General features: G+C 31.0%; 2 protein-coding genes and 1 long non-coding RNA gene across 3 annotated transcripts; all 3 read left to right on the top strand.

The window, feature by feature from the left end:
* The first annotated feature begins 7,107 nt into the window (after positions 1–7,107).
* LOC121113967 (uncharacterized) lies at positions 7,108–10,286 on the top strand. Its single transcript, XR_005863183.2, has 2 exons — positions 7,108–7,290; positions 10,125–10,286. It is a non-coding gene; the product is annotated as an uncharacterized lncRNA (long non-coding RNA).
* Positions 10,287–18,373: 8,087 nt separating this feature from the next.
* On the top strand, positions 18,374–19,250 carry LOC121115058 (uncharacterized). The gene has a single exon (XM_040709214.2). It carries the CDS (start codon positions 18,414–18,416, stop codon positions 19,098–19,100), a length of 687 nt encoding a protein of 228 aa, XP_040565148.1. The 5' UTR covers positions 18,374–18,413; the 3' UTR covers positions 19,101–19,250.
* A 24,798-nt stretch (positions 19,251–44,048) lies between these two features.
* Positions 44,049–64,970, top strand: LOC121115057 (peroxidasin). Its single transcript, XM_040709213.2, has 15 exons — positions 44,049–44,325; positions 54,023–54,166; positions 54,346–54,489; positions 58,234–58,305; positions 58,359–58,543; positions 60,335–60,674; positions 60,979–61,108; positions 61,164–61,299; positions 61,353–62,690; positions 62,757–63,157; positions 63,240–63,443; positions 63,495–63,831; positions 63,894–64,559; positions 64,627–64,799; positions 64,866–64,970. Exons 1-15 carry the CDS (start codon positions 44,096–44,098, stop codon positions 64,923–64,925), a joined length of 4,560 nt encoding a protein of 1,519 aa, XP_040565147.1. The 5' UTR covers positions 44,049–44,095; the 3' UTR covers positions 64,926–64,970.
* The last annotated feature ends 7,119 nt before the right edge of the window (positions 64,971–72,089 follow it).

Genomic DNA, 72,089 nt, shown 5'->3' with positions numbered 1-72,089 from the left:
TTCTAACAACGAGGATGTTGCATGATAGAAAATATGGTGTAACGAATTAATTTCAGATGAAATAATGTTTTTCTTTTGTAATCCATATCTGCATCAATAAACTCATGTTGAGGATATTTCATAAAAATATGTTGGATTCAGTTAGACTCAGAAGAAAATTAACTTAAAATGACAATATATTTAATTTACAATTAAGGAATAATAATTTAAGTTGTGTAAGAAAGCTCAGAAAAAAAAGTTAAAAAGGACAAAATATATTAAATTTACAATAAAGTACAAATTATGTTAGTTCTATAAGCAAACTCTGAAGAAATCTAGTATATAAAGACAAAATATCCTTAATTCATAATCAAGAAATAATTATTTCAGTTGTATAAGTAGACAAGGTTATTTTTCTTTAATTATGCTGTATTAAATAAATAATTATTGTGCATCAAAATGGCTGCTTATTTTTATATTTTTCGTTATTTTTTGTTTATATATTGTAAAAGTATGATTTAAATCATGGATTTTTATAAAAAATATTTTGTTATATTTTTTGTTGGGCCTAATTAGTTTGCTCAAACACAAAAGCTCGGTCTGGACCAGTCTCATATAAAATTCGGTCTAAATCGGTCCAAAGGAAAAGTTCTGTCTAGTTCGGTCCCAAAAAAAAGGGCTAGACCAATTTTACAGATAAATTGTTTATAACATGACATCATATGTTTTTTCAATACAATGACGTTATACAAAGTTTAAACAGAGATAGCTCGGATTAAATTTGATCCCATCCCCTTATATGTTTATAAAGCATTTGTTCTAGAACTTATCGTGTACTTTTTATATTTTTTTTTACAAAATGAACGACAGTTGATCTTGAAAAAAAATGGTCCATCATAATGTATGATACCGAATCAAAATCGATATACAAAGTGAGACCGAATCAAAATCGATCTAAGGTATGAGTTCACGGTTTTGACCGACAAATCGGTCCAAATCGGTCTAGAAAATAATCACTTACGACCGAACAAAGAAATAATTTGGTGCTGGCCCGGTTCTCAACACTAAAACATACTCATAATATGCTCAAGTATTATAAATCAATGCACCAAAATTTGCAATCACAATGGAAGACTGCATTTTCTCTTGATTGTAAGGCTATGTGGATGAATAATATTTTTAGGATGTTGATATTGACAGAACAACGCATTGGCGTGAAAGATTTTGGTATTATGAAATATAAAAACCCTTTTTACTGTATTCCTTTTGAAAAATATACTAATTAATCAAGCATTCAATACTAATGCTCCGTTTTTAGAAGAAATTAATACAATTTCTTGTTGATTCCTCGTCGTATATACCTATCATATTGACCATTATATTATTTCTAATAATAAATGTTAGCTATCATACGCCAGTAGCGTCCACAGGTGGTGGGTGAGAGGGTTGTATCCCTCCCCCCCTCTTCCACTCCAAAAAAAAATATTTTTTGAAATAATAACTCTATTAATTAATTTTAATGAAAAACAATAGGACAATCGATAAAATTGTGCAAAAAACACCCCAAAACATGGCTTGAGCTAGATTTTTGTCCGATAAAGACCAGCAACACCATATTCGGATACTATGTCGCTACACTTGTTGCATTCTTATTAATTATAAAGATATTTTAGTCCATATCTTTTAAAAAAGTTAAGGACTGACTTCCATCGTCTGACCCGTTTCTTCATAATAGTTTTTGTCAACATTTCCTTCGGGACCCCTTGATAGGAACTCAAACCGAGCCTTTGAGCTGTCTTGAAATTGTATTCGTAGAAACTTCCATGTGTCTTATCATTCTTCTCATGTATATCCTTGAATTATCTTTGATGACCCATCTTCATGCTCTTTTCCACCTTTCATACATTTTTTCATAAGCTAGATGGTTCGGATATTTACTTTTATGACGTCGGCAGTATTCAAATTTGACAATTGTGTTAGGGTTGCCAACGGCAATTAGAAATTTTCATAAATAAGAGTTTAATTTAAGTTTAAAAAGCACAAAAAGATTAAATATGTGCAGAGTTGTACCCAGGATTATATATATATATATTTTTTTTTTTTTGGTGTGGTTTTTATGAAAAATCTCAAAAATTAAAATTTTGTTGAGACAAATATATTAGTGTTTTAGCACTGTGTTACCTTACCAATACAATAATATACTGTGTAGTTTGTTTTCATCTCCTGAATAAAACCATTTATTCACACTAATTAAATCTATTTCAAAATGTTATGCAGTGATAAAATTATATCCTTTGTGAAAACATGAAAGTGATAGGATTCCAGAACTGAAGTTCAGAGCATACAAACGAATCGTATTCAATTTAAAAATCAATAATTTTTTAATGAGGAAAAAAAAAAAAAGGTCATTTGACCAAATTATGGAGAGGAGAAATTTTTTTAATTTAATAAGAATAATAATTATAATATATATATATACATAATCCTACGGAAACCCCAGAATATCATTATCATTTTATTGTGTATCAAGGCGTTCAAACAATTACATGTACCAGTGTACTACTCTGTTATGTAGTTTTCTACTTTGAATCTACACGGCACTCACATACCGAAGTATCATGATATGCTTTGTCCCAAAATGTTGTCAACCAATCAAAATGAAGCCATTTTAAGCCAAGATGCCCACCTGCCATTTTTTCAATATGATGATCTACAATTATCAGCTGATACTGTAATTAAATGACAGTTTTTTCAATTGATTTCATATCGTTTATCAACTTAAGTTCAAAAGTATTGCTCAGAGAAAAGAAAATTGTAATATTACTTGTCAAAATGTATTCATAAAAAAGGTCATCTCTTATATCCCTTTCCTTTGGGACACTTTGTGCAACTTCGTCTAAATATTAGAAGAATCCCCTTGTAATTTTAATTGGGACACTAACGGCTTTCATTACGAAAAATTTCGTAATGTTACACAAAAGGCACTTCACTTACTAATATTTCGTAAAAACCCCACCCCATTGTTCTTCCTGGGCTCACCATTTTTTCCCCGATCAATCACATTCCATCATTTGATGGGGTATCTTCGTGCATCTCTTCGCAGGTTATAAAAATTAAAAGTATAGATTTAGTTCTGTAAATATAAACTTACTTCAAAACTGCGAGATATTTTAAGCATCTCTGATGCGATGCGAAACTTAATCAGACCTCATTACCACCCCTACTAACGGAGCAAAGAACTTACACTAATAAATTTAAACACCTAATACTTCACTGATCTATGTTAAAAATATAATCCAGATTAACAATAACGCCCTACAACGTACATCAAATTTCTGAAAATATTTTAATTTTAAAAATCCAATCTATCGTTTTTTTATTCATTGCAAGGTCTTGCAATCCTGGATTTGTACCAAATATAAGAATCCGATTTTTTTTCATTCCCCCCGGAATCGTATAGTAGAAAATTTTCTCAATTTTCTTGCAAACTGGTGTGTGATGGAATATCCTGTCCGAGAGAGATAAGCAGATGGGAAATTGTGAGTCTCTCGTTTCCAGCTTCTAACACATCTGGATAAGTTTCTTAGTGCAGATAGCCCTGCAATGGTTCTCCGACTAAGATTTGACATGCTATTGAAAACAAGGTAGCTAATATATGTAGTTGTTTTTTTCTAATTATTCTATTTCCTTTTGAGAGTAAAGGTTGGCAGTGGAAAATAAAGGTAGTCATGTTTCTCTCCAAGAAAAATGTATGGATTTTTTTGTTGAATAACTACTAACTACTTGACAACATTGTTCATATATTATGAAAATTGCATAATACTATATTTATAGTTACTGATTATGTTTAATAATTAATCACTTTAGTATGTCACATATCTATATTACATAAAGTGTTTTTTGAAATTCAAGTATTTATCATTATCATTCATCAAAATACATATATACGATATTAAAATGATTTAACTAATTTATGATATATTATGGCCTCTATTGCTTGATAGGGTTCCTAAGTCTCAATTACTATTTAAATACATAGTTTACTTGAACTAGAATGAGCAATTGAAGAGGGGATAAGTGTTTCCTACACCATTTAGATATTCATGGTTCACAAATTTAATTTCTTAAAAAAATAGAAGATTTGAGATTCGTAGTCAAGACTTACAACACAAACAGGAATCGTGGTCAACATAAACTTTCAAACAACAGTTAGTACTTGATAATCCATCATTTGACTAATAACTGTTTGAAAAATAGTTAAAAATTATTTATTCTAAATATTATGAAGCAAATTATTTATTCGAAGAACATTTTTTTTATGCGTAGAAATTAAACATTCTTAATCAATTAAAGACTTCTATAGAGTAATGATCTCTGTTTGTCATTTTCCTCACAGCCTAGACCTAATCACACGGTAATTAAATGCAAGGACTCATTTCGCTTTTATTCATTTCCTTAAACAATCTAAAAATAGTAGAGGCAAAAACAGAAAAGTAATTCTAAACCAAAGACACATTCTGGATATTATGGACCTACACATGTTACGAATGAGTCCCGACTACTGCAGGGAAGGAGATTCCTTGAAGGTAACATCCTTGTTGAGAGGAAAATGTGAGGATTTTACATTCTTCTGAGAGTTATGTCTGCACTTATAATTAGTATTGTGCCAGTCCTTATTCACACCTTACAACTGCATTCCCGTACGGTTCAGTTTGGGTCGGGTCCAGTTAAGTCCTAAAGCAGATAAAGTTCGTTCCTTGATGACGTCACTTAAATTTATTTAAAAAAATTTAAATCACTATAAGTACTGAAAGTTCGAACGACCGACAGTCTTAGTACCGGTCCTAAACGCTGATAGGATCGGCCCTAAGAGTGGACTGGACCAAATAAATAACGACCGATACAATACTACTTATTATTATGCTGGAGTTATTATCAATTTTTCTATTCTCTTCCCACTTTATTTGACTTCGTTAAATGTAAAAGGCTGCATGAAATATTCACATAAATTAGTCAGTTAAAAATCGTGCACAACAACAAGAGGAGAGGTGCAAACTTATTTGTTCTCATCAGTGAACCGACCTTCACGGTTCGCTTTTTGAAACATACAAAGATTTTGTGCATTTTCCTCTCAGCTGTTTTCATTAATTTTATAAAGTTGACTCTTGCATGACATAAAGCAGCTGACTCTACGTATTATGAACTCAAAAAATGTACAACATAGGATTTTTATATTTGTCAAAGGCCTTCGTATTATTTCATACTCAGTCATTGATGTGAGGATTTCAATAACCAAGGACAATGAAATTAATGAACTGTATTACTTACTCTATAACTAACACTAGATAATAATTACAGACGTGCTTTGGTAAAGAGTTCTATATTTCGAATGAATAATATAATAACAAGAACAACCAAAAAACCACCTTCCTCTTTGGAGGGAACCCCAGTTGAATATAATCAGGGTTGCCAAACGGTGGCAGTATTTGAGGATATATAAACATCCAAGTAAAGTAACAGAGTGTTAAATTAGGTTGAAACAAACATTTATGTTGAAAAATTAACTTACCATTACTTTCTTAGAATATTTGGAAATCCCAAGTTTTTTATTTACACAGTTTTTTACACTTTTTGCAACAAAAGTACCATTATTTTGCATGAAGTTTGTCCTAGATTTTCTTTCGAATATTCTAGGAGTTGATTAATTAATTATAATCGATTAAGAACTTAAATTGATTGTTTTACCTCTTTTTAATCAAGGTTTCGTGAAAAAGTGTAAATATTGCATATAAGTTTACCAAAGCTATACATCATGTGGCAAAACGAAACCACGTAATTAATATTTGTCGAAAAAGTGATAGTGTTGGATTGAACCTAGGACTGCATAACTCATTAGCCTATTTTCTAATCGGTACAGTCTTTTCATCATTCATTCGCGTGAAGGACCGATGAATCTGTCCTACGGTCCTAGATATCTTTTTATTTTTACTCCTAGCTAGGAAAATAATTAATGATAGTTAGAACCATAATAATTACTGAGTATTATACATTCTAGCAACACACATTCTACCTTAAACTTAAGGGATCTCTTCTTTTTGGAAAAAGTTATAATTAAATGACATCAGCTGAAATGATTTAGTTGCAAACTAGATCATTTCAGCTGTTATGTTATCATAAACGACTGATAAGGACTGTACTTATGGAACTACAGTCTTCTTAGTTTTTGTAGACTGATCCAACACTACTAAGCGATAAGTTTATGTCCACTAAAAGGGCGTCGAGTATACTTGAATATTACTTTATAGCTAACTTTCATGAATTATCTCTTTCAATTTAAATAACAAGGTACATTCTGCAAAGGGGAAAAAAGTTGCATATATTATGAGCAAATATGAATGAAAATGATACAGTGGTATGATAAAAGCAACATCTGGCATAGGGAAAGGATGCTAATAAACTAGTCAAGCGACAATTACAAACCAGATAGCTAAAACAAGAGAATGTGATGAATATCTGTCCATGTATATTGGCTAAGCAATAGCTGTTTTGTCTGCTAGGAGATGGAACATAATTGAATATTGTTCAAAAATTCACCTTCTATCTAAATAGAAAGGTGAATTCTTCGAATGGAAGTAAAAATTAATACATCTTGAGGGCAAAGGATTAAGTGACGTCATCGGTTATATTAATAAAGCGACACCTTGCGGCGGAAAAGGATACCACTAAAAATAGAATCAACTCAAGCTGGCTGACCCGTTTGATCACTTAGTTTTTAAAGCTTATGGAGGACGCAATTTTTTTTTTTAAAAGAGCGAAAAGTAAACGAAGAAGTATAAACCACAAAACTTACTCATAAATTTTGAATGTAGGTACTATTTATTTCACATGTTCTTCATGGGCTCAACAAATTTACTTTGAAAAACATTAATATATATAATATATATTTCTTTCATGAGAGAGACACAAAAAATATTACATCATCAGAGTCAGTCCGAGTTGATTATCATGATTTTTTAAAGCAAAAAAAATGTAACGTCATATTATACCCTTTTTGTCAACTGATATCTTTGCTTAATCAATTTCACATTTTTTCTCCTCCATGTATTTATTTTTGAATGAGTAGTTTCGTTGATGTAATTTTTATCTAAAATATCTCCTTTTTAAAAAATCTCCTAAAAATGGTCGAAACCTTTTGTGTTGGAGTGTTGAAAACCCCAAAAAAAGTGTTCACGTTATAATTTAAAATAAAAATGAAACGGAGTTTTAAAATTGTGGAGGCCTAACATAATAATGGATCAACCGAAAAATGGGGTAATTTTGACATTTCTTTTGTAACGAGTAAAAAAATAAAAACCTCATTTTTGATGCAATTTTGTATGTAAAAACATAATTTGTATGATGAAATTTATGGGCAAACACATAATGTTATGAATTATTTTGTGTCACAATAAATGTCTTTGCCTCTTCTATTCTCAAATAGAAGAGCTCAATAAGGTGTAAAATAATGGCAAACAAATCAAACTACGGTGCTAAAAATTGAAAGTAAGTTGGCAGAGGCGTCCACAGGGAGTGGGATGGAGGGGCTATAGCCCTCAATCCCACCCCCCCAAAAAAAAAAAGAAATTTATGTTTTTTATTAGAAAAAAATTTCATCAATCGGGCATATTTTGCAGCAGAGCAAAAAATTATATATATGAAATTTAATTTTTAAACTTCTTTCCTAAAAATTAATATTTGAAATTAGTTTCAAAAAAAAAATTTTGAATAGCTGAGCATTTTTGAAATTAGTTTCCAAAAAATGTAATTTTATATTAATAGCTTTAGATTTTTGAAATTTCTTTCTTAAAAATTTAATTTTTGGATTTATCTTATTAGCATATTCAACTTTTTCTTCCCTTATCATAATTCACCTTTTTGATTTAGTTAAAAGGTTGAATTAATAGAAATTGCATAGCCTGTTATTTGTAGATTCATGTATACCCAAAACCCTTTAGTTTTGTATAATTGGAAAAATATGGGTTTAAAACTTTGGCACGGCCTTATGTCATTAGCACAAAAATTTACAATGTATCTTGTTGACAACTGTTAATATTTCTGCACTTCCCCTTATAAATATTGTTATAAACAATTATTGGTTAAAGTATAATCATCTCTTGTAATGCTGTGAACAATTATTGGACCAAATGTTTTTGGGGCCTTTTGTCTCTTTATTTTTGTATAAAAGACTGTGGGATTCAATAAAGGCGACAACGTATGGCCAAATCTAATGAACCTACGACTACAAATTTAAATAATTATAATTAGTATAATAAAAGGTTCCGTGACTTCCATCATTTGTTGCGTAGAAGAAACTGGTTCAAAATCAATATTATAATTTAAATTATGAAATATTGGCAAAATGGTATGGGCATGATGGGAATTAGATAACAAATCCAATCAGAAGCCTTACATTTTCAAATTTTGTCATTGCATCAGATTATATTTGAAGACTTAAACAATATTTTTTTTTATATTCGTGCCAAAATTGTAAACTTGTTTTTTATCATTGAAACATAATAAAAAAGTTCATTAAAAATTTGATCACAGTTAAGCCTTGATTTAATTTTATATTATTAATACGGGAAACACTAAAAAAATTACAAGGTTTTACAGTAAGTTTCATCATAAATCATTTTATGTTCGCTATTGCATCAGATTTTAATTTATAAAAAAAAAACTAGTTTCTTTGAGACATTTGTTATGATGTGAAATGACACTTAACATTTTAACTTAGTAACAATATATTTCATAAGATATTATTTGTTTTACCGGGTGGTCCATTGAAATCTGAACACTTCTTTTATAATGATTAAGGTTGAGTGAATGAAATTAATTGGTATTTCGATATATTAAAACATACTTAGTTATAAATCAAAACAAACCTTAGCTCTCTAGTACAACAATTCGAGAAAATGAAACTTGAAAGTGATCGACGAATTTCCATTCGCGCACTCCAAACAGTTGGGCGTCTCCAGCACCACCATCTACGCCGTCAGCAAGTCCGAAACGTTAGAAAGGAAAGGTCCGTCAAAAAGGTCAAACCGGCCCGGTACGTGTTAAATAAAACAGCCCGGTACAATTTCCTCAAGTCCATGAGGATCCATGCAAGAGATCTTGGGGTTTCACACCTAACTGTACAGAGATCTATCAAAAAAGGGTTGGAAAGAGCCTTGTGAGGATAGAGAGGCCACTTTTGCCACTAGCAATGAGAGAAACCCATCTCCGAGTCTGCAAGACTCTTTTGTATGAGTCTTTTGAGTTCTGTTGAACTCTTATTTGACACTTTGTGACCCATACGGTCTTGACGCTAACCCCCTTGACTACACTTTCAGGGTATAAGCCGAAGGAAATTCCTGCAGGATCCATCGCCCAAACACCCAGGCCCTCAGAGATCTAGTACTGGGACGCCATGACTGAGGACTACTTCATCCACCGCCTAAAAGCCATTATTGTCCCTAAGGATGGCTATATTAGTGATTGTGAGAGCTCAGACACACATCTATTTATAGTATTAATTTTGTTGAAATTCCATTGTTAATTAATAAATTATATCTTATTAAAGTTTAAAATTCAAAGTGTTCAGATTTTAATGGACCAATCGGTATAGTTAAATCTTACAAAACTTAACACGACAGGAAATATTATAATCCTACACAAAACCAGTAGTGTGCCTCCCTCTGCCCAATATTTATCATTTGTTGTTTCTAAACTACTTTTTAATCAATATTTAAAATAACAAAAGATATAAAAATAATTTAAAATGCCAGTTTTTGACTTTATTCTTATTTTTTAATATGTTTCTGAAACTATAATTTAGTGAATCATATACCAAAGAAACTTTTGTATTTAAAATAAAGATATTTTCAAACAGATATAAAAATGTTGACGGGAAAATAATTATTTAGGGTGTCCAGCCCACCCCCCACGCCCCTGGGTGATGTGAAGAAAAAATTGACACTGTTTTAGTAGACTAAAGCATTCAAATCGTAGTAGTAATAAATAGGTTTGGGCGCTTGAAATATTTTAATGTTCTATCCTCACTGTATTTACATTTGATTATACTTTTATTTATGGATTTTCATGTGTTTTTTTCTATATTATTTCAGTTAACTCTCATTACATTGCCACATTAATCACGTTCACTCAAAATTTATCTTGTTAGGATAATTGCATTTCAATAATGTGAACTAGTTATAATTTTTCTTTGCATTTGTGTAATATTAATATAATTTTCATATTTATTAAAATCTGCATTTTTTTTTTTTTTTTTTTTCGAGTAAATATAAAAGTTCATGTTAAATGGTCCCGTCAGGCCATTTTAGAAATATTCTATGTAGTAGTAAATGCTTATATACAATGTCAGTAAGCGTTTTAAGTACATGTTCTACTAGGTATTTTGTTTATTTTTTATCTTGAAATATGCCCAAAAAATTATTTTCTTAAGAAGAAGTTTTCCAAATGCTTATGAGTCTACCTGACAACTTTTCTGATGATACGGACATAAAAGAAGACTTAGAAGAGGAGGAATCAAATGTCGATATAAATCTAGTATCTGAAATTCTTCCCTCAGTCAAAGAGACTATATCAAACAGGATTCAAGATTCCTTCTATTCAAATGATGATATCTCAAATAGTTCTGAAATTATTAGTCAATGTAGAAATATTAATTGAAAAAAGGGTAAAAAGAAGAAACGCGGACTCATTTCCACCTTCTGCAAGGTCCTCTTAACGAATTTTCACTGATTCTATGGATGAGGTCGAAGTTTTTCTTAAATTTGTTAATCAAGAAATTTGAATTTTTTTTATTTCAAACCAACCTATTCATCAATCAAAATAAGAATAAAATATTATATGTAACAACAGAGGAACTATTTGTTTTCTTAGGAATCAATTATTTGATAAAATACCATAAATTACCGTCCTTAAAACATTATTGGTCTTCAGATATGGATGTAAGCGTTTCATTTGTTTCAAGCTGCCTTTCAAGGAATAGATTCTTTCAAATTTTACGAAATTTAAATATCAATGATATTCAAACTATGTCAAAGGAGATTAAAGATAAGCTGCATAAAGTAAAGCCTTTTATCGATGCTATTAATAACAATTTTATGATGCTCTATCATGTTAGTGAGCATATCAGTATTGGTGAAAGCATGATATTGTTCAAAGGACGTAGCTCACTAAAACAATCTAATCCCATGAAACCAATCAAACGTGAGTATAAAATATAAGCTAGAGCTGATACGGATGGTTATATTTCCAAATTTAGCATATATCAAGGCAAAAATGGCGATATTGACAGGAGAAACATCTAAACTAATTTTGGCATCGGTGGAAATTTTGTGATTTACCTTACCCATGATTTATTTGGAAAAAATCACAAAATTTACTTTGATAATTACTTTTTATCAATACCTCTAAAATAAATCAAGTTTTTTGCAGTCCAACAATCCGTCAAAACAGAAAGTATTTATACAATAACTTAAGAAAAGTTAAAGAATGGGGTAGGGATGACTTTGATTACAGAATTTGGAACGACCCAATTACAGCTTACAAATGGATGGATAGTGAAAGAATTCATTTGCTTTCAAACTTTGTATTATTAGCAAACAGCAAGACGGATCCAAAAAAAACTTATGATTGCCCAAAAGTCGTTTCTGACTATAAAAAATATATGGGAGGCTTGGACAAAGCAGATTTTTATTGTGGCATCTATAGACTGCGCCGAAAACAATATTTAGTGGATGTACAGAATTTTGAAGGAATAATTGACAAATGCTTATAATATTACGTTAAAAAATTAAATGGTTCACTTATAAATAATATACAGCTTAGAAGAAATGTTGCAACAGGATTAATTATAATGGGACGCCCACCAAAGATAGGGATGCTCCTTAGTTCTACAATGGCCTTCAAACCGAACAAAAGAAGAAAAACCAACTTTCCAATCGGCCAGAATATATCGTGGTGTACACTGGATAGAATTCAGAGACAAAAGATCCGGATGTGAAGTCTGTGCAAATAAAAGAATAGAATACAGATCATTTAGTTTGTGTAGTACATGTTAAGTGTCGCTTTGTTATGAGAAAAATAAGAATTTTTTTTTGCAAAATATCATGGATATCATGAATTTAAATACTATTTTTAAATGTAAAAATATATTTTAAAAAAAAGAAATAATACAATTTTATTTTTTGTGTAAATACTATTAGATAAGGAGAAATATCAATAAGTAAATGCACTTAAAGTTCAAGTAGGGACATGAGAGTCCCCGCCTTGATTAAAGCTCACTTTATTGGTAGCTGATACATTTTAACAAATAATATTAAATAATCATTAGAACTATAAACAATTTGAAAGGGTTAAATCTTTTGAAGAAAAAAAATCAAATGTTATTTTTTTTTATTGGGGGCTATAGCCCTTCCAGCCCTCCCCTTGTGGACACCCCTGCATAATATATATTAGTGTTGAGATTCGGTGCAAGACGGATTTTTTTTCTCGATTCCTTATTAAGTGATTTTTCTGGACCGATATGGACAGATATTTCAGTTCAACATCCTTGATGAAAAATCCTACTCCACATGTACCTATCTATCGAAGTGTTTGAATGCCATCTCACTCAAAAAGTTTTGTAAATTCATCACTCTATAAAAGCTTGCGGAGTTGAGACGAAATCTGATAAGAACCTCAGTTCTAGAATTTCTACCTTTTTTATTCTAAACACCGTTCTGGTGAGTTTAAAAATGACGTCATTCATCTTGTATTGTTAATTTTATGAAAATTTCACTGAAATAATAGACGCTGAAAAAAATCTTGCTCAAATAAAGTTTGATCAAGTTTACGTTTTTTTTACTTAAGCCTTTTTATTTGATCTTAAAACTATACTTTATTAACTTAAAATATTATATAACTATTGCTTAAAGTATAACAGAGCTTTAATGATCACGACATTCGCAAGTTCCTTCTTATTACTTTGAATATAGATTAAAAAACACACATTCATGCTTGAAAAAGTACTTTTGGGATAGATAGGGCTGCCGATTTTAATGTTTTTCCCCACCAAAATACTACCAAGATATGTTGGCGCTAAAAAGGTTGGGATAAAATTGAATTTGCTCATTTTCCTAAATTAACACCCTAATTTAACTAAACAAATTAATATTAAAAGCCTGAAAATTGAAAGCAGCAGGTGAAGATAAATAGGTTCTTATTGCTTTAAATCGATAGGACCTCCTAAAAAATTCCAGCGTCAATATAAAAATTGTTGACGCCATCCCATAGACCAGATATATTTTAATATTCTTATTTTCAAAGTAAACTTAAGATCTTCGCTAAAAATTATCAAATTTAGAGACATGAATGGCAGATTTATAGCACTTTTTACGTTATAAAGTCTTACATTATATTAAATAATAGTTATGTATATATTTTCAAACGGAACATATGTACATTGTGAGTATTACTGACTCAACCTCATTAACATAACAAAATATTTCCTATAATTCTAAATACTCGTATTAATTCAATTCATAGAGATTAAAAATATTATATAATATATTTTATCTCAAGGAAAGAAATTACCAATGAATTCTACTAATATCTTAAGTGAAATCAAGCTTGGTCACTCAACCTCATGCACGACGTATTGTATTTTGTATGCTTTAAGTTCATATGGTAAAAACTAAGTTAGTTTGTACAACTATCACTCTCTTGTCAATTCATCAGCTTCAAGGTTAATAGAAACACATGTATTTCTATTAACCTTGATCAGAATCAGATAATTTTGCTAAAGTCGCATGCTACAATGAATACTTCTTCCAACATAAATTATTTGTTGTATTGTATATTATTGATGGAATTTCGGGCATTAGGATGATACGACAGAAATTTAATCAAATAATAACTTTAAACATTTATTAATTATGATTAATTAGCCAACTAATATACCAAAACCACAATATAAATTCAATTATCGCAAATTATAATTATCATCTTGAATTTGTATTTAATTATTTAGTACAAATAATTATCTGAGATCTCAATTGGCGTCCAAACGTTGATATTTAGAGTCCATTGGTCCTTTTCTAAACAGGTCCACCTATATCCACGTCAATTGTCCTTAATTTATGTTGTTAATCTAAGTTTTTCATAATAATAGAAGTCAATTTGCTATTCAGTGCTATAAAACACGGGGTGTTCCAAAAAAAAAACGTGACATCAATGTATACGCAGTATCACAGTGGTTATTTAACCTCCTGCACGACTTGACTGCAGATTCACCGCACTAGTATTGCAGCACAGCTAAGTAAGATTTTAGACGATAATTTTTAACACTCCCATCTTTTACTTTCTTTGAATTTTGTAGTTTGAAATTCGATGTATTCGAATATTGAGGGAAGTAGTTCGTTGCATCGCTTTATACTTTACATGAGATACACTAACAAGGGATGGAACAATATAAATAAATAAAAAACAAATTAAAAGATGATGAATAGAAAATGGCATTAATCCAGAGCAATATTTTTGTATCGATGAACTCTAAATAGGTGTACTGGTGGATCTTGTGACCATCAAAAATCCTACAAACAAGTGTTTTTCTGGGGTTTTTTTTTTGCCAATTCGAAGATACTGTTCCCAATGTCATTACAGAGTTGAAGTTCTTGATTCAATATACGTTCAAGACCTTGGGCTGAATGTTTGAAGAATCCTTGTATAATATTATATCATTTTTAGTATTACTTTTTTTTGAAGCTTCGAAAAGTTTTTCGTCACAAAAATTACAATTACCTCCGGATTCTTGCCAATCCATATGTTCGTCGGACTCTATTGACTTTTTGACCTTCAGTTTGGAGGTGTTTTTTTATATTTTTTTTTGTACTTGTAGGGATTAAGTTTGAGTTCATTTTTTTTTATTAATGTTCATCATGGAGAATCCGCTCACATGGTGCTCTTTAAGAGTCTTCCTGATGGATTGTCTGGAATTGACAATTAATAAACGCAAAAAAACTTTTAATAACCTCAGAAAATAAACTTGTTAATTCCCTTAACTTCTAACATTGACTGTTAACATTTTATATTCAATCAAATTTCAGACAGTCTAATTATGGATCACCCTGTATATCCTAGGATGTACCCCAAATACTAGGATGGGCTAGTTTGTGATTTTTATTTTAATACAAAAATGAAACTTTTAGGGAAAAATTTCAAAATTTCATTTTTGGAAATAAAATTTCAAATATTAAATTTTTTTCAAAATCCACAGCTGTTCACAAAAAAAATTTGGAAAAAAAGTCTAAACTCTACTACTGTCCATAAAAATTAAATTTTTATGAAAAAATTTCAAATATTAAATTTTTGGAAAGATATTTCACAATCCACAGCTGTTTACAAAAAGAGATTTAGAAAAATATTTCAAAATTCACAGTTATTGAGAAAAATTTCATTTATGGAAAAAAATTCTAAAATCCACTGCGGTTGACCAAAAATTAAATTTGCAATAATTTATGTATAAAAAATTCGTAAAATTTAATTTTTTGTAAACACCTGTTGTTTGTTTACATTTCTTCAAAAAAAATTGATGTTGAAAAATTAATCTTGAATTTTTTTTTTTCAAAATTTTTTTTTCGAAATATTTTGTGAATACCTATGAATTTTTGAAATTAAAATCAAAAGTTGGAATTTCTGATTATTTTTTTAAATTCCAAAAACCAATCCCCACCCAAAAAAAAAATTATTATATAAGATCTGCGGACACCCCTGATCTTCATCAAAGTACATTTATTGAATATACCAACAAATTCTTTTATATCATGTTGTTACCATCATGAGGAAACCATAAGATTATGGAGTCCTCTTAACTCCAAAACTTACACCTTGATACATTTTTAAGGGTTAAAATGTTTATTACCATGATTAGCATTTAAACTTAAATATCAACAGGATCTTTTTTTAAACATACTTCATCAGATTTAAATAACCTTTACCCAAAAAGGGATATATAATTTTTATTTTACATCTATCTTTTCAAAGGTATAACAAGCATTTATACAACTAATATGAATAAAAAGTTCATCTGTTAGGACCATGTGTGTCCATTTATCCTTTTATATCATCAGATGTGATCTGCATTCACTTATTGGTTCTCTCAACCTTTCCTCGGAATGAAGACCCTATATCTTTTGGTAGTTGGACAACTCTTTCCATCTATGGAACCATGATTTAATAATTTTTGAAAATTGCTCAAGATAAACAAAAATTGACTCAATTGAAACAAATCAAAGATCATAACCAGTGATGAAAACCCTGTATATTTTTAAATGCCCCAATTTTTTTTTTTTTTAAATTCGTATTCTGAAAAATTAATTTTCTTTTCCTCAACAGTTGTCATTATTATTTAATTCCTCAGTAGGGAACATCCCTTCTTAAATAGATTCAATTATATTCAAACCCTGATTGAACATTTGTATGTGCTCATAAAAGACCCTGAGGATTTTTGTGGAGTTATAATTGTAACTCCTTGTTGGAATCAAAGAAGAATTGGGTATCGACAACGGAGTAATTCTTGCAAATGACCTTGTTTATATCCTTTTTGGCCATGTTTTCTTGCCACAACTGATTATTACTGATCTAATGTAACGCATGAACATTAATATATATATATATAACTAATTTGTTAAACCCAGAAATGATACATTTTTCTAAAAAGCTATCGAATAAAAGATGTAGTTATAATAGGTTACAGGTACATAGTTGGAGTAAATTAGAAGTATTATCACAGTATATATTACATGTAGCTATCGAAGTAAGATATAAATATAATAACTTCTTTTAAAGTATTGAAATACTGCAAAAAAATGACTTTTTCCCAACCTATTATGTTAAAATTGCATTTTAATCTACTGTATTTTCAAAATTGTCTCGGACGAGAAACCCCGAGCCTTCAATAATCTGAATCTATCCTTTGGTTTGATTTTATTAATCGAATACAAGGTATAACCTTTGAATTTTCTCAAACAATAGCAAATATATGAATGTCTGCTCTATCAAAATTAAGTTAGTCTAAGCCAAAGTAAATTGGATTAATTGAGTCAACAACAAAAAGTGTTACCACTGTCCCCGATCAGTTCCACTTCCAACAGTGGATCTGAAAGGAAGTGATCTATGTATATATATTTATCAATGGGGTATGCCTACTCTTAAAAGTGACATTTGGCTATCTACATACATATATATGGTTTTGGTATGTGGGGGCAAGTTAAGGATGGTTCCTCACATTACATATTACAATTATTAGCATGAAAAGATAATTTACATGTAAATTATAATATATAACAGTGTAATAAAAATTATAATTTTTAAAAGATGCATAATTATCTTCATGCAACCCATATGCAGCTTTTTAAGATATGGTATGTACGTATATATAAACCTACTTTATATCCATGTATTGTTTCAAGAACAAAATAATATCATCTTTTGGGTGTGCAACATTATGATTGACCTTCAGGACTTATAATTCATTCCCTTTGTTGTTTATACACCCTAGAGATTCAAATATCCTTTTACTATATTTTGCTCGACCTTCCTTATTTTTATATATAAAATCATTAGATACGAAAATGACTATTAATTTTCATAGATTAAAATAAAAAGTAACTGAATAGTTTTTACACTCATAGAGTGTTATATTTGTGGTGATTTTGCAGTGGATTGGGTTTTCAAAGCATTCATCTAGAATAGTGGTCGGGGAACAGGGGTAAATTATCCCAAATGGGGTAATTTATAAAATTTTTGGGGTAATATGGGAGTGGAGGTTATTTCCATGCCATAATGAAGGACTTTTACTTCCTATTGTTAAATGAAATAAACATCATGGTACTACAGGGGGGGGGATATGTAAATAATAATAATAATGTTGTGTATACCCTGCAGACGTCTCTGCACTACCGTGGGCCGTTGAGCCTTGTATATGGGCAACACTATCCAAAAATGTATTATTTCTTTCTAACTATTATTTTAATTGTATTTATTATTTACCAACGGGATCCTTATCTTTCACAAAAAATATATTTCCCGGTATTCGCACAAAGACAATTTCCCGAGAAATGAGAGAAATCTTAAGTACACATTTACGTAATTTAATGAATGTTTACATCTACGCATGCCAACAGTACCTAATAGACAACAGTTGTAATTTATGTCAAATAATGAATGGATTTATAGATCTTTCTATTACTTGATTTTTATTTACACACACTAATTCATTTATTTAAGATAATCACCTTTTTTATAAGTATATAGATAAGAGCAAGATGACAAACTTATCTCTTACTATATATATATAAAGAAATCAATTTGTGACTACAAATAGATGAGACTTCATCTAAGAAATCATAATGATTCAAATCGGCACACTATTGACCCTAGCTACATTGGCCTCCCTCACTTCTGCAGAGCTTAACTCAATTGCACTATACGATCAACTCCATGTCTATCATTGCTATGGTTATCAAAAAGATCTTGCCGCAATTGATTTCGACAACAAGGTGGACTCCACAAAAGTAAATGGGATCTGGATTCTCTACGAGAATATAAATTACAACACAGACGATGAAGGAATGAGTTTCTTTACCTATGGTGACTCTTATCTTGAGAAAAATCTCGGAGAGTTTACTAATAAAGCTTCGTCTCTTAGAAGCTCTGGTGTTGGGCAGCATTACACTGACTCAAGTATCAACTTTTACGCTCAAGAAGGATTTAGCGGCGAAGAGCAATATTACACGAATGATATCCCCTATCCAGTGAAAAGTGTATTTGGAAAGTCCCTCATTGTTACAGGATGTGATGAATGGACCATCTACTCAGAAAAGTACTTTGCCGGAGAAAGTGTTTGTGTTAAACCAATTGATATGGATAATTGTTCTCCAACATTTTATCCCACTGTTGATAAATTGGGTCTTGGACACAGATTGAGAAGTGCACGGAAGGGATGCCATTCCATGACAAGTGTGAGAGGAATTGAGCTTCCTCTCAACACAACGGGTATTTTTGATCCAAAAACAAAAGGATATAAGCTTTTGTAATCTTTGTAAAATTCATTGTATCTATATAAATATAATCTATTGAGGATTCATCCCAAAAAAATATTATTAAAATATCTTTATGATAAGTAATACATATATGTACATTAACTAATATATGAGAAGAAAATTAAAAGGTTTATGAAATTGCAATATTTTGTATCATTTGATTTACAAAAAGTGGTGAAACGAAGACCCCATGATAAATATTTGTCTGTGTATAGTTGCCTACACGACTATTTTTTGCCCGTTAGGGGTATCAAGTAGACTTGAATAACTATAACTAACTACACCTTAAGGACTCAAGCGAAAGAGTGGGGACTCAGTACAAGAAGAATATCATTTTTCCTTTTCTTTGCTGATATGATTTATTTTAAAAGTCATAAAGGCAGTTTATGTACTAGTTTGCGGACTTAATTTAATTGTTTATCATAATTATCCATTACTTATGAATTCCAATGTATTTTTCATAATGGTGACGTGTAGTTCAGTGTATTCTAATACTAATAATAGATCAACTTCGAGTAAAACGTCTCTAGGCTTATCGGCTATAAAAATGTTTAATATTCCACAAGACATCAATCGAAGGAAGTTGTGTATCAATGCTATCAAACATGCGAATTGGACTCCCATCAAAGTAAGAGTTTTCCAAGTAATATAATGAACTATGTTTGACTCTGTGAGGGATGTTAAAATTAAATTAATGGCCTGTTTTATAAGGATGTTACTGGGGTCCATATTCTAATTATTCATACATAAATTAGTCGCTTTTAGGATCACTTTGACAAATCAATGTTTCTGTGGAAGTCTCCTGAAGGACGGTAGAGTTTAGTACAGAACGCAATTCCTACTTTATTTTAACATTCTGAGATATAAAATATACAAACAGACATTTCAGTCTCAAGGTTCGGACTTACTTAGTTTTTTTTGTTTTTTTGGACACTTGTGATATTGCTCCATATTAAAAACTCCTTAATCTAAAAAATTATACGGGAAAATCTTTATGGCGCTGTATCAAGGAAGTATTCGAAAATACAGGCTTGTCAACGGAACACAGAAGGGGACGGAATTTTTTTTTCTGTTCAAATTCTACTTAAATAAAATTCAAGAAATTTACATGTATAAATATTTATAGTATTTTAAATTTGATTTAAAGGGAGGATAAAGCAAACACAAACGTTTGGAAGATCTATTTTGTAGCAGGAGGCACTCTTGAAGACTCTTATGGAAAATAAAAGTTTCTTGTACTCTACCATAACTCAAACATATGAATTTGACCAGTTCAATAATTCTGAATCATGGTGCCAAGGCTCATCATTTGGCCGTGAATGTAAGCAAATGGACCACTAAAAAAATCTGCTCTCATGTGTTGCAAGGGTTCCAGTATAGTCCTGCTGGAACGAATGGTTTCCTTTAGGATAGTTGGACTTCACCCAGGGCAAGACCATCTCCTGGAGGACGTCCTGGTACACCTTGGCTCAATTTTCACGTCTTTGGGGAACCAATATGGGGGGGTATCCTCCTTATTTCTGATGCTGCGATCCCAAGCATCATCGCAGAGACAGGGAACTCAGTCTAGTTCACCGGTGGAACCTCATCAACCGCATAGGCCAAAAGAGGACGTTTGGTCACCCTATTCATTTATGTCTCCTGTTAGATTCAGCTATAGTTCTAGACAGTAGCACAGTTTAACCAATCAGAAACAATTCCATAAATTTTCTTTCGGATTTGGACAATTATTCCGAGCTATATTTAGGAGCTTTACCTTTCACACTTTCGCCACTGACTAAACCCCTGATTCGAGATATTAATTTTGCTTTTGCAATATTTACTTCCTCTATTTTTACCAAATCAATGACAAACATTATATTACCTGTATATTTTGAATATTTCCAAACCAGGCTAATAATTTCAAAAAAAACTTAGAAATAAACCATCAGTGTAATAAATTTCTCAGATAAGAATAGTTTGACGAAACCATTTTATTTTCTCTGCACATGTTTTCTTCTTACATCCTCCCTAAAGCGCTCGGGAACTTTTTGTGAATTCATGATTTGTTCGGTTTTAGTGAGTTAACTCGGTTTTCATTAGATTTGAAATAAAAGCAAAATCAAAAATATGAAAAAACTAAAATAAAATACAAAATAATTTAAACTAAAAATAGGATCCAAAATAAACAAAAAAAAAATAGTTGTGGTATTCTTAAATAGTATAATTTAAGGCTCAAGGCAGACATACTGCGTACACGAAGTAAATAGAATGGATCCCATGTCCCATCAAGAATTGAAATTAAGAAGTGCTTACTACTTAGCATCTACATGTTTATGTTTATTTTTGTTATTCGACTATTTAGTGATGATACGATCCTTACTTTTGATTGAAGGTAATTCTAATATAATATATAATTGATACACCAAAATGATTCCACGCCAAATAGAAGCAAGCTGAAATGATCCGCGCTGAAAAGAGGCTCACTCAAAAGTTGGACTCAGAGTATAATTGGGGATCGATATTTGATAATTCTAGAAAATTTCATATGATATATCCTTTTCTCCTTCCTCTCTTGTCACAGCTGATTGTAGATGATCACATAAAACATCATAAAAGCTAAGCTGTTCAACTCCATAATATTCTTCAAATTTTCAGGTTTAACATGCTGAATTTCGTTTATTCGTATATGCACAAATATAAACGATTTTCATCACTAGTCATTCCTGTGCAGGTCCTTGCTAGATTTGGCGCGCAATGTGTGTTTATTCCCTTACTCACATGGGTAGTAGGTGATATTTTCTACTAATACATAGGCTGCTGTATATATTTCGTAGGCTACACTAAGTGTTGCCAGGTGTAATTTGACATTTCCATTGGTAAGTTTGAATTTTTTGTAGCATAATCGTATTCAGAATGTTTTGACGTACGACCATCATTTGTGTTGTTTACATTGACTTGAAAAAATTAATTTGGCAAAAAAATGGAATTACATTTTAGTGCGATCATTTTTCAAAACTTTCGACGTGGATTATCACAAAAAGAGTACATTGATGAACTTAAATCTTTCTATAGCGATTACGCACTATCCTATAGAACTGTGAAAAACTGTTTTAATGAATTCAATCGTGGTCGACGCTCGCTGAAAGACGAATTCCTTGAAGGTCGTCCCAAAACGACCGTTGTGCCGTGGAACATTGATACCGTGCGTGAAGTGATAATACAAGATCGTCATGTGACATACCGTGAGATATAAGCATACTTGGGCATTTCTTCCACCAGCATACATTCGATATTGCATGTACACCTGGCCGTAAAAAAAAGTTTGTTTTTGTTGGATCCAGCACAATTTGACAATCGCACAAAAGAAGGCTCGTGTCGATTAGTGCAAAGAAATGTAGAAAAAATACGTTTGCGGTACTTCAAAAGACGTTTATAAGATCGTCACAGGTGACGAATCATGGATCTATGTGTATGATCCCAAAACAAAACAACATTCAACCGTGTGGGTCTTCGAAGACGAGCCAAATCCAACGAAAATTGTTCGTGGAAGAAGCACTTTGAATCAAATGGTCTCCTGTTTCTTCGGCAAAACTGGTCATGTGGCGACTATTCCACTTGAGCATCGTAAAACGGTCAGTTCTGAGTGGTACATCACAATTTGTTTGCCTAAAGCCTTTGGAAAAATTCGAAAACGAACAAGAGAAGACGAATCATTGTTCACCATGACAATGCGAGCTCTCCCACATCGGCTCAAACCAGCGCCTTTTTGACCGACCAAAACTTCAAATAGATGGGTCATCCGCCGTACAGCCCTGACTTGGGACCCCATGATTTCTTTTTATTCTGCACATCAAGAAAAAAATGCGTGGTTATCGATTTTCGTCACCAGAAGATGCTGTTGAAGCGTTTAAAAACCATGTTTTGGAGGTGTCTCAATCGGACTGGAAAAAGAGCTTCGACAATTGGTTTGAGCGCATTCAAAAGTAAATAAATCATGCTGGAGAATACTTTTGAATAACAATAAAACCATTTTTGATAATAAATATTCGCATTTTAATTATTAGGCCAGAAATATATATATAGCAGCCTACGTTTATAAACTAATGTTACATTTGAATTTTCAAAATAGGAAGGTATAATTAATAAGGCTAATAATTTTTTGCAGGCTACCAAAACCCTCTTTTTTTTAAATATATACACGTGCGAGGATTTCGAATATTTTTACATCTCTGTTTATTCATTTAGAAACCACACTATTCGAATCCCGTAAAAAAGAGAATAAAACAAGATGCACCCAATACTTTCTCCAAAGACTATATTTTTGGTTCCACTTTGTATAGTAAAAATCGTATTGTGTTTTCTTTTTTCTCTAATAATTAAATACTATACATATTTTTACCAAATAGCCTGAACCATCATATATAAAAAATAAAATATAAAGTATATAAAAGTTAAAATGAAGTATACATATTTACGTTGTAATTAGAAGGTATATATATTTTTTTAAATCTGATGCATTTCAGTTGGGACTTGTACCTATGTTATAACACCAGGTCAAAAAACGACTCCCTCCCAAAAAAAAAAAAAAAAAGATTTAGGTATAAAGGAAGTTAATTACGGACCAAATATGGATGTCCATATCTTGTTTAATGAAAAGTAATGTTAGTTATGCAAATCATATATTGTTTTATGTGTGCATTAGGGTGAGGCTGGGACCCAACAAATTATTCCATTTTGACGCTTAACCTTTTGTTGGTACTGTGTATAGTCCTAATAATCCCATCTCTCCAATTTTATTCAAATATATAAATATTTACTGTGAGTACAAAGTCAGTGAAGTTTTGGGAAAAAGTTACTAAAAACTAGGGATGTTTCAGTCTCAAAATTTTGACCTTCAGTCTGCACTCTCCCCTAATTTTTAAGAACGCATCGTTATTGGATGCATCATATATTAACCAATGACGTCATTGTTAATCAATATTCTATAATTTTAATAAGCTGTTTATACTTTAATTAGGTTTAAATTAAGAATAATTGCAAAATATCCATGACTTTTAAGAAAAGTATGGAGAGGAAATCTTGCACAATTATTGGCTCATTGAATGAGGAAAAGTTGAATACAAAGTGGAGGTAATACATACTAAAATACTTTGGTTAATCTATATCTGCAGATCTAAAGAATTCGCCATTCCAGTTGGACGAGATGATTTTGCGTTTCATGAACTCTATAGAATAAGGAATTTTATTTTTATACGATTTTACTTATATCTTTTGACAAGATAGGAAAATCATAATTTCTATAATTTGACATTCACCTGTAACCCTTTTATAGCAAAGGTTTATAGCTTCTAGTTTCTTACCTAAATTCTAAATGATGTTAATCATTTTAAATATTTTTATATCAGTTAATTTTCTTTTGTACAATGTAGTCAGATGGTTATATTTATTCAATTATAAAAAAAGGAATACTTATCGGGAATGTCCATAAGGCTCGTATCGGAATCGGCTAAAGTTTTAGTATCGGTATATTTCAAATTTTAATGAAATTGAACAACTGTGTTAATTAGAATCATACACACAATCCAAAAAAGAAAAGGTTCAACTTGTTTTGAAAAATGTGTGCCTCGCCCTAATGCTTGTATTTTTACCTACTTAAAGAATATGTTATTTGTTAAAGTAGATAAATTTATATAGAATATTCATAGGTTATTATATTTATAGGGAATACAAATTTGAGAATGTTAATGGCCTATACAATATGAAATACATTGGTTTTTTTTTCATAATTAGTAATAGTAGTCATCCAAGTATCTCTAAATGGCCATCTTTTAATAGGCTATTAAAACACATATTAAAAAAATACTATTGCATTACCTCTCTAAAAGTATGTGTTTTAATTATGAAATCCAATGGTTGAATTCAGTTGAAGCAGGAGTGAAGTGACGCAACTTTCACAAGTGAGACCCCATCTGTAAATTTTAGCACCCATACGTTAGGTATAGATTTACAATAGTCTTATTTCTTTTTAAATCACTCTTTATTGGATAAATTCGGATCTTGTATATAGTTAAATAAATAAAAACTTTAGACCTTTTATTGATTAGGCAATATCTTCAAAAATATATTTTGATGAAAGGTTTTAATAATTCTTTAAGGATAATATTAATCTGTATTTTTTTTTTTTTTTTCTGGAAGATATATTTTAGCCCTTCATAAAATATTCATATAGGAGAGTATATGGAACCCGAAGCTTAGGATAAGACGGTTTTTGGAGTCAGATCCGAAGTAATATCTAGTATAAGTAAACTTAAATTATCCTTAAAGTTCCGAGACCTAAACTGACTTCGAGTATTTGAACTTTTCAGGATCATTAAAAAGATCCGAGGGATATTCAGAATCATAAAAAGCTTATAGTATTGTTGAATAGTTAACCCCAGTTATTAAAAAAATCTTATCTACGAGTTTACCGGGTGGCCCCCCATTGAAATCTGAATACTGACTAATTCAATAATTAATTAAGCTGGAGCAATTGAAATAATTTCATATTTCGATATATTAAAGCATAAACAATTTGTTATAAAACAATATAAACCTTAGATCTCTAGCTCTCATACAAGTCGAGAAAATGACACTTGAATGTGATTGACGAATTTCCATTCGCGCACTCCAAGGAGTTGGGCGTCTCCAGAACCACCCTCTGCCACATCAGCAAGTCCGAAACGTTGTAGAGAAAGAAAGGCTATGTAAAAAAGGCAAACCCGGATCCGGAGGAGTTAAGAAAAACAGTCTAGGGCCATCCTCTCAAGTCGATGAGGGCCCATCCATGAGATATAGAAGTTTCATACAAGATTGTTTAAAGAGCTATCATAAAAGTGTGGCGGAAAGAGCCAATTTTCACACCAGCAATGAAAAAAACCCATCTCCTGTATTGCAAGGTTCTGGTTAATGAGTCTTCTGTGTTATTTTGATCTCTTTTTTGATACTTTTGTCCCCCACACACAGCCCTGATTCCAACCCTCTCAACTACACCTTTTGGCATGAATGATAAAGAGAGCTCAGGGGCACATCTATTTTTTGTACTAATTTTGTTGAAATTACATTGTTAATTAATAAATTATGTCTTGTTGAAGTAGAAAATTCAAAGTGGTCACATTTTAATGGACCACTCGGTTTCGAACGCAGCATCTCTATTTGTGCTAGGAGTTACATCTGCATTCACAGTTGCATTGCGTTGTAATTGCACACAATGTTACTACAATATTTGGTTATCAGCTGTCAGGTTCTTCTTTTCCTCTTAATCAGTTTTCGTAATATTTGTTGATTGTTTGGATACGAATTAATTCGTATTAAGTTGTGGACCTTTTCATCTCTTTCCTTTTGAAGAAGAGGTTGCTAGATATACAATATGGTTAACTACATGTCCAATGTTATTACCACAATATTTATTATAATGACTAATAATTATGTTCTAATAGTTATGACATTGAGCTATTCATTGTTTCAGCATCAGTAGTCACTAAAAATATAACCTAATCCAAATCCTATTTTATTTATGTCCAAACTAAAATGTTCATAAAATTCAAAAAAAGTATCAGTCTAATTTTGGCTGAGGATCTGGCTCCGAAAATTTGGGTACCAGAAATTTACCTGAATATTTACGTGTAAACATCCAAACTGTACTGGACTCGAGAAAATATAGATCCGTCCTATCTTAAACCCTTGGCCTCTCTCTCACTAAGCTGAATATATTTATAATTTGCAATTTTAACTATTTTTTATAATATAATTATGTCTTGAAATGGTTCGTTACTCATATCATGAAATGAGTCCGTAGTTCATTGTAGCAATGGAGCATGAACGATATTTACCCATGTTAGTTTGTAAAAAAGCGACAGGGAGTGGCGCCGTCTTCCGGCACAATAATACAACTCTCTGATTGATAATATTATTTAATATAAAATATAGATGTATTTTACTCACATAGAGGGAGCATTCTTAAAATATTTTTAGCGTACGCCATTTTATTAAACAACAAAATACAGACTGTAGATAATAAATTTTTTTAGTTTGCACATGCCTTATGGCTATGATCAAATTAACAAAACATTTATAGCCGCAAGATGATGCATGGAGATCATAAACCAACAAACCAGACTATTTACTATGTATTTTGTTTCGACTGTTGATTTAACTCCTTCATTTCCCTTCATGAATGTTTTGAACGTTGATTGGTTGAATTCGAATTAGCTCTTGTTAAGCTTTGAACAATTCCCAGCTATTATTGAATAATAATTGCATAAATGGGAATATGATTTGACTAACAAATATCAACTGATTTGTAGCCTATTTTCCTTTGCTATTTTTGGAAAAAAAAGGATGTGAGAGCGGAAATATGGTAGAGAGATCCTCATAAACACACGTTCATACTTTATAAGGTAGATTTTGTAAAAAAGTACTATCATACAAAATGCTTACTAATTAAACCATATTCAATGTATTACATAATCCCTTATGCATTGTTTAGATCCATGCAATTATTCCATGTATGTACTATAAATCTGTTTTAATTACTTCTTAAAAACATATGTATTCAGTTATTGCGTAGTATTTGGTTTTTGATCAATAAAATAACTTCAATATATTGGTTAAGCTATGATGGTGCGTGGACAATTTGACTAAAGTCGAATACATCTGCCTAAAAGCCATTTCGCCGAATGTATATTCCAAAATTTAAGTATATTTACTAGAGATGTATTTTTGAGATCGATATTGGTTATACTATTTCCATTTTTAAAAGGATTTATCTTTAAAAACTATGTGAGATCAATTTATGTGTATTTATGAACAATTTGAGCCTTTTTCAAAATAATCTCTAATCTATTTTTTGATTGCAATATTGCTGTTGTTTTAGATTATAATATCGAGCAAATATGAGCACCATATAATTTAAAATCATTTGATGTAAACTGTTTTCTTTTTTTCATATTTGGGATTGACACTTAAGATATATTTGTAAACGTGTACTAAAAAGGAGATTGGTTAATAAATTTTTGTAGGTCTGTCAAGTATAGGAACCTATAAATTCTTCTTATGGTAAAAGATTTGCAATAATTTGCCTAAAAATATACAAATCAAAAGGGGATTGAAAATATTTTCTCAACTATGGGACTTTTACATCTATTGACAAAGGTATTTAACCGAGTCCGGACTTGAATCAATTATTTAAGGTAAAGGTAATTTTCAGGAGGTTGGAGATTGAGAAATTTTGGCGCTGAAAAAAGAAAAATGATATTTAGATAAAAATTGAAGCTTTTATTAAAAGAAAATTGAGTTTTTACAATAAAGAAAAATATATTAAAAAAAAGAAAATGTCCAGGGTCAACAAATTCTATTAATCTTTAGTACGAGCAAAGCTCGATGATCGTTATAGTTAGCCACTAGCCAACATGGCTAATGAATCAGTCCCCATGACAAATTTACGAGCTCAGAAAAAATCAATCCTTTTTAGATTATTTATTTTCAATATCTATTCAACGTATAAGATGTTAACAAAAGGTAATACTTATTATTTGAACCCTAAATTGCCTATGTATATACGATATTTAAGGTACAGCATAACGTAGCCAAACAGAGTAGATATATGTCACCTTGCACTATCATGAAAGGTTTTTAACTAGCCACAGGCTTCTGGACTAGAGTGTTTGTCGATCCCTGACGGTACAGGAAGCAATATTCACCCTGTTAATCTAATTGTTGAGGCAGACAACATCTATACAAAACATCTGGAACTATAAACTTTATAATTGATATAATCTTTAGGAAGAGTTTAGAGTTGAGATTTTTGTAAGTAAAAAAAGAGCGCGAGAAAAGGTGGGAGCGAGACATATGGTGCTACAGAATCAAGACCATTGTTAATATTCCTATCTCTTAGACAATTTTCGGTGGAAAATGAATTTCTGGTTTAAAGAGGAGAACCTTCTTCATTTAAAATAGCATTATTGAAGGAGAAATATTATAGCTATATTTAAATACATAGATATATTGTATATTTATTTTATTAAGCCTTTTAAAACAATTTCCACAAGAGATAGGGAAGAATACTTACTTCTGAGAGCGAAGTTGACACCACGTCAATTTATTAAATAATGGAAAAAAAAGAGCACACGCAAGAACGGTTTTTCCTTTTATATTTTTTAAATGTAATTTTTTCATTACATACATTCCAACTCTAGCTGTAATGTAAATATATATATATATTATTGCAAAAAAATATATATATGGGACTTAAAATATGTCCCCTCCATGTCATTACTCTTTGAAAAAGTATATCTACATAGTATCATTATCTAAAATATTTGATTAAAATATTTACGTCAGTTTATGAATTGGATATTAATAATAACTCCAAGATAGCCAAGGTAAAATATTTATGATGATGTCTTTTTTTCAAAAATTGATAATGGCATAACAACTTTATGTCTATGATGACGTCATTTTGTAAGGATTGTTCTGTGGAACATCTTTTGCATCGAATTGCGACGCCTCCTTAAGATCTATTACGGAATCGAGAGGGACGTCAAAATTTTGTGACCGATACATCCTTACTTTTTATAAATAACTACCAAAGAGTATGTCATATTTAGATAGGAATACCAAATGAGTGGATTTCCCATCATTGAATACCCACGCGCATATTCCTTGATTTTCATTTGATAATTCGTATTCTTGCACTTTGTTTCTTAAAACTTCATAAAAAATGCATTGATAAAACAGTCTGTTAATGAGAACTATGTTTTTAAAATGATTATTTTTTTACATGTTTACAATACCTTATAAGATTGTAGCAAACATACATACTTAAATACATATTCACAAACAAGGGTCTCAGTAGGATATTCTCCTCCATAAATACTATGCAAATCACAGATGGGCATCCTTATTGCCTGGTTTACCTGTATATACATGTAATGAAAAATTTAATTTGTGTAATTCATGTAATTAATAACAAATAATTAATATAATCTCCTTCTTTTTGAGATTTGAAATGATCTTATTGTATGAAAAGTCAAATTGAATATCTTACTCCCTCTAAAAATTCTTTATTTGATTTCGACCTATTGCAAAAATCCACGTAGCAGATGATGAAATAAAATGGAGGTATAACAATGTAAAATGGATGTAGTTTCATCAAAGTTTAAATATATATTTATATTACTAGTGATGAGAATGAGTCCCAGACCAACTTTTCCCCCAATTAAGTCTTGAGGGATTTTTTCTAGACGGATTTGGGCAGATATTTCGGCTGAGACTGTGGTTTGAACCCATGGACTCGAAATGTAATAGTTTCCCAATCTTTTCCATTTTACCGAAGTTCTCAGTCATTTTTCTATTATCCAGACCCAATTTTCTGTAAAGGACTAAATTAGTTCATTATAAAAGAAATTAAAACAGTCTCAGACAAGTCTAGGATTTAACGACTGAAGCCCAACGCCAATTTTCAATTAGATGCATCAAAACATTGATACTTTTTTCTTACTAGAAGACAAAGCATAGTTCAATTTTTAAGAAATTGTTAAGTCATATTTTAATGGAAATTTGATTCAGTAGACTTGGATATATTATGTACTCACTCAGTTCCTCTTGATAACTACTAGAATTATATGCATGATTTAGACTAAGACAAAAAATAAGCCGGATCCATCAATAGTTTCATTGCACATTTATAAAGTAAATTCAATAATAGTCAGAGATTCAAATAACATGAACTGCCAGTATGTAAAAAAAAAAAAAGTGCAGCTTAACTGTTCCGATTCCGATGTCGATCCTCAATTCTACTCCGTGTTCAAAAAGGACTTATACTTGTAACTCTACCAGAATTCTTTAGAGGTACTCTTTTTTTTTCATGCACTTGTGATTATTTTAGACAAACTGTTCTCTTTTCAAGAATAAACGAATAATGCAGACAGCTTTTATAAATATACTTGCTAATAGTTTGGATTACTGACATCAAGAGTTGAAGTACTTGTGGCTCGAAAGCTTCGAAAATTATCCCTCTGGAGAAAAAATTTTTTATGAGAAAACAGAGATTTTTTTTTTTTTTTTTGGGGGGATTTCTTTTCTAAAAAAGGTCATTCGATCAATTTATGTAACAGAGACAAAATATTTATTTTAAAAAATAATTCAAAATAACAAAGCCCCTAAAATATTCAGACATTCCTGAACAGGGCTGTCAGATTGGTCTTTTTTAAAGCAGTTTGCCCTTGAAAAATTAGATTTGGCCTAAACATGAAATAAATATGTATTTAATATTTTTGTCTTTTGAAGAAACTTTTTATGAAATTTAATTTAATAAGTTATGTGCCCAATTAAAATATTTCAACTGGCAATGCGGGCCATTATATTAAAAGGTTGGAGATCCCTGACCTAGATAACCTTTCGAAGCCCTAAACAATGTACCAAGAGTAGAGATAGAACTGTTCTTTTATACAGATCAGAAGTTTCTAGGTACAGTATAAGTAAACTGGTATTATCCAAAATGATCTGAAACCCATAAGGAGTTCGGGTATTCGAGTTTTTATGGATCTTAAAAAAGATCTAAGCCATTTTTTTGGATCTCAAAAAGCTTAATACTTTATCCTACTTTAAAAAAGATATTATCTATGTGGAGTGTAGCATCTCTATTTATATAGATTAGTGCTTGGAGTTACATCTAAATAGCTAGTTGCATGTATTGCTTATTTCAAACTTATTAAAACAATAATTCTAATAATAACTAAAAAGGATGTTCGAATAGTAATAGCATCAGGATATTTATTGTTTCGGCATCATTGTTCAGTAAAAATGTAATCGTAATCCGGATTCTATTTTATTTAGGTCCAAATTTTGGCTAAAATAATGATAAAATTCAAGACAAATATCTGTCTAATTTTGGTTTTGGATCTGTATTCGGAAGTTCGGGTACCCAAAATTTACGTCTAAAAATCCAAACCCAACCCGGATCCCAGAAAATGTAGATCCAACCTATCTTTAACTGGGACCCCTTTGCTCCGTGGAGCCCCGGTTAGGAATCACTGGTCTACATTATGATTTGATTAGAATATATTTAAATATTTATCTATCAAAAAGGGATTTTTAAATATGTACATAGTAGGAATATGTATAAAAAATAAAGAGGCCTTCCATAGAAATACAAATATGGTTAGTTCCAAAAAAAAAAAAAAAAATGGAAAAGTTCCTCTATGTGAATGCCCACCTAAACAAATTAATATAATGATGAAATATCCAACAAAATGGTTTTACGGAAGAAGCAAATAGTAGTATGCTTGTATATCGATAAGGATACTACAATCCAAAATGATTTTGAATAGGTTGGTATATACTCATGCAACAACAGAATCTTTAAACAATAAAGCTTAAGTTTACTTACATATATGTGGGTTAGGGGGGTTTGTTTTTCAACTTTCGTTGAATTCCGTTTAATGGTATTGCCAAAAAGTTGTTATCATGTAGTAAAAATCAACCTTTGCAATATCTCATTGTGTGCTAATATGTCCTCTATAGGTCGCATATCTGGATCAAAGTTATTAAAAAAATAGAAAAATTCATTATTCAGTCAATAAGTATTAAAATAAAGCATTGTTCTTTATTTTGTAAAGAATCTTTGTGATAAACATTTTTCTAATCTATAAAACATATTGGTAAAGTTACCCTCTAAAGTCATCCCAATAGTGAATAAATAAAGGAAATTTTGTTGATTTCCATATAGAACACATCTTCTTTTTTTCGAGCGCAGACACTTTGCCAAAAACCTTAATATAGTGAAAACCAATTTGCCAAATGAATATGTCGCCAAACAGACACTATGCCGAAAAAAATAATTAATATATTTAATAGTTATTAATGTTACAATATCATATATCCAATCATTATTACCATTCCTGTTTAGATATTGTACCAAATTGCAACAATTTTGTATTGATTGATTAATTATGGATTCATTTCATTATAAAGATGCTTCAACAGTTGGCTCAAACCGCACTTAGAACCATTGAAACAATATCATGACATTGGGACGACGTAGGTTAATGGACAGCGCGCTCGGGAGAAATTATTCTCTTTAACTAAATATGCGTAGGTTGACGTAGCGGTCATTCTTAGAGAAGGAAATAAACAAAATGTATATGGACTTCAAAGACAATTCCTAGGTGAAATAGAATAATTGTAACTCTATAATGTGTACTTTGACTAAATCTGTGCAACTCCATCGCATCAATTAAAGAAACATTAAAAAATAAAAATCATAAACACACAATAAATAATTTGAAAAAGAAAGAGAAGGAACAATAAATATTTGTGACTTAATGGAAAATGCAAAGAAATCAATCTTTTAGATCGAATTTGTTGGAGATCCTATGCACTTGGTCCGGATCAACACTCCTCTAACTACATGTCGTCTCTGATTTTATCATTATCAAGATGTGATTGTTTGTTGGAGTAGTCAAGAAGATAATTACCGGGTGAGCATTGAAATCTGATAACTTACTAAAAAAAATTAATGAATGTTGAGTTATTGAAATTAATTCATATTTCTATACATTAAAGTAGAGACAATTATTTACAAAATAAAACAAACCTGAACACTTGAACATGATCGACAAATTTCCAGTCGCACACTCTGAGCAGTTGGGAGTGTCCAGGACTCCAAACTGGACTCGGAGGAGTTAAAGAAAACATCCCAGGGCAATCCCCTTAAGTACATGAGGCTCTATGTAGGAGATGTCAGGATTTCACATTAGATTGTCCAAAGAGCTATAAAAAGAGTGGATGGAAAGCACCTTGATCAAGGTGACTATATATAAGGTGAGGTAGCAAAGAAATTCTACGCTTGTGTTTTATTAATTATCAAGGGAAGAAGGAAAATTTAATGACGTTGAGGCACATAGCCTTCTGTCTTATATAATTGTAAAGTATTCATTTTAAAATCCAGACTTAATTCATTGTAAGGCAACACAAATTAAGTAAATAAATATAATTAAAATTCATTTTTCAGAACTAATTATTTAAAAAGACTTGCATTAATTTGCATATTACTAATAATGTATGTAAGCTTATATTAATATGCTTTATGTACATTTTCTAATTTTCCATTTTATTACATAATAAGTGAGTGGTGAATAAAAGAATAGCAATAAGTAAAAATTATAGCATACATATTTTTCTTACATACCTACATGAATAATAAATATTAATTTGTAAATTGACCAGTCTGTCTAAGTTTTCTCAGATTAGCACTTGCGTTCTTCAGTTTGAGCTTTTTATTCAGTTTATTTAATCTAATTTTTGTTCTTGTTTTCACAAAGGATATGATGACTTCTTTAGGCCAGTTAGGATATAATTCAATTAGATGATTATGCAGCCTTTCAAATACGTTTGGGTTTTTGTCAATTGCGTCTTTATGGTTACAATGAAAAGCAATTAAATGTTTTTCCAGACAATGAAAAAGTTTTAAAAACTCATACGAGGGGACCGTAAGACCTCCCTTAGAGACCAATTCAGTCCAAGGGCATAAACGTTTCTATAAAATCCGAAGTTACATGTCTTTTATCCCTGGATTTAAATTTTTTTACCAAAAATGCTGCAATATAAGCCAGACCCTGATCTGAACAATCATTGCTAACTTGAAATGATTCTTCTGTATCTGCTATAATTACTTTTTTTGGCTACAAGAGCTTCAAGAAATCTAGAATCTTCTAAAATTTCCTATGATTCAATTGCATCTTCTTCATACTCATTTTTTTGTATATTTGACGAAAATAAGTGACTGTTTATTGATTTAGTAACTATTTCGCCATGGTCCTCATCATTTAAATCCTCTTCAACAGCTGGATTTCTTAAGACAAGCTCATCATTTTTTCCAATTAAAATTACTTTTAGTCTTCTGAGGGTTTCCACTGGCGATGGATGAGTATTGTTTCCTGTGATGGCACGTATCTGTGAGAATACATTCTCCAGACAATCTTGATTTAGATTAAATTTATTCCATTATCCTTGATACTTTGAAATAATGATTTTTTTGAACGAATGGAAATTAAAATTCCCTTTTGAAAGGGAAGCTGAAAATTTTCCACCATCACTTTAATGGACAATGAGACTAGTAGTTACATCCTTTTTTGAGTATCCTCGATTAAAATTCTTTAAGGGATCTTCTTAATTGGATTTTGGAGTTGCTCTTTTCTAGGGTGGCCCTTATTAAATTTTCTTTGAGTTTAGTAACTTTTCTTGGTTTTGTTACGACACAATTCCCTTTTCGTCAAAGAAAGTTATTTTTGCTGTTTTTTGCATTTGCGACCCCAAAACAAAGGTCCATTTGCTTCCTCACACTGGACTACTTTTTCGAATTTTTAAACGTGAATCTGAGTGCTTTGAGTCTTGGTCAAAGGCTCTTGTTGAGCCTCAGTGATCCCGCTATAAATTTCCATGAGCCCTTTATTATCAGTATCTTTTTCCGTGTCCATGCTGGTTTTCTGAAACTTAATTGCTTACAATAGTTGTTTCACAAGCTCTTTCCTTTTGCAAGTTTCCATACGAATATTTGTGGAGGATTTGGGTTCATCTGAACTGGGAGAAGCAAAGGGAATATGGAGTGAGGGTACAAAATCACTTTTTTATTTCTTCCTTGCCTTTAAGTAAAGAAGCTCAGCCTGGAGATTCCGCTCATATCCATTGGATGTAGAATGATGATCACAAATCTTAGTATTCTTAATATTAATTGGATCTTTTCTCCTGCAGACTGAGATTCAAAGACGCTCGAGCATAAAAAATTTCTGAGGAAATGCGAAATTGGATTGGGACAAACCCGCTTTGAATCTTGAGATGATGCCATTTTTGGTTAACAGATCCAAATTCTTCACTTTACTTTAATGAAATTATCTGAACCTCTGCAACAGTGACGTCAGTACGTCAGCTGAGTCAGCTAACACCAACCAGACTGCATTAGAAGGTCCTTGTTGCCTCACCTTTATGTATAGTCACCTTGGAGGTGGAGAGACCACTTTTGACACCAGCAATGAAAGAATCCCATCTCATCTGTTGCAAAAATCTTTTGAACAAGTCTTTGAGTCCTTTTGAACTCTTTTTGTTACACTTTTGGCCCTTTTATGAACCTGATGATAACCCCACCAACTACACTTTTCTATGCATGTCAAGGGGAAGGTCTGCAGTGTCATTCTTCCAAACACCGAGGCTCTCAAAGACACTGTCAACCAGTACTGTGACGCCATAACCGAGGACAACATCTGCAGCGTCTGCTAGACCTTCCACCGCCGCCTGGAAGCCATCATTACCGCTAAGGGCGGCTACATTAATGATTAAGAGAGATCAGATACACATCTATTTATATCATTAATTTTGTTAAAATTCTATGGTTAATTTATAAATTATATGTTGTTGAATTTTAAAATTCAAAGTGTTCGGATTTTAATGTACCACTCGTATGTATTTTTCCGACAAAGTGTACATTAGATAACGTGGTCACTAGACAAAGTATCCGTTTGGTGATGAGGTCATTCGGTAAAGTGTCTGTTTGGAAAAATGTCCTACAAGCCTCTTTGATTTTTTTCATAAAAATAATATTGTTTTAGCCACTTGAGCGGAGTTGAACACTGCCGAATCGATCGTCACGAAAATTAAAGAACTACGCATGCCCACTGCCCATTCATTATTTAGGCGGTTTTTATTTTTTTTTCATTCTGAGTACTTATCATAAATTATGATTGATTAGAAAATCACTTAGGGACAGCCCTACGAAACCCAAAACATTTGGGAATACAAACCAAGCCGACTCTATAAAAATATGAAGGGGAGTGGAATTTTTTTGAATTTGAAAATCAATTAGCCATGGGATTCTAGTCGACACAACACTAAGGAAAGATTCAAATTTACGTTTAAAATTTTCATACGTAATATTCTTAGCTCATGATAACTTTTTTAAAACTAACTGTGATAGAAATTCGAAAAAAGTTGAAACTCAAACCGCCCTAATGCCGCTACAAAATAACAAGGATGTTTGTAAGTACGTACCACTATGTAAAGAGTGATAAATATTATTCCTTAAAGTAAAATAATCCCTCAACAGATGTAGTTCCATTTCAATAGTAAAATAAAATTGAATAAATCAACCATAGTTTAAAAACAACAAGGAAAAAAACGGGGGATATTAAATATAAATCACGCAAATAACATATATATCTAACTAGAAGAGCAATGCTTGAAGTTGAGATGAATTAGCAGGCTTCTTTTGTAGTAGTATGCAACACACCTGAAATTCAGTTCGACAAATGATTATATAGTATTAATAAATATTTACTTTTATGTATATAATTTATACTTCTTTTCTGTTTCTTTCATTCAGCTGACGCGTTTCTTGATTTCGATGAAAGCGTTTTATTTAGGAAAATGAAAATACTTTTATAGTTCTTTATATATTTTCTTTGATAACACATCGTTACCTTTACTTCAAGTATCAATTTTCAATTGGTAGCTATGTAGTTAATTCATATTCCCATCTGTAGAATAATAATTATTCAATAATTGTTAAGAACTACTTACAGCTGAACAAGATATAATTCTAATACAACTAAGTCACTAAATCATTTTTTGTTACATTCCCTTATACCGTATGCAACTTTTTCTGCATTTCGCCATTTGATTAATAGCTTTATTGCATATTAGTTGCATGTGAGTGACATATTACGAATGACATATTATTGGTCCATTGTAAGACAATATTAAACCTTTTAAAAAGTATTAGTTCATATAGAAATACAAACTGTAATCTGTGAGTAATTTTTTAGTATTGAACTCTAATTCTGGATTACCCCGTAGTACAAGACAAATATACATGTTGGTAGACCACATCTAATGATGATAAATAGATAAAACGTATGACATCCATTAAAAAAAGTTCTCCTCCTACTCAAAAACTTCACAAGAGAAACCTTTGCGATACGAACTTTGAAAGACATTACGCGGTTCCCCCATATTTATTTATTGTTTGTTTACACTTGTGATAGATGTCTTGTGTCCTTAATAAATTTGTAATACTAATACATTCAACATATGTCTTTCTAACAATGGAAATAGAAGTAACCTAGGAGAACAGCCAAAATAACTAAATACATTAGTCGTCATTAAAAACATTACTACACACACTAACTAAATCATGGCATTTTTTTTTCTTCAAAGTTCAAGAATTGAGATGAATATTAAGGTCGATAATGATTTTTTACAGATAAAAAGTATAAATGTTTGAATGGAATTAGGAAAACAACATTAATAGAAAATATTTTATTAATAGGTATAAGACTAAATTTTCATGTATTATGTAAACCTTTCGCATCGACGGGACACTGGTGTCCCGTATATTCATTGATTCGTCCTTGCATTAATTTTCATTTTATTTGAGATACTTTTAAATTATTATACAGAGTAATAGTTGATCTCTAAAATTTATAAAAAACTTTTTATCATAAGATTTGTATTATCATTTTAACCTTATTAGCAGCACTATTAGTAACCAAATTTATAGCATTTAAGATGAAGCAGACAGTGCTGAGGAAGAAGACATAAGCCATTCATTATATGATTCTAATACTTAAGTTATAGCTGATGAAGAGGTTACCACAGAAACGAATTCATAAGGTGCTTCATTGACACTTGAAGTCAAAATTCACGTTGTTATGACGATATTTCGAAATTTTTACTTTGATGATAATCTCAAGAGGATTAGAGTGATAAAACAAATAAACTAAGAATCACTAATAGTCCATCTGAACAGCAAGTTTACAAAAATTTGTCCAACAATTGTTAGGCTTTATAACAAAGGCATAGGGGAGTTGATCTCGTGGATCAAAGAACTGCTTATTACCATTAAGATTCAGTCATCAACACAATTTTATCTATGAATCTTCTAGATATAGTATAATGATAGATATAGTACAATATCGTTTATAACATTAAATATCCAAATAAATTATCGCTTCTCCACTTCAAAATTGTAATTGACAAGAGTCTGATTAAATTTTATGAGGGGAGTAAGAGGGCACCCCAATCGTCTAGACCAACAAAAAGAAAAATTGTATCTGTTATAATGGACAATCATAGATGACATTTACCAGAGTTTGAACAAAAAAGAAAAAGATGTACTTACTGTGCAAGCAAAAATATAGAAAAACGAACTTTGGTTTGTCACTTGTTAATTTGTATGGCTTGTAATCTTGCTTTATAATTAATAAGATATAGAAATTGCTTCGTTATGTTTCACATGTGAAGCAGTTATTAAATTAGTTTTAATCAATTTTTCATAGTAGAATTATTACATAGTTTAGTTGAATTATAAATAAAAAGTATATCAAAATAATTAAAAAATGTTAAGAATTCAACTCAATAGCGTAATTTTAGTATTTTGTTTATACATAATAAAAAATTACCGTTCACACCCAGAGGGACACCAGTGTGCCATCAAATTCTGGAAAATCTATTAAAGTTATCAAAAAATTAATTCAAACTAGTTCTAATTGGATCAAATAGATCCAGAATTAACTATGCTTACTTTCCGTTTTTTTTAGATTATCTTTGTCTTTATCTTATTTCTTGGTGGTCTGAAAGGGGTAATAAGAAATATTGACAAAATTCAATTCAATTTTGATATTTTTCTTTTGGTCCGTAGAACATGATCCCTCTTTTATGTAAGATTATTTTTCATGAATGCAGAGAGCATTTTGAAGGACAATGCTTGCTTTGTTATAAAATCTATGACCAAATTTACATTTTTATTTGGTATTACATCATATTAAGTCTTCAACCTCCATTTTCTGTGTAGTGATAACAGCAAATAAAGTTTGATTGCTTTCAGAATTTATAATTTATTTACGAAGGAAATGGTTTTTCAAATTGTCTTCGTATAAATTGTTTGCAAATAAAACATCCATATATATATATATATCATTTCTGATGATGGAGAGAGGCTATCCATCTCATTTAATATTTGATGGAAAAATCCAATCGGCCAGAACTTTTTTAAGGGGCCTTTACCTATTTATGGGAACTTACTTTCCGTTTTTTAAAAACTCGGAAGCCTTCTTTACATGAAGGGATAATACAACAATCTAAATTATAATAAAAATTACAAATTAAAGTCTAATCAATGTTAAGAGTGAAATCTTATAAGAACTAATCCATAACACCTGTGGCTAAGGGTGCCCAATACAACTGACTCTTCCTAAAAGATTAAAAATGTAAAATATAATACAAAAACAATAATAGCAACCTTAAAAAAAAACAAATTTAAAGTACAAACGAACAAAAGTGAGAGAATATCAGAAATATTCAAGGAGATTCGGGTTCATTTTGAAAGATTCCAATTGTAAAAAGTTATATTGAAAAAGCTGTGTGGAGGTGGTTTATATTGGCTAGTAGTTGTATAAGATAATTCTTGAGGAAAACATTCAACTCTATGGGTTATTAAGGAAATAGTTGTGAATTGTTCATTTTAGCTCATTCAAATTTAACAAATCAATCAAAACATCAACAACTTCTATATATTTTGTTTCAGGTCTAAAAAAAAATTTACAACGTATACTCTTTATTTGTCTTCTAAACGTTGATTGGTTGAGCTTGAATTAGCTGAAGTTGTTAACAATCTGTAACTTTGCTTCAAATCTAAATACGAATACTTCGTAGGGATGTTCAGCGACCCTTAAAATAAATATATATCCTTCCATCTCACTCTTACATATTCATCATTGGGGATGGAATTAATTATTTAGATTATAAAGTTATAAGAACTTAGTAAGTACGTACCAGATATTGCAAGAATATTATAGTCTAACTTATTCCGGCGAAGTAAGGTATTAAATCTTCAATAATAATAATTTCAAAAATAAATAAAAAATCCTTCATTTGGGGGAGGGCTACAGGCCTTTGATTTGGACCTAACTTTTTTCTATTTTTCGAGAATTAAAGGTTAAGGGTACGGCAAAGATCACGAAGTGCTGACTGTAATACAATAATGACTGTTTAACGCAATCATAACTTGTTAGCTGATGAAAGGTACTAGTATTGCAGGATAAATAGGATTTGAAACGATAATCATGACTGAAAACATTATTAAACGTAAAAAAATCCAAGCTCAATACAAAGTTGATATAACAATGCCATGAAGTAATTTTGAAAGTTTCGACTGAGATTTGACTTCCTCATAGTGTTTAAAATTTGAGATCCTCTCAGGTTTTTATTTAGATAGAGGGCGCCCTAGTGAACATCAACAGTCCTTTTAAAGAATTCCAAACACATCTATCATAATTCCTAAGGGGATATTTTTGCAAAAGCTTTGCATAAATATTAATCTCTTGATTTAAAAAAGTTTTTTGAACATGAAATGTGTGACTATCTATTACAATTTATCATGGAAAAGTTTGCAAATTGTGAAATAAAATGCTTAAAAATCAATTCATCACTTAATTAAGGTTTCTAATAAAATAATATATGCATTACAATCTAGATATATTTTAGTTAGTTAACGGATTTTCTGTAAAGTTTGACATAGAGACTATTAATGCTAATTGGCGTTGAATGGATAATAAAACGCTTCAAATATGCAAAAGAATACTTTGTGCATAAAAACTGGTTTAGGATGGAAATACTAGACCAGTCTGATACCGCAGTTTGTATGGATTTGGTCCAACTTCGGTCTAGAGTGGTCTCGTAGTAAAAAGAGAAAAAAACTATCTACAAACTTTTTGTAAAAAAAGGAAATTTCTGTCCAAGATTTGAATTTTTCCTATCGACAGCATGTTGAAATGTCCTCTTACAGAAAATCTCCTATGCATATCACCCGATATTTATCCATATTATTGATCTAAAAATATATATTTATAAAGAAACAAACCTCAAGATACGTTATTATCATGCAGCCCGGTCAATTACGCAACCTCCTTCTACTTATTAATCTTTTTTGCCTTAAAGATGGAAGATTGGGAACCCTATTAATATGTATATCAACTAAAATCAAATTTTTTACTAATGACTTGTACATATATATTTTGTATCATCCTGATAAGAACAAGACCAAACTAACAATGCACATTAATAGCCTCAAAACGGTACAAAAAACAACAACCTATGGTCAAAATATCTTCTTCTCATTACAATCAAAAGTACTTTGTTTAAATACATATTTTAATACTCTTATTTTTAATTGATTTAATAATTGTATTTCTGGACATATTAAATCAACATTTTTTTCTTTGATAGATATCAAGCCTTCCATACATTTCATGTATGAATCCGTCACGTAGACTAACTCTTATGTAATCTTAATGGTTTAAAAAATGTATCTGGTAAATTTTGTTTTTGACTAAATGCCACCTTCATAAAAAAAAAATCTGAGCCTCAACAACTCCTAATATTTATTTTCCTTGTATTAGTATTCGGAAAATTGATTGGTTGAATATTAAGCTGTGACAGCTTTTAAGCGAAAACAGAATGAAAAAAGGCCTTAAATTCGTTGGCAGTTAACCCAATCTTCCGAACTATAGGTTTTCTTCATACAATGGAATGTAATTGATACCACCTTATTAGAAACTCATTCGAGTTTCACCGATAAATGTTTACAACGCAAATAAGAGACAAATGCAGAAGAAAAATCAACAGCTTACCAAAAAAGTACGATGTAAATTTTTACATCAGTAAAGTGTTAGTCTTTTTTTTTTCCTCATTTGAAAAGTTGAGAGATTGTGTTCATTTTTAATATTTATTTTTTCCAAAAAAAAATATAAATATCAAACACAAAATGGCGGGAATTTGTAACACTTGTCGTGGTTAAATATCAAAACTACGGGTCAGATATTCCGATGGTTGATTTTTTTAGGGCAGGTACTTTCGCTTTAAACTATTTTGCCTTAAAACTATTTAGCCTCAAGGATATTTCGCCAAAATATACGAAATTAAGAAGTTTATAATGTCGTTCTTGTTAATTTTTGATTGAAATTGATGTATCTTTAGAATTCTTTAATCGAAATATGTCAGGCTTATTATTTTAAAACTCAACCAGTGGTTGTTTTCTATTTGAGTAATGTTCTTGCCTCATATTATGCTTGTTCGTCAAACATGACTAATGATAGTTGATAATGGAGAAGTGATTTGTCTATTTTTCTTACTATACTAATTTTATTATATATTTTTCTCTGATTCAAATTCAGTATATATTAAGATTTCGATAGTTTTTATACATTGAAATTTTGGGGTATAATTCCATCTTTATTCCAACAGAAAACAAATATTTAATGAGTTTTGAACTAATAAACATTATAAATTACATACGACGTATAAATTTCATTTATTTATTTATATTATTAAGGAGAAATATTCTTGAAGGAAAATGGATTCAAGGTAAAATCTTCATTGTATTTTGACGCAGGTCCGTGACACCGGCTGTGTTTTGAGGAGGAGTAGGTATGTCTTTTTTCTTAAACAAACCAATTTTGCATTATATTATGTCAAAATTTTCTCAAAAAGTAACTCTTTCTATCATGAAAAAAATCTTAGCCACAACCTTCTTTGATTTGATGATTTTTTTTTTCAAAATTCAAAAATTTAATTTTCTATTGAAAAAAAAAAAATACATCATATGTGGAGAGCTACAGTCCCTCCAGCCCACCCTCTGCAGACGCCCCTGTTTCATGAATCATATTTATGAAGAAATTAAATTTTTTTTGAACTTTAAAAAAAAAGAATACAATTTTTTTATATATATAATGTTAATGAATGCAGACTTCTCGGACGAGCAACACAACATAATATAATATTCGAATGCTCTCTTTAACAATACGTATCTATTTTTCTTCCTTTTTTTTTTCTCAAGTTCATCTCCCGTCATTTTTTGAAAGAAAAAAAAATTAATCCACAGTTGTGTATCATAGTTTCTTCAACTCAGCACCTCATTCTACAACATGAGACAGGATATTTTTTTCACCATACTTATTCTTGGACTACTAAGTCATTACTCAGTTAACAATCCAAATGGACAAAGTTGGACCTCTGCTCTTCTCCAAAAGCCAGTTATTAATGATGAAACCTGTCCAATTAATTGCTTTTGTAGATCAAATATCATCAACTGTAGAAGACTCAATTTGACCAAGTTACCTCCTTCGAAAGATCTTCCAAGTGATGCCAATATATTGTGAGTTCATTATTTGAAATATACCATATATATTGTATCTGTAAGTGTACTTTAATATTTAAATTTTGGATGTACTTCATGATCATAATTCTTTAGATATTTTTATTTTTACAAAGTCGCAATGGCGTAAGAATCAAAGGGGGTTCCAGCCCCCTTAATATTTAAAAGTTGTCCAAATATATTTTGCCTCCACAAAATCATTTTTTATAGTTATTTTGATTCACGCAACTCATAACTCTTATTTATAATGATAATGAATTAAATTGAGGAAATGTTCAAAATTAAATGCTCTTCGGAATTGTAAATGCATTGAAAATGGGTGTTATTCTTTAGTGAAGGTTTCTTTTCATTGTTACTTTTAACATAGATTTAGAATTATTTTCAAAAAATCAAAATCTTCAGCAAAATAATTATATTTGTTCCTTTTCTACTCACATACAAATCCAGATAAAAGAAACTACTATTTTTTAAATGAAAAGTTGACTATATCCGAATTTTTTCTTATATCCAAAGTATATAAAAACACAGTTATTGGATACTTTAGTATATAAAATTTTTGGAAGATCCCCATTTTGAGGCAATTTGTATTTGATGAAATCCTTTTTTTGACAGATCGTAAGGGATTTTTAGCTTATCTTTGGGGGGGGACATTTATGATTGTAGTTGACAATTTTTTTTATAAAAATACGATGTTTAGAAATTAGAAAAGGAAAAATTGTTGTTGTTTTGGCTATTATTATTACTCATTATTTAATAGGTCGGTGTACTGTTAACATCTACCTCTAAAAGAAGAATTATCACCTATCTTTGGTGTAAATTGTTTTTAAAATGACATAATAAAATAAATATATATGAATTTAAATATAATAATATATTAATATTTTTACTACACTAATGCTATTTTAAATTATGAAGATTCTCCTCTGTATAGCAGTAATTCATTTTCTGCCCCCTCTCCTAAAATCATGTCATAGGTTGTTGATATTAAGAAGGGTCTTAATTCAGGTGTACCACATGTCTTGCTCTTGTTTTCTTCTCGACCTCTTTTTTTATTTTTCTTACAAAAATGTCAACCTTACTCTTTATACGTATTTGTATTGATTGAATAGCAATGTGAAATTAATTTAAAAATAAAAGAGAAGAAAAAGTTGAGTTTATGTGGATTTTTGCTTAAAGTTTCTTCTATGCAAATTATTGTATGTATTAAAAAATTGTTATTTGAGAGAATGTTGACTATAAGCGTATTTTTCTTATATCTGGGTTTGACTGTAGCATAACATAGTGGGGAAAAATTACTCTTAAAATATCAAAGATTATTTTTCACGTCTTAGATTTTATACAAATTTTAAAATAGCAATTTTACTCAACAGAGAATTGTCACTTGATTTTAAGGGACTTGAGTTATTCGAGTGAATGGGAGAAAATTATCAGTAAAAGTATAGACTTGCTCCTCTTCAATGTAAAAACACTTCCTACGCCATTGAATTATAATTAATTATCGTCCAAGTTGTTTTCTTAGGGTAAAATAGTAATAATTTCTCTCTTAGTAATATTGAATATTTAGATAAAATTGAACCTTTGCAAAATGGATCCACATATTTATAAATGTAAAATCCAAAATATAAAAATAAGTACGGATTTCAATGATTCAATGATTCCTAAGACATAAATACTAGTGTTAATACTAGGTGCGATATTGAACTTATTGTACTTTTTAGAGCGATATCTCGGTCTAAACAGCAGTCTAAGCCGCGTACGAAAATTTTGAATCCTTGATCAAATTTTATTTGTCTTAAAAATGTCATATCTAGTTTGTTTTTTTTTGTTTGTTTTTTTGTGGGAACCAATAAGACAATTTTGTATTTTGTTTGTGTGTTGACTGAATCGTACTACAAGTCCGATCCACAACGAATAAGTTCGGTTTGACAAGAACTAGAACTATTTCCAGACCGAAGCCCAACACTAATATATACCCTTCCAGCAGGTCTTTTTAATTGGGATCAATATTTTACTGAAGGAGTTAGATAAGTAAAAATAAGCAAATCCACTGATTCTTAATTATTTTTTTTTTACAAAAAGCAGACATCAAAGCATAAAAATACGAAAAAGAAAATTGATTTGCCTAAGTATTTTAACAAATACGCCTGTTGGGTCGTCATTCGTGTTGGTTTCAGCCTGGAAATTCTAGATATATCTGAGACCGCTATAAGATTTTTGTAATATCGAACAAATTCGGTCCAAGTTCGATCTGGAACGTTCTTGTAGTAAAATTAAATCTACACACAAAAAAATCAGTTTTTCTGAAAATTTATCTGTTACATAATAAACTAAACTATATAACTTAGTAAAAATGTAATATGTTCGTTTTATATCGCATTATAATCAAAAAATGAATATTTTTTGAAAGATACGTGTAATGTTCTTATTTGGGTTAATAAATCGTCAATATTTTAGAGAAATTTCCAAGTACCTACAGTTAGGAACTGGCAGTCCTCAGGACAAGGTCCTAAGACTGAACTTGACCGAATTAATAATGAACGACACAATACTACATTTGATCAGTCCTACAAAAAATTTGTTATGTATGCCAAACTTATTCATATTTTCCCACTCCACATGACTGAGAAACGGAAGATGTCGATCTTCAATTTCAATTTTGGTTCATATTGTTCAAGAAAAAAATCACTTGGACCGAACGGAAAGAAAAATGTGTACACTAGTTTCAATATCTCAGTCCAATTTTATATACGACCTTCCATTGGCTGTCTCTATTTTTATGAATTACTTTATTTATATAAAAAGGGATTCGCAGTTTTAGTTGGCTAAATTGAGAACTTTTCCAGTTTTCTTTTATCAGTTCTTTTGATAATTTAAGCCAATATCAAAAATGGCTTAAATCGCTCCTTTAAGTAAAAATGTTATTCTTTATTTGACTTTTATTTTAAGTCGAATTGACCCACAAAAATCGTATGTTCATAAATTTATCAAAAAAGTCCCTGAGCTCTCTGTACAAGATGTAAAAAAGGAAAGAGGATAGTTGGTCCCCTTTTTTTATAGCTCGTATTAATAAAATTTGCATTAGCTAACTAACACAAAAATTAAGCCGTATTTTGTTATTGCCTGTGGTGTTATGTCCTTATTTTCTCCTCATCAGTGCTCTGAACCATATTTGGGTGAACTTGGATTATGTATTACTAGTTAAGATGTGAACAATTATCCTTGATTATTAAAATAATTTTATAGTTGGAAGAGTTGGCTACCCACCAACTGACTTTGGGCCATTATTTTATTTTCATTTTTGGTAGAAATGTTGTAAGACTTAATAAAGTTAAGAACGTGACAAATCGAACATTATTAAATTAACAAAAGACATAATACTAATGGTAATGTGAAAATTTATTTGACATATTGTTCAAGATAATCCGAACGTGAGCCCAGTAGTACTCACATTTTTATACTAAGCAGAATTATGTATTTCAAAATTGTATATAACTGCTTTTGTGAATGGTTTTTGGTTTAATCAATACATATAGTATTTTTTGGTTGTTCAACTTGAAGTAAAGGTCAAATGACATTCGCCAATCAATATATTTTGAACTTTGCAAAGAGTTATTATGTCTCTGTCATAAAATTGATATAGGTGGAGATTTTGACTCAAGACTTGCAATTTGCTTTATAATCGATAGTCATTTCAACTTTTTCACTAGATTAAACTCATTAAAGTATCTTTTATTTTCTGAGGACTTCAACATGACTCAATAAAACTATTCAAGTACTTGAAATTGTGAGCAAACACTTGAGATTTGAATTGGACTTATAGTATAAGGACATTTCCACCTCTGGAAATGGAAATATTGTTGAGTCTACTTGAGGGAATCAAGTTGATAAATTAGAGAAACTGCCCATTTCCGATTGAATAGTTTGAACACAAAATATGTTAATAAATTTTACAGTACTATAGTCTAAAGCAGGGGTGTCCAAACTTTTAATATAATGAGCCACATTGTCACTTGAAATATTCTAATGAGCTACAAAACCTATCAAATTAAATTGCAGGAAAAATGGCTTTATAAAACAAAACTATTAGATACATATTTATTTCAAATTTAGGCAAAATCTAATTTTTGAAAGCCAAACTGCTTAAAAAAGTTCAATCCGGCAATCCTGTCAAGGGCGTCTGCATGATCTTTTTAAAATGATTAAATGACCATTTTTATAAAAAAAAAATTCTGTTTTCTCATAATTTTTTTCCCCCAGGGAGACAATTTTTCAAAAAAATACTACTTGAAGTGAGAATGAGTAGTGTGCTGCATTTAAAATGCGGCCCGTGGGCCACGTGTTGGACATCCCTGGTCTGGAGTATATGAATATTTCTTGTGAAAATTCCATGTGGTTTGTGATTTATTCATAAACGATGCTTTAAAGTGTTAGATATGACCCTTCAATTATTATCAGTTCAGGAGTCGTGGTCTTTTTAAGAATAAATGAAGTCAAGTTTGATTGATCTTGATCTTGGGAGGGCTCATTTTTAATAACAAGTATGTGTAGCTATAGTGGAACGTGTCATATAAAAAAAGAAAAGGAAAGAAAATTTAATAATTTATTTTTGGCAACATGGGCATCTAAGTATTGAGTGTGAATGTGAGTTCACTCATGAAAAACGTAGAGTATTACCAAGTATTTGTCAGGGGGATATCTTCTATACATATAATGAAGCAAATCTATATTATTAGAGGAAAGTTTATCCGTTCATCGACCCCTAAAAACTAAAAATGCCGGATACTACAGCTGATAATAAATCAAATAAGCTTGGACTTCCATAGGTTATGAATTATGATACAAAAGACTTACTACTGATAGTGTAAATGCATATTATCATTTATCAATAAATGGCTAAAAATTAATAATTGAATGTGTACAATTTGAAAAATAGAGATAAGATATGATATTAGTAATAAAAATTATTTAAAAAGGATTAAGGTCTATAATGTCTGTCCTATCCTACGCCCGTCCTGTCCTGCCTTTGTTATCAGTCGTTGAAATGTCCTAGGCTACGAGAAAACATTTTCCCTCGAAGGATATTGCTTTTCAAATACCCCAGATGGCGTTATTTAGCCATTTTTTCCCGTGGGATGAGCACTTTTTTCCCCTTAGCAGAATTTTATCCAATTAAAAGGAGACCAGCGACCCTAGCAAACAAAAAAGTATTATGCAGCTAACTTAATATGGGGGGAAACGATTGCATTGTCATCATTGAGCCACTTGGTTTATAGCTTTGGATCAAACTCACAAAATATTCATATCCATAAGAGGGCGCAAAGATCTTCATAGTAAGCAAACTAGTAATAAACTAACAAGTACTTGTTTCACATTCATCACCACAAGATGGTGCAGAGATCATGCGCTATCATAAACAAACTACTATTAAGAAAAAACTACACTCAAGTCTTGTATTATATTCGTTCATTAAAACTTTCAGTAACTTTCATACACAAGAAAAGTCCCTCATTAATTTTAATTTGGGCTTAACAGAAGTTTTACTCGTTTTTATTAACAATGAATGTTTATACCTTCAAAATAGCTTTAACTGATTAATCACGTTGTCTCTGGCATTTGTAAATATATATTTATACGATAACACCCAGGGGGGCAGTTTCTGATGCCCCCAATTTTTTTATCAGATATACAGAGTGGTCCATTAAAATCTGAACACACTGATTTTTAAACTTCATCTATAAATAATTTATTCATTAAAAATAAAATTTCAACAAAATTAATAATGCAAATAGATGTGTGTCTGAGCTCTCATAATAATTAATATAGCCGCTCTTAGCGGCAATGATGCCCTCCAGGCGGTGGCAGAAGGCCTGGTACCCGCTGCAGAAATATTCCTCTGAAATGGCGTCCCAGTGCTGGCTGACAGTGGCTTTGAGGGCCTCGGTGTTTGGATTACGGACACTGCAGACCTTGCCTTTGACATGCACCCAAAAAGTGTAGTCAATGGGGTTAGTATCAGTGCTTTAGGGGGGACAAAAGTGTCAAAAAGAGTTCAAAAAAGTTTTGCAGAAGATGTGTTTCTTTCGCCCTACTGCTTGGAGTACGTGAATAGATTTGATCACGCTCAAATGTCAGTTTCTCGATTTTTACGTAAGCTGGATAATTTTTCGCCCTAAACCCCACCCCTCCCACACACAAACAAACTAAAAATTATGAAAGCTAGCTACAGCCCTGATAACCCTATTTAGCTAAGGTTGTTCTAGTGGATAACTTTTTTCTTTTGACGAAGATGCGTCTTTATGATTTAATATGGTACTTGATAAGACTTAATAATATCAGGACTGATCTTTATACATCTATTGCTGTGGTTGAGTCGAACCAACTCAAAAACATATTGAAATTACTTAAAGTTTTTTATTTAAATATTGACACATTGAGTCAAGTCGATAATTTATCGAGTCGACACAACATCAAATTGAATCAACAGTTTTGTTCAATAACTTTGATCTTTTTCGCGAAGAAAAAATTTACGTTCCTACATTAATAACTTAATGATAAAATGAGTCATTTTTGTTGATGATTAATGGGTATCTTTAGAAATGAGTAATTGTTTAAAAAAATAGTTATCAGTAAATCCCACTTTTATTGGAGGATCCATGATTCATTAGGGTATTAAATAACTGAAATTTAAGACACCTATGCAATTAATCTATTGAAAGTTAATTACATTTCACTCATCAAGTAAAAATATAAAATACATTTAAGTAAAAACTAATATTATGAGTCGTTATGGACCTGCCATGCTTAATGATGCCCATATTATTAATAATAACGAAAACTTTAAATAATAAGACATAATGATTTTGAAAGAAAATAGGGTACATTGTATAAGTTTACCCGCACGTCACGTGCAATGACTGTTGCAATTTACCCCTAGTTTCTTCTTCTTAATTATTTTTATAATTACACATTGCATTAAGTATGCTATTTAGCAAGGGCTTGGGCCTGAAAAGGTTTGTGAGCAGTGCTGTGTCGATCCTTATATATACCGATGACTGTTTTCCAGTCCACTCCGGTCCCATTCAGTCAAGTCCAGTTTCACTTAACGGTCCTCAATGAAGATAAAATGGATTCCTTGTGACGTTATTGATGGTTTTTCTCCTTTTATTAATCACACATTAAATATTTGTTCTTGAAAGTATAACTTTTACATAAATAGATTAGAACAATATCAAACATATCAAGATTTGTTGTGCCTCTTACTGTAACCATATTTAATTTTCGTACCAAGTTTGATCAAAAACGATCAGTAACTTTTGTCGTAATCCTGGTGACTAAGAAACAAACAAACAGAGGCAAAAACAAAACCTCACTACTAACTATGATAGTTTTCATGTACTAATGCTATTTTAAATGTGGAAGGTCCTACTTTTTAAAGCAGTAATTCATTTTTTCCTTACAAAAATGGCAATTCTACCTACAATATATTATATTCACTTTATTGTATCTCGCAACCTTCCCTTCACAATGAAACTTGATAAAGGGCCCAAAATCCGTTGGTAGTATTTAGCCAATTCTTTCGAACTAGTTTTCAATAACGGTTGGGGGATGGTTCACAACTTTCCAAGAGCTCATTTGAATGAAACCAATCAGCGTTCAGAACACATATAAGGGAATAGAAACAGAAAAATCGGTAGTTACCATCAAAATATGGTGTAGAATTGTATGTTAGTAGTGAGGTATAAAGTTTTAAAACATAGTGGTGGAACGCACTTGTTATCTTGAGAAGGTTCCTTGTCGTTCTTATATAGTTTTGTCCTAGCCAGATGTTGCTTTTTATGACACGACAGATGACGTAACTTTACCACTTTCTGTCATTTTATCTTCGTGAATTTGTCGCATAGTAAGTTATATATAGACTACATTTTAAGTATATTTGACAACCCCTAGCGGACCAAAACGAAGTCCTATGTCAACATATTTGGGCAAATATTGATCATGTGGTCTTCCTTTTGTCACTTGGTTTAAAAATTTAATGATGTAACTTTGTTACAAATATCTCTGAAGTCATATTTTAAAATGGAATAGTTTAAAGGTACGTAAATTAGAAATTGATTTATTTTATAAATTTTAAAAATCATAGCCATAATAAATAATCTTTGTAATAAACATAAGTAAATTTAATCATTTTTGAGTAAATATTATTAGATCGTTATTAACATACAACGAGGTTTGCTTCTCCAGTATTTAAAACAAAAAATGTATTGATAATTTCTATAATGATGCTCAATTAAATATACTTAAAAATGCTTCGTGTGTCATAAGTACATTAAATGTTTTTATTTCTTTGTTGCAATTTATAGATATAAAATATAATAATTCAACATTTTTTTAATTGTAATTAAATTAGCATCTATAGAAGGTTCCTATTGAGAGGTTATTAGAGTCCGTGTCCATATAGTATTTGATAGCCAACACAAGTTTTGAGTCTATGTAACAAATTAATCAGAAATAAGAAAACAATACTATGAAAATTGATAAAAGTATATTTTATCCTCAAGTTTTAGAATAGAATAATATCAGGAAGAGCTATTTACTCGTTCATTTTATTTTTCCTTGAGTACTCCAATTATTTTTCTAGAAAGAAAATTAACAAAAACACAGTGACATAACGATCATCCAAAGGGAATTATTTGTTTTTGAAAAAAAAAAGATGAATCCAGGTGTAATTATATTTTCCATGTGGCTATTTCTCCTCGTCCAGGGGAGTGCATCCTTATCCTCTGGCTCACCCTCTGCCTGCTTGATAAATCCAGGACACTTTGGAACGAAATCAAATCGTAATACATCTCACCCCTACAATATATCCGTGGTTATGAATCCCTTGAACACAAAAATGTATACGATTAGAATCGAGTCGCACGAACATGTTGGTTTTAAAGGTATTTTGATTGAGCCCATGCAGACTAATAAAGGAGGCCATTTGGATGGAGAATGGGTGAAATTTGACAAGGAACTCTTCAAAGTGGAAGAAAAGACTGAGGATTGTAAAATTCGTGCCTTAACTCATAGATCAAGGAAGATTAAATTCATTGCAGAGTTCATTTTTGTATTCAAAACGGATGTGAAGAAATCTTCTGTCGTGTTTAAAATGATACTCGTCAAGAGATTTAATGATTATTGGTCTGAAGTCTTGGCCTTCCCGTCGTGAAAACAGATGGCTTTTGTTAACTACTTAGTGTATCTAACTTGACGTCTTGTTTGTTTGTTTTTATCGTACAACTTTGTGACTCTTATATTATATGACGTGTAAATGTATTTTAACCAGAACCATTTTATTAAAATTATATCGACTTCCATATCTGAATTTGTTATTTCTTTAATATTTACACTAGAAGCTGTTTTGTGTGTTTCATATCTATTCAAAATATGACTAGATTGAGATTGATGTATCAAATTTAGAGTTAGATTTTATATTCCGGGTAGTGAAATTTTCACTTACCTAATTGGTTGAAATCGTGTTAGTATGAATGGAGTAGAAAAATGGCTGTTAGCCTCCAATTATTGGAATCTGTCTCAGCACAAAAACGTTTTTAATCTATTTGATAATAATATATTTTAAAAAATAAGGTCTGCCATTGAGCTATTTATTAGATTGTTTCCTTGGAGTTGTTCAATGTTCTCTCTCACTTTGTTTTAGGGACATAAAATACAACTTCATAAAGTTTCTACCATCTGATCATTTCCGTCATTTGAAAAGACTGAAGACCCTTCAGCTGAATAACAACAAGATTAGGGGAATCAAGAAATACGCGTTTCGTGGTCTTCATAATCTTCGTCACCTGTGAGTAAAATTAAATATATTTAATGTGCTAATGGATGTCTCTAAATGAGATCTTCATGTAATTTTTCAGCTACACATAAATGAAAAAAAAATTACATATATAATTCAATTTGCCACTTTTAATTGGGGTTTTCAGCTATAAAAATGATGCATTGATTATATCTTCCATATGTTTTTAGGTATCTTTATAAGAATCGGATACGATATTTGGATAGAAATGTCTTCCAAGGTCTCTCAAAGCTGGAGCGTGTGTATCTACACTATAATCATATCAAATCTGTTCCCAATGGAATCTTTCACAATCTACCACAACTGGAGAAAGTGTAAGATATTAAACTTTGGAATAGTGACTGAATGTAGGAAATATATGCAATCCATCAGCTCAAAAATAGTCAAAATGAATTTATCAAAATTGGAACAAAATTACTTTTGTCTTCTTTGACGAATAATTATTTTCAATTTCTATCAACAAATTATTCAGTAAATTGCACTTGAAGTTGTAAAAATTCATCGTCACCATAAAAAATTAGAAATTGATATATTTTATTTGAAAGGCATTATGACCCTGGCCAAATTAAGTATTATAAATCAATTGAAGACTTTAAATTTAAGTTACTACTATTAAGTATCTCCAAGGGCGGCTTTACCATGAGTAGACCTGTTACAAGAATAAGTTTGCGAGACCCTTTTCTTTCTTACTTTTTTAAAATGTGATTTATAGGAAATATTGATAATAATTATATCAGTATACCTTTGTTTAATCATGAAATATTAAGTAACTACTTAAAATAGGTAAATTATTCAGTAACGTACGCAGAGGGTGGGCTGAAGGGGCTGTAGCCCTCCCCAAAATAAGGATTTTTTTCTTTTTATCAGACAAAACTTAATATTGGAATAAAATAAAAATAAAAAAAATTTGAATTTTTTTCCAAAAGATTTATTTTTTTGTGAATAGCTGTAGATTTTAAAAAGAATCCAAAAAGTTGGATATTTGAAATTTAATTTGTGAATTTTTTAAATTTTTATTTCGAAAAAATTTAACTTTTAAAAAAAGAATTCTAATAAATTTTAACCAAGCCCCTCCCCCACCCCGAAATTATAATCATGCAGACGCCCCTGTTATTATATATCTCTATTAGAATAATATTTTGGCCTTGTTTTACTTTACTTTTTTTAAAGTTAGAGAACTTGAAAACCTCACGTCTTAAAATATTCTATTAGCCAAGATTATTAATGCCTTGTAACCCCCTCAACGAAGTTGAACAGAGGTTATGTTTTTGCCACCGTTTGTTTGTTTGTTAGTTACCAGGATTACGGCAAACATTACGGATTGATTTCGATTAAACTTGGTACGAAGATTATATATGGTCACAGTAAGAGGCCATCCAATTTTAATATGTCAGAATAAGACTAAACGTTAATTAAAAATGCAGAATCAACAACAACATGGAACATATTCAGGTATAAAGCTCAAATTGGGACTATTATGTAGGTTAATGAAAGATGCTCCATATGAAGAAAAAAACATTTTAAACTAATAGAAATACTAGGTTAGACCATCATATAATCGGGCTTGCTAGAATTATAAATTTGCTGTATCGTACAGACTGCTGGGCAATACAGGCAGGTTTTGATAAAACACGCAAACACTTATAGTCTATGACGTCACTAATGCTAGAATTTTCAATTTAATGTATCGTACCGACTGCTGTGCAGACGAAAAAGAGATTTTGACAGAACAAGCAACCACTCATCTACTATGACGTCAATATTAAAAGCGTGGTGGAAGTACAAACATAAGTCGTACACGCGTTATAGTATAACCTTGTATTTCTTTTAACCTTGACTATTGCTAGAATTTTCAATTTGATGTGTCGTACCGACTGCTGGGCAAGACAGACCCATTTTGACAAAACGCGCAACCAGTCATACTCTATGAGGTCACTATTAAAAAAAGTCATGGAAGTCGAACATCAGTCGTACACACGTTATGGTATAAGCTTGTATTTCTATTAACCTTGAAAAAAATCCCATTTAGGAAAAATTACTGATTCGGTTTTATGACCGATTAGTTACTGTGTTAAGGTTTAGGTTTCTAATTAGGGTTTCAACAAGAGTAATAGCTACTCTTGTGTTCATATTTGAGCGGGATATTAAAAAACGTAGATTTATCTACTTTAAGTCATTTTGGTATCATGTTAAGGATTATAACGTTTGGATGAGTTGAGTTAGCTTTTAGTCACTCAATTTTTCACGCTTTTTTAAAGGCTTTATTATTTTTTGTTTTTGGATATTTGATCCATTGCTCTCATGGTTATCAAGATTTAGTTTAAATTAATTTACTCAGATCTCAAGAGTCGGTAGTGAGCGTATTTGGGGGGTGTCTGTAATAAGTCTTTGGGGCTCACCTTATTTAACTGGATTTTTTCATAGATATGTGTCTGCAGTCTAATAGAAGACTTTTCAGTTCAAGTCTAATAGCCTGTCTTGGCTCCCTTTTTATAGTTCTCGGTTATTTCTTTTGGTAAATAAAAGAGAGAGTATAAGAAGGTTGTTAAATTGGGGTCTATTGTTTTGGGCTCTACCGAGTGCCCTTTCTAATTGAATAAATTGTGTTCATACTTCATTAAATGATGATTTTTTAGAATTTAATATTTCTTTCTATTTTAAAATGACCTTGAATTATTTTAATACAAAAATACATAACCCTAATCATCCAGGAAAGGGTATTTATATTTTATATTTTTTGATCGAGGTTGCGTGATTCTTGAACATAATTCATATATATGGTTTTGTTTACTTTTTATTTCAACCATCTCGTCCCCTCTTTCCTTTTTAGTCTCTTCAGATATCTCAAAACATCCCACCCAGAAAGCTTATAATTGACGGAAATGTATCTATGGAATATTGGGTTTTTAGAATATAGGTCTTAGAAAAATTGATCCTACATTTGTGGTGCTTCAACATAAAAACAATCAAGAAAAGGAGATAATCCCAATTTATTTTTTTACTTCATACATACATACAATTCAATAATTCATAGTCATATTTGAGTCAATTATTGGGTTTGTATTCCAGTTTGGGGTATGAGTTAATATACAATAGAATTTTAGCTATAGTTTAGAACCTTTACTTGGTTTAAGATACTTATATTGGCCCCGATATGGCCGTTAAAATAAAATCTGTCAAATGTCTCATTATTTTATTCTGAAAATCAATTTTGCCTACTTTTTTATATGGAATTTGTGGTGCACATGATGATTTAATATGAATAATTTGTTGATAACCCGTCGTTACCTCGCTAACACAAAAATATAAAATGTAGTTTGTTGTTTGCTGTCGATGGTTCTGTTTTTTCTCATTATCAATATTCTGAACGTTGATGGGCTGAATTATAATTAGTTCTTGCGAAGCTGTGAACAATTCCAAAGATTCATTGAATAATAACTCCATAGTTAGGAAGAATTGGCTAACTTCCAACTGATGTTATGCCTTTTTTCTATTTCCTTACGGAGGAAAGGTTGTCTGATACAATAAAGGTAACGACGTGATAGAAATTGATGACAATTTGTTAAAGAATATAAATGTAATCCATTTTGAGAAAAATCCTTCTAGCTTGTTTTTATACTGTCCCACATTTACCCTTTTCTTGCTTATTGTTCAAGATTGTACACTATGCAAAGATAAATTCCAAAATATTTGTGGAAGTCAAGAAATAATATTAATTAAAGTAATTTATATATATATATAAACGGAGACATTTGCCAAAGAAATTTTGTGTTCTACGTATATTAATTTTTCATTCAGATGGGACTGTACTTACATATATGTAAGTAAATAATATAATATCTGATAAGATTGGAAATATTCTGGTTACAACCCAAAAATACCTACATAATGTATAAGTGAATGTCAGTAATTTATAGCGTCTAGACATGCTTTTGATATCAAACTGTATGCTCCAAATAAGGATCCTTCAATTTTAATTTTTTTGCAATACTTTAATTCAATCAGCGCTTGTATATATTTGTATAATTAATGGAATAATATTATCTACATTTACATAGATTCTTGGGATACAACAAAATAGCCTCACTCAGTGAGGACGTTTTTGATAAGGGCCACGTGATCCGAGTTTTGTGAGTATTTTATTGCATAAACGGTAGTATAATTATCTAACAATTTAATACAGGAGATTGGATCATAATCCCTTGGTTTGTGACTGTCATCTCAATTGGTTCCGTCAATTTGTAGAATTTGATGAAGTAGGACTGATTGGTTCTTGTAACAGACCCTCTAATCTCAAGGGTAGCCGGCTTTATAAAGTTTACTGGAATCATCAGGAGTGCAGTAATTCGGTCATTACTAAAGAGTCGAGTAAACATTTATATATTATGTACATTGTACATTAGGGTAATAACTTTTTTACAACTTTCTGTCACTGGGTAATATTTGTATGAGTTTTAGGTAGAGACTGAATATGATTTATATTTGAAAGTGATTTGAGTAAACAATGTCACACATAACAGGATCTTAAATTTATGTTATAAGCTTATACTATGTTTACATAGATTTGGATATATTAATGATATTATAATGATTTTAATACAAACTTGAGATTCACATACCGGGTGGTCCGTTTGAAATCTAAACACATTCTAATTCAATAATTAATGAAGGTTGAGTGATTAAAATTAACTCATCTTTCGATATATTAAAGCATAAATAATTAGTTACAAAAGAAAAGCAAATATGAGCTCTCTAGCCTACGTACAAGTTGAGAAAATGACACTTGAACGTGATACACGAATTTCCATTCGCGCACTTCAAGCAGTTGGGCGTTTCCAGGACCACCTTTCCAGGCCGTCAGCAAGTATTAAACGTTCCCGAGGAAGAAGGGGTCTGACAAAGAGGCTAAACTGTACCCGGAGGAGTTAATGAAAACTGCCCAGGTCAATCTCCTCAAGTCCACGAGGGCCCATGCAACATATCTGAGGGTTTCACTGAAGACTGTACAGAGAGATATAAAAAAGAAGATAGAAAGAGCCTTGTGAGAGGGGAGAGGCCACTTTTGACACCAGCAGTTAAAGAAACCCATCTCCTACGTTCAAAGACTCTTTTGAGTTCTTTTGGACTCTTTTTTGACACGTTTGGCCCCTTTACAGCTCTGGCATTCAAAGCCTTCGAAGTCATGTCCGTCAGCACTGGGACGCCATGACAGAGGACTGCATCTGCAGTGGGTGCCATGTCTTTTGCTGCCCCTTGAAACTATCATTGCGAGGCAGTTCGATTACATGAATTATTGAGAGAGCTCAGACACATATTTATAGTATTAATTTTGTTAAAAAATTCAGTGTTCAAATTTAATGAACCACTCTATATATACATACAAAATAAAGTATAAATCCTTAGATCCTATAAGAATCCAAATTAATTGAAGTACAGTCATTGGATAGAATGAATCTCAGCAATCTTTTTACGACAAGATTTGTACAAATATTGTATTAATATAAACTTTTGAAATGTTCGGTACAGATAAGGTATTATATTTATATTTTTGATTAACTCTATACGACCTACCTAAAAGATATCTATGATTCATTTTTGGATGCCTGCCCACCTACTGAGAAAAATTTGTGTAACACACTTCTGAGCATATAATACTCTTCCATTTCTATCAGAAGTACATTACATATTTGGTATAGAATACAGGGATTAGGGCTCCCTCGATCTTTGTTATGAAACTACTAAATTAAAAAACAAAGTTCTATGTCGGTCCCTAAAAATATAAAAAACTATAAGTTAAAATATTTTATTAATATATTCATATCAATGTACTTAAAGTTTAAATTAGTTATGCGTGATTTTTTTTTTTTTTTAATCTAATTAAGGACTTTGTGTCATTTTTTAAGTATAATTTTATTTATTGGCACTACAGGAAATAAATTTTAAAAGAAGTTTATAGAGGCATTACCCTATTGTACATATTACTTATATAAGTCAAATCTGTAACATGTGTTGAATTTAAAGCAACGATAAAAATAAATTTATACTGTTCAATTCAATTTCTTGTATCTGCTCATACAATTTTTTAATTAGTTGTACATCATAGATTGGTGATGATAGAAGGAATGACACCATTTATTTGTTGCTTATTCCTCCTTACAGGACTTGTAGTAGATGCACAAAGAGATGGTGGGATTCAACGACCACTAATCACAAAAGAGCCGACAGATGCAGATGTAAACCCTGGCGGCTCTACTTTCTTCACCTGCAAGGCTTCTGGAGTTCCTTCTCCATTCATTATTTGGAAAAAGGATGGACAAATCGTTTCTCGTAGTAGAACAAGCCTTGTAAATGGTGAATCTACACTGAGGATATCTTCAGCATCTCTGAGTGATGTTGGAAGTTATCAGTGTATAGCAAATTCTCCTTCAGGAGTTGCTAACTCTCAAGTGGCTCGACTACGATATTATCGAAGTAGATCTCAACCTCGTATAACTCACAGGTAGGTACCATTTCATAGTAATTCATAAGTTTCTAGAATATATTTTAAAAGTTTTTTACAACGATAATTATTCATAATGTTCACACTGATAAATTATGTAGTTTAATTGTGGTGCAAAGTTCAAACTCGTGTTTTTCATTATATTTATATAAAGCTGTATCTTTTTACATTCAAAGAGTGGAACTTGTTCGTTATATTTCATGTTTAATCCTTTCAATAAATTTTCATTGAAGTTTACCTGACATAAAATTATAATAATATCCACAAGTTAAATCCTTAATCCATTATAAAATATATTACACAGTCCTACCAGAACGGATGTCTTAAAAGGAGAAACAATCAGATTGACATGTGGAGCAACTGGTTTTCCAACGCCAACATTCTCTTGGTTTAAGGATGGAGGTCGATTATCATCTTTTCATGATCGTTTTAGTGTAAGTCAAATTATAGCTTCCAAAAAATATCCTAAATCGTTTATGATTATGGCAGGTGGGTGAAGACGGAACATTAACCATAACTAATGCACAACTCGATGATTCAGCTCACTACCGATGCTCAGCCACAAATTATTTAGGACGTGCAAGCTCTGCAGCCAGAGTGAGAGTGAACTTGGCCATACCAGATTGTAAGTTGTTACATTGGTTTATATTGATTTCTTGTGCAATGTGTTATTCGTAGCCAAGCCAATTTTTACTTCAAATCCACGCAATGCTAAATCAATGGAAGGAGGGATTGTTGAGTTCACATGCATATCAACTGGACATCCTTATCCTGATACCACTTGGTGGAAAAATAATCGAATCGTCAGTAGTGATAATCGTATAACTGTCTCAGATAGTGGTCAGCATTTAAGAATTCAAAATGTTAGGCTCCAAGATCGAGGAGAATATACTTGTAGGGCAGAGAATGATCATGGAATATCAGAGGTATCTGCAAATTTAACAGTTCAATCTCGTCCTACTCCCATTGTAATGCTTGAAATCCCTCATGACATGAATGCTGGAGCTGGATCAACGGTTCAACTTGCTTGTAGAGCTAGTGGTTATCCAAAACCATCTATAACATGGAAAAAAGATGGAAGACCTATTACGGAATCTTATTTAGCATACAGACTGTCACCAGATGGCAGCTTGATTCTCTTTAATGTGTCAAGGGTTTATAATGGAAACTATCAATGTGTTGCATCGAATGACGCCGAAACTAAACAGTCAAACGCAGTATTATCCGTCTTTATTGATAAAGAAAAATTGTATCCCTTGCCTTCCTCAAGATTGTCATCTGTACCCCAAACTGAGAGACCTACCATTACAATTCGCCCAAATTTTTCGTCCGTCATTAGCCGAAGGGTGACAACTACTTCTTCCACCACTACTTCCACAACAATAACCAGCACAACACCAGTGACAATAACAGCTTCATCGCTAAGACTTTCTCAAATAAATCATAATTTGCTACCAAATTTGGATACATCCGATAGAATATCAGCCTTATTTCCTCCAGAGTCTTCTGGTCCCCTTCCAGGTGATGATTTTCTTTTAACTGCATTTGATGAAGCTCAAAATCAAGTGATGAAGGCTATTGATGGTACTGTCAAGTCTCTTTTTAGTGGCAATAAGAGCCACACTGCTCCACATACACTTAGGAAAATCTTCAGATTCCCAGGGGCAAATGTTAGAGAACTAGCTCAAGCAACTGAAGTGTTTGAAAGAACTCTAAATTTGGTTGAAAAGGCTGTGAGATCAGGTAATATAGATGGAGTTGACCTTGATTCAAACTTCACATATAAGGATCTGATATCAACGGAGAATTTGTATCTACTTGCAAATTTGTCTGGATGTGAATCTCACAGATCTGAAAGTGATCTTGATTGCACAAGAGATCTTTGTTTCCATTCTATGTATAGAACAATAGATGGAACCTGCAATAACTATGAGTATCCTTTAAGAGGAGCTTCTCTAACAACTTTTAAAAGATTAATGTTGCCCGAATATGAAAATACATTTAATTTGCCAAAAGGTAAGTTGAAATAATTTGCATCAATCCTAGAATGCAATTATTAATTATTGGTCCCAATATTACTAGGCTGGGATCGAGAAAAACTATATAATGGTTACAAGATGCCAAGTGCAAGAGCAATATCGAGTACTTTAGTAACAACATCTTCCGTGGACATAGATCAAGATCTAAGCCATATGGCAATGCAATGGGGACAATTTTTGGATCATGATATAGATCATTCTATGGAAGCAATCAGTCAAAAGGCATTTGAAGATGGTATAACATGCAGTGGTACATGCGGAAATCGTCCTCCTTGTTTTCCAATTGAAGTGCCACTAAATGATCCTAGGATTTCAAATCATAGATGTATGGAGTTTACACGTTCTAGTGCTACTTGTGGATCTGGAATGACATCTGTATTTTTTGAAGCGGTACAATATCGGGAGCAATTGAATCAATTGACATCCTACATAGATGCTTCTCAGGTACCAGAATAGAATCTCCATTACTATACGAATTAGTCCATTTTATTTGTACATATTCAATAGGGTTAATATTAAATACTAGGTTTATGGAAGTGAATATGACCTCGCTCAAAACCTGAGGAACTTGACAAACAACTTTGGTAGATTAAGAGAAGAACAAATACCGCTTGAGTATCCTAAGCCGTTTTTACCCTTTAACATCGATCATCCAGTGGATTGTAGAAGAGATCCTAGAGCAAGTAATATTGGATGCTTCCTTGCGGGAGATGTCCGAGCTAATGAACAGGTAATATTAACAATGAAGGATTATAATGTGTTTTATTCATATGGCTTTTAGTTAGGATTATTATCCATGCATACAATCTGGTTTAGGCAACATAATTTTATAGTAACTAAACTAAGAGAATTAAATCCAACCTGGGATGGAGATCGACTCTATCAGGAATCTAGAAAAATAATAGGTGCTCAAATGCAGCATATTACATACTCTCATTGGCTTCCTTTAATCATTGGAAACGAGGGTATGGAATTAATTGGACCATATCAGGGCTATGATCCCTCCATCGACTCTTCCATATCCAATGTTTTTGCCACTGCAGCTTTTAGATTCGGACATACACTTATCAATCCCATTCTTTTGCGCTTAAATCGAAATTTTAGTGTTATTGATGAAGGTTATTCATTGATAGCTTTTATATTCAAGCTCAGATTATAATTTATTAATTTATAATTATAGGGCATTTATCATTACATGAAGCCTTTTTTTCTCCTTGGCGACTTATTCAAGAAGGTGGTGTGGATCCTATACTCCGAGGACTATTCATATCTCCGGCAAAGAAGCCAGATCCAAGTTCTATTATGAACGATGAGCTCACAGAAAAATTGTTTGAAGCTGCTCACAATATTGCTCTTGATCTTGGTGCATTAAATATTCAGCGAGGGAGAGATCATGGAATGCCGTCTTATTTGAAATGGAGAGAGTTCTGTGGTTTTGATTCCATTGAGTCTTGGAGTGATCTTGCTACAGCTATTCCAAATCATGGGTTAAGGACAAAACTTAAAACACTCTATGGAGACGTGAGGAATATAGACTTGTGGGTTGGGAGTTTGGTTGAGCCCATCCTACCAGGGGCTAAAATCGGAGAAACATTTCGATGCATACTAATAAACCAATTCAAGCGTCTCAGAGATGGTGATCGCTTTTGGTATGAGAATCCATCTGTTTTCACTCCAGAGCAAATGAGCCAAATTAAAGTCACGAGTTTGGGAGGAGTCCTTTGTGATAATGGGGACGACATTGATCGAGTCGTTAAAAATGTATTTCTGAGTGAAATGATGAATGAAAAAATTAAACCTATTCGATGTGAAAAAATTCAAAAGCCAAATTTAAACCCATGGTTTGGTGAGTTTTAATTATAATATTAATTATCTAGTTTACATAGTACTGATAAAATCATCATTTTGCATAGAATGTAATAAAAACGAAGAAAATAATTGGAGAAGATCATCCCGAAATCGACGAGATACATCAAATGAATTTACGAACAAAGTATGTATCAACTACGATGGAACAATAAAACGTGATGGTGATTCGTGGGTTCACAAGGATGAGTATGGGACCTGTGCTTCTTGTATATGCAATGTAAGAAATATTATTAAATTAATTCGTACTTTTATTATTTTTTACTTTCAACGTTAATATTTTCAGGATCAGCAGGTTGATTGTAGATCGATCCCATCATGCTCTCAAAATCTTAATGTATCATAATAATTATATTGAAATATATATGTACATACGTACAACTTTAAAGGACTAGAATACAAATTCAATTTAAACATATTTATTAAATAAAAATTTAATTATGTGTAATCTTATAAATTATTAAAGTGCATGATACTCTACAGATGAATCAAATATAAGTATATTTAATATAAAGATATACTTAACTTGAGGAAATTTAGAACATTTAGTACCACTGAATGACTTGATCAAGCAGATTTCAAATTGATTTTTTTTAAATTCAAATAGAACGGAACTTTGTATCATTATCACTCAACCTTACAGTCAGCATTTTTATATCGTATAGGTAGAGTTACATAAAATATCACCTTAACGCGTTCAATAATGTTTTTCTAGTTTGTAATCCTAAAAGTTTTTTTATTTTACAATAGAGTTATCAATATTTTTTCATTCTTGAGGAAAGAATCACTACTGTGCTTGCTCATGACTCATAGAGAGTAACACTGAGGATGGGTTTGGGGAATTATAAGTGGAAGTCCTTGTTGGACTTGGATTAGAGCTTAAAATAGATATCATAATCATTATTGACTATGTCTTTACTAGATACGAAGTATCTGTATATTTCCATAATCTCACAACTAAGCTGTTCTTCTCCAAAACATTCTTCAAATTGTCAGGGTTACCACGTTCATTTTTAGGTTTATTTTATTTCTAAATACCAGCAATTGATACCTTAAGAAAAGGGTAAGGTTGATAACTCAGTCTTCATAATTTAATATGAAAACTAATTAAACGTCATCAAAAAATAATATAGCTTTTAAATAAAGTAGACATATGTATTACATTATTCTTGGAAAAACAGAATAATTATACTATTGGCCTTGATATTAGTTGAATATAAGGAACATTATCTGGTGTATTTGAAAACTTTTATTTATATACATATAATGTATGAATTTAGAATTGTTTCATTTGAGATGCATTGAAGCAAAATACAAAAATATTTTTTGTCAATAAGTAATAAAATTATGAATAATAGAAGGTTAGGAATTAATCCCATCTCAAAACTTCTACATAAAAAATATACATGTACAAAAAATAAATTTGATAACTGTCAGTCGCATGTGTAAATATTCCCAACGGTTTATTTAATTTATGTTCAAGGCTTATTATTGTATATTATAAGTAAATTTAACAAGGCAATGGTATGGAGGTATACATTAAGTCCAAGAAACATATGACAAAAAAATATTATTTATTTGTATGTTTCATTTTATAGGGTTCGATATTTAATTATCAATAATTAATTAATTCTTGAATATAATAAATATTTTTTTATGAATGTCTACATCAATGAGAAATTTGGCATTTAGTTGTTCCTTTGTGTCAATGTTGTGTCCATCCTTATTTAGGATTGAAGACTAAAGTCCCTTCTAGTTCAGTCTCGGTCCAATCGAGTTCATTCCTGCACATTAGTCCTAAAAACTTATAAAGTTTGGTCCTTGATGACATCACTCAACTTTATTTCTTCTTTGTTTAATCAGTTCTAGAACTGACAGTCCTAAGTACCGACAGTCATTAAGACCGGTCCCAAAGACCAAAAGGACTGGCCCTTAATAACAATACGTTTTATTTTCAAGAATAATTCAATCATAATAACAGTTTGAGAAGAAAAAAAAAAGATTCAATGAGCCAGGGAGTACTTTAGGTCGTTGCTAAACTTAAACTAAAGTCGTATGTATTCATATTTTTTTTTTAATTTTATGTAAAGTACTTTCAATTTTTTTTTCTTTTTTAATATGAGTTCATTCCTGTTATACTCTCCTTTTTTTTCTTTATACTGTATATACATCAGGGAGCATTATATACAATACACCCTGTTAATTATTTTCAGACAAACAGACAGATAAGATAAACTTTGTTTTATAAATAAGATATTTCCATCATAAAGTAGCGAGGGGGATAACAGCTGACGTGAACTTATGCTATATCAGCACCTCAAGCAATTTATGCTTATCTTTGGTGATTCACTTTTTGTACCTCGAAACCTTTGCTACAAATAGAAACTGAAAAAAAGGACCAAAATTAAGAGGAAGCTAACCAATTTTTTCAAACAATCGAATTATTATTCAATTACTATAAGGAATTTTTCTCGGCTTAACAATAGTTAATTTATTTTTAACCAATCAACGTTCAGAATACTAATAAATGGATAATAATTGGAGGTAACGCTGAGTATAACTAATAACTATAATATTTGTCAGATTGAGATGCGACATTGTTAAATTGATTAAACCACATTAACACAAGCCGTTACCTTTATTGTACCTTGGAACCTTTCTTTGAAAAAAAAAACCCAGAGAAGTTGCCCAAAATCGGATGATAGTAGTTAACCAATTCTTCCAACTTTGGAATTATAACACAATCCTTCTTGGGTATCGTTCACAGCTTCACAAGAGTGAATTCAAATACAACTAATCAATGTTCAAAACACTAATTAGGGAAAGTAAGTGGAAAAATCGACAACTGACAACAAAATACAATATAACACCGTCAATAATTTTCTTTAAAGTTACGTATTGTTCAAAATAAGCTCAACATACACACAGCAGTGATAACTAATAACTCAATTTCTGAAATTTGACGAGATAAAGATGCGCAAACTGCATAAAAGATATAAAACCTAGAGGGGCATTTTGGAGCTACATAATATATGTAGAGGACACGTCCCCTCTCTCCTGGTAATACAGATCAGATAGGATATTTAGGCATAAAAGCAGCGAATTAGTTTAGAGTATGCTTTGATCACAAAAAAATAAGATAAAATCATCTTTTTAGAAAAGGACTAGTTGAGGCAAAATTATCCAAACGATAAAGAAGTTTTCCCATTCGTGAGGATGACTTGAGAGGTTTTTTTAAAATATTGTCAATCAATATTTCCATTCTTTTCATATTAATAACTATTAACTAGTTGACTGCAATGTCAGAAATTGAAAATATTTACTTCCAATACCAATATTTAAGTGCATCCCACATTTTTGATATGATACTAACTAAAAGGTATAATAGATATCTATACACCTTATTTGAAAGACACATCTTAAATATATATTTTTTACAGGCTTGGCTCAATCAGGAAGGTAAATAAAGCTTTTATCAGAATATATTTTACAATTATTTTCATCAATATACATTAATATGCTTAAAATTGGTTGGTTGGTTGGTCAAAGCTGAAGTATAAAGTTAACCCTACGTTCCTTCCATGGGTAGTTTATCTGCCCCAGATATTAAGATATCCTTGAATTATTCTGATACGTACCCGGAGTTATTAGGCTTTAACGAACAGACAAACTTGATTTATTAATATAGAAAATTCTCCCCCACAAATCCTTAATGTTATTTTCCGTATATAATGAGCACGTAGATACTCAATACTTAGAGTTTTCTCCACAACAGGGAAAGAATGATGATAACAACTTGAAAAAAAACACACTCTATAGACGTTCCCAACAATAAATAAAAACTTACGCTATAATAAATACTTAAGATTTATAACTCTAAGTACTCCCATTTTTTTTTCTTTTTTAATATGATGCACTGAGCCATAGCTACGTTCGTTGCTATATTGTTATTTCATAGATTATGTAGTAACACTCAAAATTGATGCCTATCCAAACATCCAGGCACACAAATTTGCTTTATTTTGATATATATTATATAAATACAAAGTAGTTGCACTAGAGATTTAATCTGAGTACTTAACTATATACACAGGGTAATAATTAACATTAACAAAATATAATGATAAAAAGGATTCAATTAGTTCTCTGATACCAAGGTCTAATTTATGGAGCTTATTATGGTAACTTATTTAAAAGTTTACTTTCCAAATTCCCAACGTACTTTATAGTCCATACAATCACAATTCCCAAATAGTTTTAAAGTCCAAATTATTTATGTTGGGTAGAGCATAGCCACTAGCCGCGCAAGTTCATTAATTGGACATGTGAATGCCATCAGAGAAAAGTTCAACATTGCAGTCCGATATTGTGTGTATTTTCGTTCTTTGTTACGAGTACATAAATTATTTTCCAAAACTTATGAATGTATTAGCAATAGATAGATTTTGATCCATTTCATTTATTGTTCATCTATGTATGTAGTTAAATATCTTATATTCCAAATATATTCTTTATACATTGCACAATTATTTACAACATATAGCTAATGATAGCTTGTAAGTAGCAGAAAAAGAATTTCACTCCATAGGAATAAAAATAATAATGAAAACAGCTTAGGAAAAGAAAATTTACTCTTAAGATTACCAACTCCAAAAAAGCGGGCGATTTAAAAAATGCAAAGATTAGCATTACTAATCTTAATTACTAATCACTACTTATAGTTTACTATCATATCAATTACATATAATAACTACTGAAAACAAATAAAGGGTGGTTGGGTGACATTAGGACTGGAAATGAAGTTTCTTGGTTCATGGTTCTCTAGTTTGTTTATTTGTCATTCGAATATTAAAGCATAAATAATGAATAGAATAATCTTTTAAATAAATGTATTCATAAAAAACAATAATTAGCGAAAATAAGTGAATCACATCAATGCGCATTTCTTTCTAAATAATCATTTCAATACCTTAAAGACAACTTGATAAAATTATTATTTTGTCTAAGATAGGAAGTGAATTGTACGTATGAGAGGTGTATTAGGCCTTTATATCTTCACTGTATCTCTCAACCCTTTCTCTATAGAAAGAAAGAAAAAAGTCCCGATATTCCAAATGAAGAGTCATTGTGCTTACGTGCGTTTTTTTTTTTTTTTTTTTTTTTTTTTGGACGAGAAAATCTTCACCATTGAGGCAATTCATTAACGAAAAAACAATAGATGGAACTGTCTGAACCCTAATGGACCAAGATTGTCCAAGAGTTCTTAGGCAAAAATGTTCCAGATTTTTTACCTCCATTTTATTGGTTTTTACCTGTCGTGAAGGGTAGAGAGGATTTACTGCAAGGATAATCATGCCTCAGTTGTGGCCTTGAAGACCCCCATCGTCAATACAATGAAGGACATAGCTCCGCACGAGGTAGCAAAAGTATCCCTCGCATTCAGGCCCCGTGTACAGATCATTATCGAGAACGAAGGTTTTCATTATGAATAATCATTTTACATTTAATGTGGCATTCAAATGTATAAAAAAATAATCTTTCTATCCTTATACAAGTCTTATATTTAGCCATTAAAGTTATTCCGTATTTACCTTGTTCACCCTGTACTATTTGTTTATACAAGTTGCAACTTGTACAGACTCGCAAATTTTAGACAGCATATATTTATATATATGATATAAAAAGCCATGGGAGGACTTTACCTCCCCCCAAAAAAAAAAAAAAAAGGGGCTAGCAATGCCTTTGCTTTAGACCCTGCGCTTTAAAGTAAAAAGTAAGGGTTACACTCCTTTTTTTAAATCAATATATGATATTATTTTCTAAAAAAAAAAAAAATTCTCAAGAGTTTTTGGGTAAAATGAGATGAAGAGATCATTTTTCGGGACACACTAATAGAACATTGTCTTAAAATTTTAATTGTACAATAAATAATATAAATATGATAGAAGTGATTGATTATTAAATATTTTTATTTAGACATATTATAAATCTAATGAATGTACTTTTCTCGTGAATTAAGTGTTATCTTTTTAAAGTGTGCATCCATACTGGTTGTATAATCATCATTATCTGATGCAAGTACTCATGAGTAAGTTTAGATTCAATTATTATATAAGCTCATACCTTAAAGTAATCCAAACAAAAAAAGTTCCGTAGAAGAGGAGGATTTGAATACGTTACATTATTCATCATTTGATTGCAGGTTAATCCACTCAATTTGCAGCCCAGAAACATTTGCATTTTTTTTTTACAATTAATGAACCTGCCCATTCCATACACCATTGGGAAGATTTAAAATGGATACTTAAGCAAATCAAATACACCATCACAATCATCGAAGTTTTAACATCTTTCATCAAATTCTCTGATCTCTCAAGCATATTTATACCATATTTTTTTTTTTAGTTATTTTTTTTACTTTTATCAAGGAAGCTCTGTTTATTACCTGCAACAACATTGCAGAACGAAGGTTATGTTTTTCCTCTTTTTGTTTGTTAGTTACCAGGATTACGGCAAAAGTTACAAATCGATTTTGATCAAACTTGGTGCAAAGGACATATATGGTGACTCTAAGAGGCCGTTAAATTTTGCAAAGAAAAGGTCAAGGTAACACAAGGCGTAAAAAATAATAACTGATCAAAATTTTGAAACAAACTGCGTTACTTAACTCAATTTGATTTTACGTGGAGGTTTTGGGCTATTTTGAGTGCCCATTTTAGTTTTTTTGTTAGTCATCAGGATAACGGCAAAAAAACAAATCGATTTTGATCGAACTTGGTACGAAAATTTTATTTCGTCACAGTAATAGGCCATTAAATTTTGAGAGATCAAGATAGTATTAAACGTTCAAAATACATAAACGACCATAACTTTCTAACAAATTAAGGTATAGAGCTCAAATTGATTTTAGGCGGAGATTTGCACTCTACCAAGTGCCTTTTTTAGTGTTATTATGGGTTTTAAATAAATTTCGTGAGCCAGACATAGCCTGCGGGATGGTTGTTAAGAATCCCTGCCTTAGGTCTTACTCGCAGTAAAACCAACTCAGAAAGTTCCCTATATTCTAAAGGAATCCTCATACTGTTATGTAAAAGATTCGAATTAAGTATTTGATTTTATATTTTTTACACTGTTTTCTTAGTAGTTGTTGTATGTTTAACAAACACAATCAACTTAATATAACTATTGAGGAGTAAACCTATACTTATATTACGTATGAGTAATTCATGGAAACCCCAATAAAGGGATTTAACATTTTAAAGAAATATTTGATCATACATTCCAAGAAAAAGTTTGATTCATTGCAGATTGAATTAGAAATATTTAATTAAATTTTACGACTCATTTTTATACAAACACATAGATAAATTGTGAGAAGTCTGTTCTGAATAGTATTTTAACTTCATGCACCTATAAAGTGAGAATAACATTCTTACAAGAGTAAATTAAGGGAGATGGAGTGTCCAACTCCTACTTAATAAACCAAGTCAGCTTGTATTGCATTTAACAT

Source organism: Lepeophtheirus salmonis, chromosome 3 (genome assembly GCF_016086655.4).
Source record: "Lepeophtheirus salmonis chromosome 3, UVic_Lsal_1.4, whole genome shotgun sequence".
Taxonomy (NCBI): Eukaryota; Metazoa; Arthropoda; class Copepoda; order Siphonostomatoida; family Caligidae; genus Lepeophtheirus; species Lepeophtheirus salmonis.
Note: the sequence above shows the minus strand (reverse complement) of the source record. Positions and strands in the feature narration are given on the sequence as shown.

Bases quoted from the DNA above. Each gene is read 5' to 3' on its own strand.
- LOC121115058 (XM_040709214.2), top strand. From the start codon at position 18,414: ATGATTCAAATCGGCACACTATTGACCCTAGCTACATTGGCCTCCCTC.
- LOC121115057 (XM_040709213.2), top strand. From the start codon at position 44,096: ATGAGACAGGATATTTTTTTCACCATACTTATTCTTGGACTACTAAGT. The intron at 54,490-58,233 runs GTAAGATATTAA...ACATTTACATAG, and splicing joins CTACCACAACTGGAGAAAGT to ATTCTTGGGATACAACAAAA. The intron at 60,675-60,978 runs GTAGGTACCATT...TATATTACACAG, and splicing joins CAACCTCGTATAACTCACAG to TCCTACCAGAACGGATGTCT.